Genomic DNA, 72,089 nt, shown 5'->3' with positions numbered 1-72,089 from the left:
GAAGATGGCCGTGAATGTGTACTCGACATCAGTCACCAGTGATAACCTAAGTCGACATGATATGCTGGCTTGGATCAATGAATCTCTGCAGTTGAATCTGACAAAGATTGAACAGTTATGTTCAGGGTATGCATACTGTTATGGACATGCTCTTCCCTGGCTCCATTGCCTTGAAGAAAGTGAAATTCCAGGCTAAGCTAGAACATGAATATATCCAGAACTTCAAAATACTACAAGCCGGCGTCAAGAGGATGGGTGTGGACAAAATAATTTCTGTGGATAAACTAATAAAAGGAAAATTCCAGGACAATTTTGAATTCATTCAATGGTTCAAGAAGTTTTCCAATGCAGACTATGATGGAAAAGAGAATGATCCGGTAGCTGCCAGACAAGGTCGAGAAACTGCAGTGGCTCCTCCTGTCGCTCCAGCTTCGAATAAACCAAAGAAACCTCTCGGCTCAGGTAGTGCAGCCCCACAGAGACCCACTGCAATACAGAGGACTACTGCAGCTCCTAAGGCTGGTCCCGGATGGTGTGAAAGGATCCTGGTGTGGGCAGTGGAGAGGACGAAGCAGCTGAATTGACGTAGCAGGTCACAGTATTGAAGCTTACTGTCGAAAACTTGGAGGAGAGAGACTTCTACTTCAGAAAGCTAAGGAACATCGAACTGATTTGTCAGGAGAATGAAGGGGAAAACGACCCTGTATGCAGAGGATTGTAGATCTTCTTTATGTCACAGATGAAGGCTTTGTGATACCTGACGAAGGAGTCCCACAGGAGGAACAGAAGGGTATTAAGCAGCCTGGACCAGCAGAGCAACATTCGAAGTCTTCACTCCAAATCATGTGCTTAACTGTTAAATACTCCCTTTTATTAATCTTAGAGAATTCACTGGTTTCTTTTCATAAGCAAAAAGTACCTCTTCTTCAAAGTGCACTTTGCAGAAGTCTTGCCTTTTCCTATGAGTTTGAGTTAGGAGCTGTTGCCTTGTAGCAGAGCAGTATTAGCATCTAGTTGGCTCACCAGGGGAACAAGAGGCCAACCATGGGGCTCTTCATGTGGATGCTGGTCACACTGACTGATGGAGAAGGGGTTTATAATGCATGAGGTGACAACCTCAGAAGTGTAAAAACTGAGCTGAATTCTAAGCTAATGTGAAATTCTGGCAGAGAACATTGTAATAAATAAATGCCTTAAGAGTATTTAAAATATGCTTCCATATTTCAAAATATAAAGTGTAACATGACAGGAGATTTTATGTGTCTGACATTGTGTCTGGCGAGGAAGGGCCAGACTTTAGACCCTTTGGAACCTGCTGTCATAGGCCTTTCAAGGCTGCTTGGATCTTACAGATGTAGGCTTTGGCCCAGAAGTAAAGTTTGAAAGTTCTGTAAAGTCATTTTGTGTAATTGGCCAGTTGCATCCATGCTATAAAAGCGAGCAGCAGGGCTCCGAGGGTGAATAGAGGGCATCTCTGCCCGCAGGGCCTGAGGCGAAGACCTCAGCTTTCCATCAGCATCCCTCTGATTGATTCCAAACTGTCCCCCAAGTTCCTGTCTACTGTGTTTCTGGGACAGGCCCACATCTCTGGGATTTGAATGGGCGTTGAGCCCCAGCAATACTGTCTTTTAAGTTTACTCTGGGAACTGCGCTGGCTCCTTACGTTTGCTGCTGAGTGTTGTAAATACAGCAGGCACGTGATTGTGCTGTTAAGTTCTTGCTGGACCTCTGGCCAAGCAGTGATCCCTGAAGGCCAGTGCCACCTCAGGCTCTGTGAGGCTCGATGTCCACTGTTCATAGCTCCCTATTGTCACCTGAGTACTTTGCCAGTGAAGATAAAATCCTCTAGGGTATTACTAAATGTGAAAATGTGTGTGTGTGTGTTTTATTAAGAATATATAGTACAGTGACTGATATTAATATTTAAAGTATTGCATTTCTTAATTCTCCCTCATTTGCTTTACCCACAGCCTATCCAGTTCCTTTGTTTGGCAGAACTCTGCAAAGTGTGTTACGTACCACTGAGATTATTCAGCCCCTGATGTGTTCGAATTGATTTGTTTCTGGTGGTAGCTTGTCTTATGCTGTGTGTATGTAGTGCATGCTCTGTGGAATTGAGACGAAAATCCAGATTCAGTGATTAACAATGCCAAAAGAGAGAGGGGAAGGGGTGGGGGAGAGAGAGAGAGAGAGAGAGAGAGAGAGAGAGAGAGAGAGAGAGAGTAACTAGCCATTATTCAAATGACAGTGCTGCTGTTTCCTCCTCTGTGGCCTTTCAGACTTCTGTTGCCCCCAAATTCCACTTTATTGGGAACCCATTTTCCACCTGGTCTTTCTTGACAGAGTTTTGTTTTTTTGTATTGTTTTTTTTTTTTGTTTTGTTTTGTTTTGTTTTTCTACTTTAAATGGTTTTTAAATAAAACTCTGTGTTTCCAGAGTGAAAATAAAAAAGGTGAACTCAAACCCACAGCAACCTTCCTACTTTTCCCAAGTGCTGTAAGTAAAGCCGCCACATCCTGCGCTGCACTTCTTGTTCTATTTCATCAGAGATCTATTGGTTCCTCTTTTCCACCTCCCCAGTGGTTAGCAGTTAAAAAAAAAAAAAAAAAAAAAAAAAAAAAAAAAAAAAAAAAAAAAAAAAAAAAAAACAGCACTCACCTGAAGTAAAAAGCACTAAAGTACAGGAGCACTGACCATAAGCTTCACCATGGATAGGGTTAGGAACCAGAGCCGAATTGAACCATTCTTGGTAAGTTCTGTGGAGCGGACTGCTAGCTCTGACCCGTTAGCTTAGGTCTGGAGGGGCTGGAGATGGGAAGGAGGAAGAGGAGCAAGGACACAGCTCGGTAACCAGCCCCTGATATTTCCTCCTGGCTTTAATTGCAGTTTTGCTTTGTTTGTGCCTTTTCATTTCTGAACCCCCTACTTGTGACCCACACATGTTCCAAAAGGCTTGGGTGGACTTCAGTAAGTGGGAGGCCAAGGCAGACAGCAGAGTTGCGGCCTGTGATAAATCACACAAGCCCTAGGATTTAGCCCAGCACCTGAAGTCACTAAGATTCCAAAGGTTTTCCTTTCTACTTTTTGGTTACCAAAAGTAAGATTGAAAATGTGCATCTTTTGAACCACATTCATAGATAGGAGAGAGTAAAGAGGGGGAAAGTAGTTAACCAAGATTGCCTGTAGAACCCCGAGGTTCCTGGGATTGTGGGATGAAACTGATGACCAATATGAGTCCTCACAGCCATATTGATGGGCCTCCTGTTGCTCTGCGGTGCCTGAGAGGGCTCAGTATAGTGATGCAGTCAACAGGTCCATGGTCCAGCAGTTTTCAGCCAATACTTTACTTTGAAGAAGCACAAGGACTTGTAATAACTGTGAACAAATCAGAAAAAAAGGAATGACTAAAAGTCTCATTAGTGACGTTTACACTGTAATATTGGGAATGAAAACAACAACCAAACTGGTTCCGGCTATTATGAGTCACGAAATTGTCTGAGTAGCCATTGTAAGTCTGATCAAACAACCACACAATTAAATTTTATATTAGAATATGAGTATAGGACATCTGGAAATACAAACAAGAGGATGATGAAAGGAAATTAGTTCCCCTGGGTTTCAAAATACCTCTGAAACGTCACTAATTAAGACAGCTGTCACGGACAAAACCAGACAGGACGTATCAGTGGGAAGACAGAGACAGCCCACAAATGGACACACAGACCAACAGAATCGGTTTATAGTAAAAGGAGCATCCCAGGGATAGCGGGTAACTCGGCATCAGAGCATCTGTCTTGTAGGCACAGGGTTCAGTTCTAGATCTATAGGAAGAACATTCACTGTTATTGGAATTAAAGTTTAAGAGCCAAAGGATAGAAAATCTGTAATTTTTTTTACATCTGTAACTCAGCACTATGAAAAACTAAGCAGGAAGATGGTTACAAATTCAAGCCCAACCTGGGTTACATAGAGAGTTCAAGGGCCAAACTAAGATAAACACAAAACCAAATCTCACAATAAATAAGTAAATAAATAAATAAATGCCAGATAAAGACTTAAATATAAGAATGAAATTATAAAGTTACTGAAATGAAGCAATTAATTTACGTAATGTCTCTGTGTATAATCTTGTGATGGAAAAAATCTTTCTCTGAGTAAAACATAAGATTCAATCTCCACAGAGGAATTGTTAATAAATGCAACTTTAAAATATAAATTTCTGGGGGCTAGAGAGATGGCTCAGTGGCTAAGAGTATTGACTGCTCTTCCAGAGGTCCTGAGTTCAAATCCCAGCAACCACATGGTAGCTTACAACTATCTATAATGAGATTTGATGCCCTCTTCTGGTGTGTCTGATGACAGCTACAGTGTTCTTATATGTAACAAATAAATAAGCCTTAATAATATATTATTTTATATTAGAATATGAATATATATTTATATATAATTTCTGAGTTGAAGATGTAGCTGGGTTGGTAGAATCGGCTTACCTAGCATGCACAAAGCCCTGGATTTTTCCCTCAGTACTATATCAAGCAGACATGGTGGCACAGGCCTGCGACCCTAGCACTTGGGAGGTAGAGGCAGAAATATAAGACAATCTTGAATACATAGTTGAGTTCAAAGCCAACCTGGCTACTCAAGACCCAGTCACAGAAAAATGGAATACTCCTTCCACAAACATGATAAGCATGTGGAGACATGTACAGATATTGGTGGAAGAACATGTATTCATGATGCATACAAAAGAAAAGAGCAGGCGGAGAGTTTGCTCAGGGGTTAACAGCACCTGCTGCTCTTCCCCAGACCTCCAAAACAACGTCTCACGATGTGGCTCTATCTGTCCTCGTTTTGTAAACCAGACTGGCCTTAAACTCAGAGAGCAGCTGCCTCTGTCTACCAAATACTGGGATTAAAGGCATTCACCACAACACCTAGTTTACACTTGATTCTCTTGCAGAAGACCCAGGTTCAATTCCCAGCACTTCTGTGGGTGCTGACAATCCTCTGCAGCTTCAGTCTCAGGGAACCTGACACCCTCTTCTGAACAGGTATCCACAGAGTGTACTTACATCATACATGTATACAAGTATGTGCTTACATACATGCAAGCAAAAACTCACATGCATAAGATAATAAAATGAAGGCTGGAGAGATGTCTCAGTGGTTAAGAACACCGACTTCTCTTCCGAAGGTCCTGAGTTCAATTCCCAGCAACCACATGGTGGCTCACAACCATATACAATGTGATCTGATGCCCTCTTCTGGTGCGTCTACATTAAATAAATTAATTAATTAAATTAAAAAAAATAAACCCAAATAAAGAAAAACAGCAATATTCATCTCCCTCCCCCTTATATTTCCTCCCCCCGCCCCTGCACCATGTTTCCAGTGCACAGATGGAAATCAGAAGGCAACTGTGGGAGTCAGTTCTCTCTTTCCATCATGTAGGTCAGAGAGAACCAACGTGGGTCATCAGGCTTGGGTCAACACCTTGACTCCCTGAGCCATCTTGCCTGCCCTGGAAGAGGTCTTTGTAGTGATGACAGTTCTTGACACAGAGACAAATTAGGTATAACCTGCACCTCTCTCGAAGCCTCTCCCTAGTCCCTGTGGAAGGGCCCCACTCTCCGAGGCTCTGGCACTGTCCGGGTATGGACTCGTTGAGTGCGAACGGCACTGCTGGCACCAGCTTGCACGGGGAAGGGTTTACTTTCAGACACACCAGAGCATCAGCTGTAAGTCATCCCAGTCTTGACAGGGAGCCTTCAGGCAGACGCTTGAACATTCTTTCCCTTCGCATAGCAAGCATCTCTCCAAACAAGCTTGCTTGGCAACCTGTTTTCTTCGGCACAATGATTAATAGGGGAAAATTACTCATATGCCTGGTTACAGTGACATTTCTAATACCAGTGCCTCTTTGTTTATGGAGTCCGGGGGGGGGGGGAAACACCCAGGAATTTACTACCCGTAGAAGGACCACCTGTCCGCTAGAGGCACTGAAAAGGAGATGCTGGAAAGGCAGCTCCCTGAAAGGGTACCCAAGAGGGTCTAAGTCTGTCGCCAGTCTTCCCCCAACTCCCCACAAGTGACACCTGGGTTTAGCAATAGCACCTGTGGGAACAAAGACAAATGACTAGGGCTGGCTGGGGACCTAGATTCCCTGCAGGTAGCTAGTGGCAGTGCCTGGTGGTGGCAGAGCAGAGGAGCTCAGCAGCCAGGAGAGTCAAACATTCAGATTGAGGGGTAGAAACTGGGCAAGTTGGTGGGACAGAGACACATGATACGACTGGAAAAGCCAAGCAGGGGTAGCTAGCCTATACTCCTACTGTGTCGACCCTGCAATGTGGGATGGACTAGGGTAGGAGAAATGGGTACTGATGAAGAGGGGATGCCACCTGTCCTCGGGAAGCCGTAGCAGGGCAGGCAGATGAGAAGCAGGTAGTTGGTCTCCATCTGCATGACCAAAGTAAAGGTCAGCAAATCCTATGCTGATTGAGAAAGGATGCCAAGGAAGGAGACCCGCTGAGCCTGGAGTTTTTCAAGATAAAGCTAAGCAAGCTGAAGATGATCTTGAAGAACTGTGGAAAGAATAATTCCCTGCAACCTATTCTCTCAAAAGTCAGCAAGGGGCTGAGCCGAGCTGTGTGTACGCCTCTGATCCCAGAACTCAGGGGGGCAGGGATGTCTCAGCCTCCTGGTCTTTACAAAGTGAACCCCAGGCCAGCCAGGAATACACTGGGAAACCCTGTCAAGGAAAAAAAGAAAGAAAGAAAGAACAGCAGCAACAGAGAATAAACAAGCCTGGTCCCAAGGGCTGGAATGTCATGTCCCACCGAGGTAGAGTGTTAACTGTACTATATATAGGCCTTGGTTCCTTCCCCAGCTCCCAGACAGGTTTTATAAAGGAGAGGGATGGCTGGGGAGATGGAGTGGTAGGTAACGTGTTTAAACATAGTTAAGTCTTTTTTCAGCCTGACACAAGCTAGGGTCATCCCAGAACTCCAACAGGGAGATGGGAAGAAGCAACATGGAGAGCCCGTGGAGCTGCTAGCCTAGCATATGAAACAGCCCTGGTTCAAACCAGCTGAAATCAAGCTTTTATACCAGAGGGTGTCCTCTGAAGTCCACATAAATGCCCGGACATATGAGCACATGTCTGCGTGTGTGTGCACGCTCGCACACAAACTTTAAAATTCCTGTTAAACTAGGTGCTGTGTCAGCATACTTATAATCCTAGGATTTAGGAGGCAGAAATGAAATAACCAGGATCCCAACGTCATCCTCAGCCACAGTGCAGGTTCAAGGTCAGCAAGGACTACGTGAAACCCTGTTCAAAATACAAAAATAAATAAAATCCTGGGCTGAGTTACAAAGTGAGTCCTGTAGCAGAACTAATCGGTTCTGTTTATACTGTCTTATTAGGGAAACATGGTGATTTTCTGAATAACTAAAGAACTAAAAGAAAGATTAGTGGCTGTAGGCAGTATGTACTTTGGAACAAGCCTTTAATCCCAGCACTTGGGAGGCAGAGATAGGCAGATCTCTGTGAGTTCAAGGCCAGCCTGGCATATAAAGTGAGTTCCAGGACAGCCAGGGCTGTTATGAAGAGAAACCCTGTTTCAAAAAAAAAAAAAAAAAAAAAAAAATCAAAAAAAGGAAGGAAGAGAGGAATGAAGGAAAGAAGGAAGGAAGGACGGACAAACAAGCTTGACTATGCAAAGCCCCTGCAGAGCTCTGTAATCACTTGTCCAAAGATTTCTAGCAGAAAGCTCTAGAAAAATACCAGATTGGGCCCAAAAAGGAGGCTCAGACAGTAAAGCTTGCCAGCCTGACCGGCCTGAGTGTGCCTCTCAAACCTACATGAAGGTAGAAGGAGAGACTCAATTCGACAATGATGTAGGTTGATGTCTATATGCAGGTGGGGGCTGGCACCAGTTAGGTGATACATGATTGGACGGTAGAGAGTGGGGGTGGGGACGGAGTTTTGGTAAGGTGGGAGAAAAAGGATGGAGGAGAATCAAGATAGAGCTGAAGAAGGAGGTTCTAGATCCAGGTGGTCTTAATTGGCGATGGATAGGTTTGATTCTTTCTAAGGGTTTCTATAGGTCAGTTTGTCTTATCTAGGTGGGAGGTTTATATCTTTGTCAATTGGTTGTAAGCTTATTGTGTGGATGGATTGTGGATTGGGAATTTAGCATATAAATCTGATTGACAAATTATTGATGAGTGAGTCATGATTTTATTGGGCTGTGGAGAATATGAGCAGAGTTTCCGGCTGGCAGGGAGACAGCTGGGAGAGGGTGGCCCATAAAATAAAAAAACTGTTTGCCTGGCAATGGTAGAACATGCCACCTAGGATCGCTGTGAGTTCGAGGCTACTGGTCTACAGAATGAGAATGAGCAAGAGAGAAAGTGTGTGAGAGAGGGAAAGCAAGAGAGAGCAAAAGAGCAAAAGATTGAAATTATTCATCCCACTTAGATTCAAAAACAAGCCAAGATGTAGCTCAGTTGGAACAGCTTGCCTTGCGTGCACAGAGCTCTTGTTCCACCACCAGCTCTATAAAAACAAACAAAACAGACTAGCGAAGCTGTGACTCATCCATCACATGAGGAGATGCAGCAGAAACAGGTCAGGTGAGCGCCTTGGGAAGAGCGGTGCTGATATGGCAACAGCTCGGCAAACTCTAAGGAAAACTCTGCCACGTGGCAAAGATCTAATGGCAAAGATCTAACTAGAGCGTTTTGAGACAGGGTCTCATGCAGCCAAAGCTGCTCTGGACCGTTCTGTTTCCACCTTCTGAACCCTGAGATCACAGGCATATATCATCATAATGTACTAAGACCTTTCTCTCTTTGTGTCTCTGCCTACGTGAATGTGTTGAGTATGTTTTGAATGTTTTAAATGTATTCTTTGACAATTTGACAATTTCAAACATGTATACAATGTATCTTGATCTTATCCAACATAAACCTCTGCTGGCTACTCCCCCTCGGTTTCCCTAATGTTTTCCTTTCCTACCTTCCTGTCTTTTTCCCCCATTGAATTGATTAGCACTACCTGTGTTGCATATGATGTGAAGCCATCCACTGGAGCCTGGGTAATAAAACAATAGGCACACTCCTAACGAACAGTGACTCTCCCTCTCATCAACTGCATTCCTGAATTGCCAATAGTTCCTCAGCTATGGGAAAGCTGAGTGAACCGCTCTCCCCTCCAGCTTGGAATGTTGACAGACTTGATCTCATGTAAGTCTTGTGCTGGTAAGCTCAGCTGTTGTGAGTTCATGAGTGCTATGACCATGTCATGCCCACAAAAAAACGTTCCACAATTCCTCCCTGGCCTTCAACTCTGACCTCATTTCTACCCGTCTTCTCTGACGGTCCTGTAGGGTGCGGGAGGAGTGGTAGGATTGATGTAAATGTCCCGTTTAGGGATGAGCACTCAACAGTCCCTTATTCTCAGCACTTTGACCAGTTATAAGTCTCTGCATTGGCCACTGGTCACTGCAAAAAGAAGCCTCTTGGACCCAGGTGAAGAGCAGCACCATATATGGTTATAAATGTAAATATTTTCGAAGGCAGCTTGACAGCGTGTCCATTCAGCAAATCACAGGAGACGTTCCTCTTTGGCCATGAGCTTAGACCGCAGTACCAGGCATGGATTCTCTCTTGCAGAGAGAATTCTTGTTGTGGTAACTTTTAAAAAATACTTGAATAGTAGACCCAGCTGCTACTCTGCCACAAGCCACCCTCTCCCAGCAATCTCTCTTTTATCAGCCCTCTCCACAAGGTCCCCTAGGCGGGTAGTTACCATGCCTGGCACACGCACATCTCATTCCACGTGCCCCACGCCGGCAGTCCAGCTGCCTCTCAGCCATTGCTTTCACACACTGTCTTCCATAGCCCGGTAAAATCATGACTCAACAATCAATAATTTATCAATTAGATTTATATGTTAAATTCTCAACCCACAATCCATCCACACAATAAGCTTACAACCAGCTGACAAAGATATAAACCTCCCACTTAAATAAGATAAATTGACCTATAGAAATCCATCCCTTAGAAAGTGCACATAACTACCGATGGCTACTCAGAGCTGTGTGGACGGAGATGGGTCATCTTTGTCTTCCATGTTTATCCTCCTCCTTCCTCTTCTCTCTCTCTCTCTCTCTCTCTCTCTCTCTCTCTCTCTCTCTCTCGCCTTACAAAAACTTTTTCCCAAGCTCCCCTCTCTATTGTCCAATCATGTATTGCCTTGACATCAGCCTTCAAATTCTCTCTTCAAATTCAAGCAGGAAACAGTTGGTTATCCCCATAATAGTGATGCGGCCATTGCACAGGTAGGTGCACCTTGCCTGACAGGTTGGAACTGTCAGGACCCAGTGCTGGGTAAATCCACTAAGGACTTTTCTTCCGTAGTGGGGCCACATAGTATCTTCCAGAACTGTGAAAACTGTCCAGTAGTTCAGTTTCACATTGATCTCTTCATGTCCTGCGAACAAAGTGTGTTATATCTTCGGCAATATGATTTAGCCATTAGAAGAAAAAAAAAAAGGTGAATGCAAAGCATTCTCCTTGGACAGGTATGACTGAGTCTATAAAAACCGTCCACAGTGAAGAAAGAATTTAACATGGGTTGGATCACAAAACAAGCATGAAGGGTGTCATTGAAACTTGTTGGACATGATCTTGGCGTGCAAACTTTCCAAGGCAATTTCACCTAGCAAGCAAATGCAACATTTAATGATTTGGATGACTTTTTTTTCCAATGCTGAGGACCAAACTCAGAACCTTGCACTTACTGGGCAAGCATTCTACCACTGAATTGAATCTCAACCCTTTGGATGACTTTCTTAAAGACAGAAGTGAACCTGGCAGCTGAACAGACTTATACTGTAATTTAGGGATGGTGTTAGCTAAACAACTCATGCCCTTTAACAAAAGACTGCTCTTGGTGGCAGAAATCTTGTGTTAGGTCTGAGATGATGGCTCACACTTGTCATCCTCCAGTCAGATGGGGCTGAGACAGAAGGTTTGCAAGTTTAAAATTAGTCTAGACTATACAGTGAGAACTTGCTCAAACAAGCACAGGTCGTATATTAGACAGGTGAGGCCCCAGGTAGCAATACCTCCATTCTAAAGAGACAACACTAACACAAAGATTTTGGGGAACACTTGGGTTATATACCCTTCAGGTGTCACTGAACAAACCAGAGAAGAGAGTAAATACCTTCAGATTTACATAGATATTTTGGAAATGATTCTATGAATTAGCAGAATTTAAAAGATATATACTATTCTCATGGAGTCCAGGCTGGACTACAATGTTAAGTAGCCCAGGCTGGCCTTAAGCTCCTCATCCTTCTGATTTCACCACCCACAGATGTGTTGACATGCCTGATGTTCTGTGTTGTCACTAGAACTCTGGTTGCTCTTCACCTGGTAGCAGTCTTCTCCAGCTCCTGAGTGCTAGGCTTACAGGCCTGGACCACCGTATCCAATCCTAGCATGGAAATCTTATATACACACCAGAGAAGCCTTTGAAAGTTAAAGAAACTAAAAATATGCTTTAAAAAGCAATCCTTGTGGCTGGGGAGACACCCCAGCATTGAAGCACATGCTCGACGAGTATAATCCCGCGAGAGGAAAGAAGACAAAACAAAACGAGACATGGAAGCACAGGTATGTGATTCACCTGTCACCTCAAACAGCAAAAACGAAAGATCTGTAATTATAAAATAATGTTAGAACCAGAGTCGGGATCTACTGCTGGAACTCAAGTTCTTCCAAACATTGCTTCTGATCCTGTTAATGCGTGTTTATGGTCATAACTGTGTCTATAGGATCCCAGAGGTAAAGTTTTAAAGACTGTTTAATTCAAGTTCAGATGTGTGGTTTTAGGAATGTGTGCCATGTACACAGAAGCCTTCCGAGGCCAGCAGAGGGCATCGGGCTCTCCCTGGATCTAGTGCAGCAGCATTCAACCTGTGTTGGGGTCCACATGTCAAATACCCTGCATATCAGATATTTATAATTCAGAGCTGAAGAAAATTACAATTATGAGGTAGCAACTAAATTATTTTATGGTTGTAGGTCACCACAACAGAAAGAACTGTATCAAAGGGTCTCAACATTAGGAAGGTTGAGAACCACTGATTCGGAGTCACAGGTGATTGACTGTGAACCCCTTGACCTGGGTGCTGGGAACTTACCTCCAGTCATCTGGGATAGTAGGAAGCGTTCTTGGTCACTGAGCTATTCTTCCAGCCATAAAAATGTATATGCTTTTGTACATGCTTTTGTTTATTGGTTTTGTATATGAAATAGAGTCTCACTGTTAATCTCAAGCCACACTGTGATCTCTGGCTAGCCTTACAATACAATATTTGAACCAAGCTGGCCTTGAACACACAGAAATAGGACTCCCTCTGTCTCTCTCCTGTGTTAGGATTAAGGGTGTGTGCCACTACACCCAGCTTCTCTTGTTTTGGTTGGTCTGTTTTTGAGACAGTGCCTCATACCGAGTTGCCAACCAACTCCAAATTCTTGGTGATCATCATGCCTCAGACTCCCAAAGTGCAGGGGTTACAGGTGTGAGCTACCACACCTGACCCCAGTAGTAAGTTCTAATTAACATTTTCCCTGCAACAATGGGAAACGATGAGCAGGGGGGTGCAGCCCAGTTGGTGGAGCTCTTGCTTGGCATTCATGAAGGTCTGGGTTGGATTCCACAACACAATATACACCAGGCGTGGAGGCACGGGCCTGCTACCACATCGCACAGGATGCAAAGGCAGGATCCAAACTTCAAGTTCATTCTCAGCTACAGAATGAATTCCAGGCTAGCCTGTGGCAACATGAAACCCTGTCTCAGAAAGGACGAAAGGAAGGAAGGAAGGAAGGAAGGAAGGAAGGAAGGAAGGAAGGAAGGAAGGAAGGAAGGGAAGATTAATTAAAGCAAAGTTTGATGAGTTGAGGCTACTTTTTAAAATTTACATCCCAAATGCTGCCCCTGCCTCTCAGGACCCCTGAGGCTACATGTCCTCTCCGTCTTCCTCTGGCTCACTTTCTTCTGACCACCCCCTGTTCTGCTTCCTACCACACGTGTCTGTTGCCTTCTCATTTCTCTCTCCCTAAAGATCTTGTTCTCAACATTCATGATCCTCTTCCTGGTTTTGTCTTAATAAATCTTCTAAAATATTTTAATGTTGATTTTCATGGGTGCTTGCCTGCAGTTATGTCTGTCCACCACATCTGCACAGTGCCTACAGAAGCAAAAAGAAGATGTAGAATCCCCTGGGACTGGAGTTACAGAGAATTGTGAGCTACCATATGGATGGTGGGGATAAAACATGGGTCCTAGGGAAGAGCCTCTCTCTCTCTCTCTCTCTCTCTCTCCTCTCTCTCTCTCTCTCTCTCTCTCTCTCTCTCTCTCTCTCTCTCTCCTCTCTCTCTCTCTCTCTCTCTCTCTCTCACACACACACACACACACACACACAAACACACACACACACACACACACACTTGCTTTCTACACATGAACAAAAAAGAATGTGATATTTGTTTGGCTGTCTTGCTTGACACCATTTCTACTTGCATCCACTTCCCTGCAGATTCCATGGTTTCATACAAATTCATGGCCACATAAAATTTCATTGTGCATATACACATATTTTCTCTGCCATTCTCCCGCTGACAGAACTCTAGGCTGTCCATTCCTTGGCTGTTGTAAATAGTATCTATAAGTATGGTTGTACAGTGTCTCTGTGGTATGGTGGCATAGGACCTCAAGTATTTAACCAAAGTAGTCCAGATGGGTCACATGGTAGTCCGGATGGGTTATATGGTAACTCCTTTCTCAGTCTTGTGAGGAAAGTCCAGACTGCTTTCCACAGTTGTTGCAGCAAAAAATAAAAAATGGATCTCACCCAGCTGCTTCTCTACCATCCGGGAACTTTGCTCACATTCCTCACAGCCCGGTAAAATCATGACTCAATAATCATTAATTTATCAATCAGATTTATATGTTAAATTCTCAATCCACAATACATCCACACAATAAGCTTACAACCAATTGACAAAGATATAAAATGCCTACCTAAATAAGACAAATTGACCTATAGAAATCCTTAAAAATATTTATACCTATCTATTGCCAATTAAGATCACCTGGGTCTAGATCCTCCTTCTCCAGCTCCATCTTGATTCTCCCGAATCTTCTCCTCCTCCTTCCTTTCCAGACTTTTTTGTGCCTAACATTCCTTCTCATCCAATTACAGGCTCCTGGACGCACCTTGCTGCATAATGACATTATCCTACACACAGTCTGTGCACAAGTTTAAATTCCCACCACAGTAAAGAAGTGTTCTTCTATCAGCACCGCTCCCCTCCTTTCTCTCCTGTCTCCTCCCTCTCCCATCCCACCTCCCCTCTTCCCATTCCCTCTGTCCTGTCTCCCCTCCTCTCTGTACTTTCACTTTGCCACAGCCCCCATCTGCAGGGTGACTTTCCTGATCACTCATCCTGTGAGATCAGAGACAGCAACCTCAGACCTATACCCAATAAACCTGCCTTTATATACATTACTTTAATTTAAATGGCCTCATTTTGTCAGTGGAGAGAACCCATCAGATAACCTTTGCTCTGAATTGCCAGGACCTCTACCCCTTTGCTCTTTATAAATCTGAGATCCGGAGGTTAGAGAGATGACTCAGAGGTTAAGAGTACTTGCTGCTCGTGCAGAGAACCCAGGTTCAGTACCCAGTGTCAACATGGTAACTCACAACCATCTGTAACTCTAGTTCCAGGGGATCTAGTACCCACTTCTGCCTTCCACGGGTATTAGCATGCACATGGTACACATACAAACGTGCGAATAAATGCCCCTACACATAAAAATAAATATTTAAAGCTCTAAAATCTGGATGTCTCTTGTCAGATTTCCACTCTCCAAGTTTAGCAGACCTTTCACTCAGCTCTCCTGAGCAGGGGACTTTGACAAATGGAAGCTGCCTCCTAAAACAAAGCTGTGAGCTATAAACCCGGGCTGCACTAAGCTTAAACAGCTTCAGGTATGAGTCAATGAAACAGAACATACCCCCACCCCATCCTTCTCCCACACACTGTCAAAGAAGGTATCGGCTCTGACCAGCCTTCTCTGACAGAGTAACACAGTTTTGAACAGTTGCTTATTACCTAGATGAGTGTTTACTGCCTCTTCAAATAAGGGCCACCTGTATCCTTTTCAATTGATCTCTACCATATTTTTTTTTTTTTTTTTTTGATACAGGCTCTCTCACTGGATCAGGAATATGCCAATTTGGTTAGGTTGGTTAGTGGCCCAGTGAGCCTCTGGGTTTTGCCATTTCCTGCCTACATAGCTGTATTGGCTAGTTTTATGTCAACTTCACACGAGCTAGAGTCATCAGAGAGGAGGAACCCTGGGCTGGCACCATCTCTGGGCTGGTAGTCCTGGGTTCTATACGAAAGCAGGCTAAACAAGCTGTGGAGCACAAGTCAGCATGTGCCTCCATGGCCTCTGCATCAGCTCCTGCCTCCACGTTCCTGCCCTGCTTGAGTTCCTGCCCTCACTGGTTGAGGATGGTCAGTTGTATGGAACTGTGAGCATGATGAAGCCTTTCCTCCTGGAGTAGCTCTGGTCACTGTGTTTCATCACAGCGATGGAGACTCTAAGACCCAGCACTGGGGTTCCAGACCTGCCCATCTGTACCCAACCTCAGGTCTTCATTGTGCTTACTGAGTGCTTTGCTCACTGGGCAAAGCTCACTTGATGGAAGCCTTGGCTAGCTTGGAACTCGCTATGTAGAAAGAATGGCCCAATCTTTGTGGCAATCCTCCTGCCTCAGCCTCCTGAGCACTGGGATTAGAGCATAGAAAAAATACCACTCCCTGCTCTTGTTGGCCTCCCTCCCTCCCCGCCTTTCCTTCTTTCTTTCCTCCTGCCTTTCTTTTGTTCCTTCTGAAAGCTAGAGGCCAGATCAGTTGCTCACTCTGAACACAGCCCTTCAGACTCAGAAGTTCTAACCGATGCAGAGTTAAGTAGGTGCTTGGCTATGTAAATGTAGGCATGTTTTTTTGAGTAGGCCGAAAGGGGGCAAGGCATGTTGCCAAACGCCTTTACAAGGCCAACGGACTTTTGAGATGGAATACTTTAAAGCGTCGCTGGAAAACAAAACAAAACAAAACGCTAACCATTTAGGAAATAGCAAGTGAGAGGGATACTCTGTCAACTAACTTGGGAGGGGAACCACACAGAACAAAATGTGACTAATACTTCAGGGATGAGCTCACCTCAAGCATCTCATGAATGTCACACGACCCGCCCACTTTTCCTCCCGCACCTCTGAAGATCAGCTCGCCGGCAGCAATAGTACCCTGTTGTTCCAGTGCCAGATTTGTATCTCAATAGGCATGGCATTCCGAGTGCCGAAGGCTGCACTGTTCCACTGTCCAGGGCTTCTCTGATAAGGTTAAATTTCGTTCCGGTCGCCTCCTCTCTTAATCTCATTCCACCCCCTTCCTCTCTTCCATCAGTTGGGTTTTGTTTTGTTTTTCATTGTTGAATAGCTTTTTTTCTCTCCCTTTCCCTTCTCCTCTCCGTCACGGTTTGATAGATGTACAGATTGGTTCTGTAAGCCACGCTATGTTTTAACATCTTAACACTCAGAACGGACTGTCCATTCTCTAAAGTAGGCCAGACAGAGATAATTCATGAACAGCCCATTTCTGGATGCACCCTGGGAGTCCAAATTCATGATGTTCTGTTACATGGTTCAGAAGGTAGAATAGTGAGGGGCTCAGTGTAGAGCATTTGTCTTGCTCCACGGGTTTGATGCCCAGCAACACAGAATAAATCACAAGGAAAACCACACCGTGGAACCAGGCATGGTGGCACATGCTCAGGAGATCGAGGAACCAAATTCAGCACTAGCCTGGGCTACATAGAGCCATTCTGTCTCAACAAACAAACAAAAATACAAGCTCACACACTGCAGACATTAACACAATGGGGTTCATGGCCATCTTTCTCTCTTTCCTTTGTTTGTTTGCTTTGAGGCAGGGTTTGTTTGGCCTCAAGATGACCTCACATTCAATAGGTAGCTAAAGCTGGCCTTGAATTCTTGATCCTCTCTGTATCTGCCTCCTGGATACTGGGACTGCAGGCCTTGCCCGCCACACTCACTGCAGTGCTGAAGCTGTGGGGACTGAATTCAGGATTTTGTACATATAAGCAAACACTGTCAACACACACACACACACACACACACACACACACACACACCTCTTTGGTAAGCCTTTAAAAAAGATTGTTATTTCTAGATTATGTTGTTTCTCACCAAATTTGCATTTAAAACTCACCTTTAATGAGAGCTAGGAAAGGGCAGATCAATTTTTTCAGTCATATACTTAATGGGAATACTCTTTTGAGGCAAGGTCTCATGTAGTCAGGCTAGCCTCAGACTGCCTATTTTGCCAAGGATGAGTTTGAACTCCTGATTCTCCAGCATGTGTTAGCATTTCTTCTAGGCTCTGCCCAATTACCTGGAAACAGCCAGGTGTGCCTGACTCACTATAAAAGGGACTGTTTGTCCCCTCCTCACTCTTCTCTTCCCCTCTCCCCCCTCTGTTCCTTCTCTCCCCATTCCCCTACCCCTCTCTCTCCTCTATTCCTCTACAGCTCCCCCCTCTCTGTCTCTACTACCTCCTCAACTCCCTTCCCCATGCCCTAAATAAACTCTATCCTATACTATTCTGTACTGTGGCTGGTACCTGGGGGGGAGGGATGCCTCAGCACAGTCACAGAAGCATTCCCACCACACCATTCAGCGCCTCTACCAAACATATCCTTGCCTTCTTTTTCTTTGTTATAAAACACAACAGCATGCACTTCCCAAGTGGTAGGATTAAAGGCACGCACCCCCACCCCCCACCAACAAGCCCCCTTTCTCAGATTTTTTGTGGTCCTTTGCGCTCCAGCAGATAGATTCATGAGCCTCAGAGAATATTATCATCTCGGCTCTGTTTAGAACCTGTGCTCCTTTAGCCGGGTTGTGCAAGAACCACCAAAGTCAAGAGATGGACAGAAGGGAGGGAGAGGTAAGGGTGGGCATAGAGGCGGGCTGACTGAAGAAGGGTGAGTGCCCTCTGCATGGCCTCACCACACAAGGCTCTGCAGCTGATGTTTATAAAGAGACCGAAGGATATGTTCTATGGAGGTGTGGTGAGGTATAGGGGAAGGGGGATGCCTCTGCAGGCCCATGTTGACTCATCCCCTCCCCTGGTATTGTTTAGAATAGAGTTTGTTCAGGACATGGGGAGGGGAGGTAAGAGGGTAGTAGGGGCAGAGAAAGGCAGAGTAGAGGCCAGCCATGAGCATGTGGAGAGAGGGGGAGGGGAATGGGCAGAGAGGGGACAAAGGAGGAAGAGGGAAAGAGAGCAAGAGAGAACAAGAGAGCAAAGGGGGAAGGGGGAAGTAGCCCCTTTTATCTCGTCAGGCATACCTGACTGTTGCCAGGTAACTGTGGGGTGGAGCTTAGACAGAATGCTACCAGCTGCAGCCTGGCCAGAGCACCACATGTCAGCACTGCCTCTCTCAAGGTACCCAGGAGTAGATGGTGTGTGTGTGTGTGTGTGTGTGTGTGTGGTGCGCGTGTGCGAGCAGGAAAAGGGCCCAACACATCCTTTGGTTTTTCTCTGTGTCTTTGTCATCCTTTTGAGGACGGTTCAGCAAGTGTTTATATACAACTGTTTCACAGAATGCTTCTTCATAAAACTTCCTTCCCTTTGCTGAGTTTTTATGACCTCATTGCTATTCTTTTTTCTTTCTTGTGGTTCGTGAGGCACAAGGCCTCTCAAATGCTGAGCAGGAACGCTGCCACTGAACTACATGCGCAACCCCAGATTTATTTTATACATTTAATCTTTTATAAGCTTAAGTATTTTCACACTATTTTTTTTTCTCTTGGTGTGAGGATTGAGCCCAGGACCTGCCCAAACTAACCACTGAGCTCTGCCTCCAGCCCTGTACCTTTAAAAAGTGAGCATGTTTGGACTGAGACAAGATTATTGCCACAAATTCTGGCCAGCCTAAACTACACAGTACTAGCCCTGTCTAAACAAGTGAAAAGTTTATAGTTTTTTTTTTTTTTAATTGCCTTTAATTATAGCACTCAGGAAGCAGAGGCAGGTGGATCTCTGTGAGTTTAAGACCAGCCTGGTCTACATATATAGTGAGTTCCTGAACAGCCAGGTATATAGAAAGACCCTATCTCAAAACAAAGAGAATATGAAAGTCCTATTCTGTACAAAATTCCAAATGTGAGGAAATATAGATGCATCATATACTTCATACCTGCCAGACTTAGAGCATTTTGTTTTATTCTTTTACGATATACATAATCTCAGCACTTGGCAGAGAAAGGTCCCAGGGTTCTAAGCCAGCTTAATAAAAACATAAAAAGAGCTAGAAACGCAGCTTAGTACGCTTTCCTGGAACACAGAATCCCCAGCACTACATAAGCTAAGCCAGAAATCCCAGCAAACAGAGAGAGGATGACCAGAAATTCAAAGTCATCCTCAACTACATAGTGAAATCAAGGACAGACAGGTACATGAGACCGTCTCAAAAGAAAGGACTAGAGAGAGAGAGAGAGAAGCAGAGGGAGGGGAGAGGAGGAGGGAGAGGGTTGGGGAAGAGGGAGAAATATATAATAGGAGCTCACTATAGAAGGCCTCTTTGCATCCCATTATGTTCCTCCATTCCCAGAGATCGCCACTCTCCTGAGCTGGAGTACACACGTCCCTGTATGTTATGAGAGTCTGTCTTGTGGCTCAAAGTCTCAGTCCTTGCTCCTGAAGGGCTGCAATGGCCACACACAGCCACACTTGGCCAGCCCTGTGTCATTCGAAGGTCGGGTGGGATGGATGGATAAGCCAAAGGAGCAGAGGACTCAGAAAGAGAGGGTTCAGCAGTGGCAAGGATATAGCTGATGGTTGGGAATCAAAGCCATATTGAACCAGTCAGAATAACCAGAGTTTGCATAGGTCCTGGCAGCCCCCAATGACTAGGCTCCGACATTATAGATGCCAATTAAAGAGATTAGTATTGGCAAAAAGCAGAGGGAATTTTTAATTGATGTACACTGTGGCAGAACAGATAAAAGGATCCAGTGACTCCAAGTTCTCTGTATTGTTAAACCATCCTGGCAGCTAACGGTCTTAGTTCTGGTTCTTTATGCTGCCCTAAGAAGTCTAGATTGCTTGAGAGAGCAAATAGGTTTCCATAAGATGATTACCCCCTCCTTCAGGGTTCAGGGATAATAGCCTGCAATTGGGGTTTATCTGTCCTTCAAGGCTCTGCTGTTCCTGTAATCTAATGACTGGAAGTTTAGGACAAGTAGAGGTGCCTTTGGGGGTCTAGAGCAGTCATTATAATGGTTATAAGTTAAGGTGCCTTCAGCCTTAGAGAGGATAAGCTGGGTTCCTTACCACTAGCTTCAATATAAATAATCCTTAAGTCATGAACATCTGCATCCACACAGAGCAAGTGGTGATTCAAGTAAAGGTGGCAAACGCTGCGTGAAGCTAGGACAGGCTCGAGTCATCCTGTGTTTAGCTTCCTTCTTCCCTTGTGCTGTTTCTTCTCTTCCTCCTCCTCTTTTCTTCTTCTTTAAGGTAGGTCTTGTGTATCCCAGGGTGGCCTCTAACTCCGTGCCACACATTTGGTTTTTATGTAGTCTTGGGCACAAACTCAGTGCTTCACAAGTTAGAGAAGCTCTCTACCAACTGAATTATACCACCGATGTTGAGCTACTGTGAAAGCCAACATGGAGGTTCATTGTTTTAGTTTTGGCTTTTATTTGGGGGGGGGAGGTTGGCAAAATCAGCTTCTATAACAGGAGAATATGCTCTGAGATGGAAAGTACCCTACACAAGGGGTGTGTGTGTGTGTGTGTGTGTGTGTGAGAGAGAGAGAGAGAGAGAGAGAGAGAGAGAGAGAGAGAGGATAATTTGTAGAAGTCAGTCTGTCCTTCCATCTTGTAGGTCCTAGGGATCAGGCTCAGACCACCAGGTTGGGCAACCCGTGCCTTCACATTCTGAGCCATTTCTCTGGTCCATCCTCAGGGTTTTGCTTCCGTAACCATTAAAAAGGACAATACTAGGTGTCCCTTTCATCTCTAGGAAAGGCAGCTGGGATGACCTAGCTAAGCCTGACCACAGAGGGCCAGCCTGCCAGACCTGTTTCTAATCTTAGGATCTGAGTATGAGGCACCACCATGGGGGGAAAATGGATCTTCTCTAGTGCTCCTAAGTCTCCAGGCAGCTCCAACAAATACCATTCAACCTTCTCGTTTTAACCTTAGGTAAGAATTGCCAAGTGAGAGACTGCCCACTTACTACTGAAAAAAATTAAAGAATCTTTTTTTAAAAAATTACATCTTATGGGGCACTAGAGAGATATCACACTGGTTAAGAGCACTGGTTGCTCTTTCAGAAGACCCCGCATTCAATTCCTAAGCCCCACATAGTGGATCACAACCATCAGTGACTGCGGTTTCAAGAAATCTGGCACCCTCTTCTGACCTCCATTGGTACTGCAGGCACATGGTGAACAGGAATGCATGCAAAACATCCATATGCATAAAATAACAACGTAAAAAAAAAAAAAAGAGTATGTCTTACTATACCAGACATGGCAGAAAGTACCTATTTATAATCTCAAAAAAAAAAAAAAAAAGGCAGTCCCACAGAGATGGCTGCACACATATGAGCACGTTCAGATCCCCAGATCGGTGCAAAAAGCTGTACCCACCCCATCTGTAATTCTGGTGCCAAGGAAGCAGAGTTAGGTAGGTAGCTTCAGAGAGCTCACTAGCTAGATCGCCCTGTGACCCTGGGTCAACAATGTGGCTCAAGATGGAAAAGGGCACACGTACACACAACTAAAATACAAATGGAACTGTATGTCCTGTATGTTTACTAATTCCTGGAACACCGCCTCAGCTAAATTTCCGAAAGGGTACTTTAAATGTGTTTGTCAAATATAAGCTCAAGGGTTTTCTGAAAGTAATAGATAAAATCACGATCTTTGGCCAGTTCTCACAGCCCAAGGGTGGCTGACCATAACAGTTAACAAACTGGCTTATTGCATCAAGAGACACTTTAGAGATCTCTTCATAACTTTGACCCAAGTGCTCAATAGTTTTTAAGCCTACTCACAGGATGGTACAGCCGTCACCAAATCGATTCAGAACATTTTCATGCAAAAAGAAGCCAGAATTCCTCTCCTTCCTTGACATTCCTCAGTCCCAGCATTTGGCAACAACTAACGGACTAGTCTTTTCAGTTGTACCAACTCTGGACATTTATTTCCACGTAAGCTGGCTCATACATGTTGCGGCCTTTGGTGTCTGGTGCCTAATATTTTATTCAAAGTTTATTGATACGATAGAGTGTACCCGTTTCTTTCTTTTTGTTTGTTTGTTCTGTATAACTGCCCTGACTGTCCTGGATGCTCTCTGTAGACCAGGCTGCCTCTGCCTCCCCAGTGCTGAGATGAAAAGGCGTGTGTGGCACCGCTGCTGTCGCTTTTTGAGTATTGAATCTTGCGGATACGAGATAACATTTGTGTGCACGCTTTTGTGTGGTTGTGTGGCTTCCTTTCTTTCGACTGTATGCCTAGAAGTGGCTATATGGTAACAAATTTTTGTGTTTAATGTTCTGAAGAACTGCCCAATTGTTTCCCAAAGCAGTTACCCCACTTTACCGTGGGCCGTCAAAGGGGAAGAAGGGGAAGAAGCATTTGCCCTAGCTTTCCAGAAGAGGGCCTTCCAGTTCTCCATCTCCAGCTCGGCCTCCGCAGAGCCTCGAACAACCTCCCTTCTCTGCAAAGCCCGGGCCCCCCGCAACCAAAACATTATTAAAACTAAATGTTATAGGAAAGAGTTCCGTCTTGATTCAGGCCCGCCTCCTGGGCGCTGCTAGGCCACAGGAAAACAGCCTAGGCAGCGGAGGCTACCTGGACGTTGTAGTTCCTTTTCCAGTCGGTCGTGCAGAGACTATGCAAGGAAAAACTACAATTCCCAAAATGCCACTGTGCTATGGCGGCCGAGGGGGCAAATCGGCCTGCAGAGCCCCGCCCCCCTCGGGTTGGGCCGCTTGCCAGTGCGTCTGTAAACACGCCCGGAGCCTGTCATGGGGCGGGAGGAGGAGGCGGTGGCCGAGCGGGGAGGTGCCTGGGGCAGTCTCCAGGGTCCGCTCTGCCATTCCTGAACTGGTCCGGGTCCCCGTGACCGTGGCTTCAGGGAAGCGAACTGTTAGGCGAAGGAGGAGGCAGTCAGAACCATATCCCCTTCTTCCCCGGGGCGGGGGCCGGGCCTGGCCCGCTGAGGAGGGGGAGGGCCGGGAGGGCGTCGGGCCGGGCCGGCCTGTCTGCGGAGATGGATGACAGCAAGGTAAGTCCTGGGCTGGCCGCGGCCGCCGCCTGCTTGTCGCCGCATGTAGTCTCGCCGCCCAGTCTCAGTTCAGAAGTCCACGCGAGCACTCACGAAACACCTGCCATAGATACCAGTGTGCCTCATGTCCCCTGGCACCCCGCCAGGACATCGGAGAGCATCGGGCTGCAGTTTTCTAGCAAGGGCCCTCGCCCTTGCAAAATTTTAACACCCGCGTAACTGTGTTTGCTAGGGATTCCAAAGAGTGCAAGCCCTCTTCTCTGACCTGCAGATCGAAATAAGTGCAGGAATTACGGTGCTTTTTTTTTTTTTCCTTTTGCCCTGTCTTGCCCCCTCCCAGCGCTTTCCATTTAGGAGAGATTAATTTGTGCGTCTTGTACTCTTGATAGTTTTCCCTCCCTCCCTCAGCCTCACTCACTCAATGCCCGATTCATCTCATCAGCTCGCTCCCCCAACCCTGAGCTGTTTTCCTGGGGTTGGTTGGAGTAGTGCTTAGCTCCTGTTGCAGTCAGTCCAGGCCCTGTAATCCAACCTCTAGAAACCTTTTAGAAGAACAGTAGTTTTCTCGGATTTTAATCCAACTCAAGTGTCCCATATCCAGCCTCCCCCCACCCCCAATCTCTAGCGCACTTACATTTATTTATGACTATAAAATAGCACTCATTGTGGATGTTAACTCATAGATTTGTGGTCCCATCTTCTCATGCTATTTCACATTTCATGAAGATGGGAGTGGACAGAGTTTATTAATGCCTTACGACATCTGGGAATTGGGCCTTTCATTTTAAGGATTCAAACATTTAAGTTTGTCTCCATTTGTGGACCTTAGGCTAGTCTCAGACTCTCTGAGCAGAAAATGATCTTCAGCTGTCTCCCTGTCTCTTCCACCTGGCAAGGGCTGGGATGTCCAATGGGAACCTCATGCTTGGCATACATTTTGCCAATATTTAAATTAAGTAATTTCTTCCCTATGCTTTTCAAGGTCTAACTTTTCATAATCTGCTACATTCCTTGGAAGAGCTTTTTCCTTTAGGTACCCTCCCCTTTTTTCTTCACCTAACAAAATTATTTTTGCTCTTAATTTTTTTGTTTGTTTGTTTTGAATATCCTCAGACTGGTAGGAGGAAACATCCAGTTTATCTTGGCTGGTTGTTTTATTCTTTATTAATGCTTCCCATTCATGTGGCAGGCTCTGAGAAGTGGTAGAAGAGAGAGCCCCACACTGTAATCTGCCTCCTGGACACACCTAGAAGAACCATCTGCTTATGAAATAACAAAACTCCTCCTGACAGGAAGTGGTATTTTCAAAATAGAAAGGGAGAGAGTTCTGAGAGTTTTCCAGGAAATACTTTTCCAGTCTTTACTACCTTGATCTTTCAGTGTTGATTGTAAAATGAAGTCTGCAAACTACATCCATTATCTTCCCAGCATCTCAAGGATGTTGAAAGAATGTAGCAGTCTTCTTTCTCACCTTTCCCGTACTTTTTCAACTGTATGATGTATAATTTTCATTTATATCCTTCTCCAGACCTTTGGTGTATTTAACAGCTTTCTTAAGGTCTCTAGTAGTTCCAAACAAAAGTACATAGTATTTTTGAAATACTTTATTTACCAAATGATCACATACAGTTTTGGGGTTGTTTGTAGCATAGGTAGGCTTCCCAATTTTCAATGAAGCCAAGAATGACCTCAAATTTCTGATACTCCTCCCTCCACCTCTCTAGGACTGGGATTGCAGGCTTGTGCTCCATTCTTGGTTATATGTGGGTGTAGGGATTGAACCTGGCTAGGGCTTTGTGCATACCAGACAAGCACTCTACCAACTAGTTATATCCCCCAACTCCATAGAGGTTATTTCTGAACCTAGCACATGATAGTGAGGTTAGGGGCAATATAAAACTTTATTTAGTAGTTGCCTTAGTTAGGGTTTTACTGCTATGGACAGATACCATGACCAAGGCAACTCTTATAAAGGACAACATTGAATTGGGGCTGGCTTAGAGGTTTCCTCTATTATCATCAAGGCAGGAACATGGCAGCATCCAGGCATGGTGCAGGAGGAGCTGAAAGTTCTACATCTTCATCTGAAGGTTACTAGCAGAATACTGGCTCCCAGAGCTAGGACAAGGGTATTAAAGCCCACATCCACAAGGCCACACCTCACAACATTGTCATCCAGGCCAAGCATACACTAGCTATCACTGTAGAGTGCCTTTAAAATGCTAGGTAATGGTGATTATTCAAAACAATGACATTGAGATTGCCTAGAGGTACCTAGGTTTTGTTAACTAATGTGTTCCAGATGTGCTCACCAGCCAACCCAAACATTCTGTTGCAGCTAGGAAAAGAGATAGCATATGATAGAATTTGGCTCTAGACTGAACACCTAGAAAGGAGGGCTTAGGAAAGCACCTAAGCAGCAGAATTTCCTAGAGTTTTCCTAGATCTTTAGTTAGATTAGTAAAGAAGGGGAAAACTCCCAAGTTGCTGAAGCTCTCTGAACTTCTACCTTTTAAATGAGGCTAGTCCCTTCCTTGGAGGCTTGCTCAGGCAGACATTGGGATGACACACCTAAGAGTGGTTAGTACTGAGTCTCATACGCAGTCAGTATTCAGCAAATACAGCATTGTTGCTTTACCGAGCAAAGATGACTGTGGGTTCTGATATTATTGCTTTAGTCATTGCTAAGTGACATTTGTAGCCATGTTTACACTTATACTAGACAGTGCCCCAACTATACCCCAGATGGGACAAGAGGGACATAATTGTATATAAAATAGCTTCACCTTTGTCCTTACCAGTTGAAGTGTTTAACAAAGGTCACTTTCAAAGCTCTCCTTCAAATCTTCCATCAGGAAGAAGTGTTGTTTTGAAAGCCCCTTTTTTTTTTTTTTTTGACCTGAAGTCTTGAAAGAAAATAGAGATATGTTATTTTCAATCACAGAAGGCTATTGTTTTTATTTTTAATTTTTATGTTTATTGAATGAATAAATTGAAATGTTTTAATCAGATGTGTTCTTGACCATCTGAAAGCTGGTTAAAGATCTCTATGGAGTATTGCCCAGCCCGTATAGGACACCTTCTGTGAAGGAGTTGGTAGAAGAAGCTACTGGCCACAATGCTAATATGGGTCTCTTTCCTTCTTTCTGTCCAATCTATGGTACATACTCTTGTGTAATGTGGTTTCTCACTCTCTGCTCACCTCTTTTGTGTCAGTCAAGGGTCTTCATTCTTATAGTAATTCTGAACAGGTGCTGGTAAAGAGATTTAACTTCAAAATAAAACCTTGACATTCAGACCCTGAAATTCTCTCCATTGCCCCTTAGCCATCCTCTGCCACACTGCAGCCGCCCTCCTGGAGGTCTCACATAAGCCAGCAATCTGCTCCTTTTCCTAGCATCCTCCTCCTCCTCCAGCTCTTCCCACAGCACCAAGATGGAAGGGCCAGCACATCTGAACAAGTTTCTGATAGTAGATGTTAATGTGCCTGCTTTCCTGTCCACAAACTTGTACAGGAAGTTTGTCCATGAACTTGGGTACTCCACAGTTGATTTGAAAACCAGACTCAGGTATGGTGGCACATACCTGAAACCCCAGCACTTGGGTTATAGGCAAGAATATCAGGAGATCGGGGCCATCCTCAGCTATACCTGGAAGTCAAGGCTAGCCACATAACTAAGACCCTGTTTCATTACCCCCATCACCACCACCCTGCAAAAGAAACCTAGGTGAAATATTATTTAAGATGTTTTGCTTTTTAAGGGCTTTGCAAACATTTCCTTGTTTGTTCATTAATTTATCAAGTGCTTCTTACCTCATATGTGCCTGTGGTAAGCGATAGAGATGAAAATGAGTAAGAACGTGTAGCTATTTAAAAAACTTTGACTGCTGTGTCTGAGGCAGACAACTAGAAAAGTAACTAGAGCTGAGATGAGAAATGAGGGTGATGGTCAGGCATGATGGTGACCTCACTGTCCAGGAAGTGGTCAAGATTGCTGGCAGTCCATGTGTGGTGACCCAAAGCCTTCAAACTCAGGCAGAGGCAGGTGGATCTAAGTAGCGAGCTCCAGGCCAGTCATGGCTATGTACTGAGACCCTGACAAAGAAGTTCAAGGTTATTGCCATTTTGAGGCTGGCCTGGGAACACATGAAACCCTCCTCGAATAGAAAACAAAAACAAAACAAAAACCCATACCGACCAAGAGAGTTTCAGCAGTGATAGGGCAGAAGCCAAACCATGTCCAACTGTGGAAGAAGGAGATGGCAGGGCACACACTGTCAGCATAGACCGGGGAGCCAAGTCAGGCTCTGCTAGTGTCCACACAGTGTTGTGTACAGTACTACTTAGCTCCAGGGTCAAAGAATAACTGTGTGTGGCCCCAGGGTAGACCTCAGTAGAAAGGGGAAAGTGGGCATTATCGCTGTTTTTTAGAGATGCCTGTCTGAATTTTCTTCTTAATCCTGACAGGAGAGACTAGCAGAAAGGTCAGCATCAGGAAGACATGGTTACACTCTCTTGCTTTCTGAAACTCTGGTTTAAAAAAATAAGTCCTGAGCCACACAGTAGGGAGAGACACTCTCCTGCCATTTCTTGTCTTTAAGGTGGGGAAGGACAGTGGCTAGGACACAGCTAGACTTTATCCAGTAGGCAATGTGCCACTTTGCTTTTTGCTTTGCTTGCTTGGCTTTGTGGCACCACTTCATAAAAGTGGTGCATGACAACTGGGTCTTTAGTGAGTTGTCTTTAAAATGAGCATTATAAGCCAGAGATGTAATTCTAGCACTTGAGAAGCAGAGGCATGGGAATGTTGTGAGTTCAAAGCTATTCTAGGAACAGTAAATTTAGGTCAGCTTGGGCAATCTCAAACAAAATCCCCCAGAACACTCGAGCATTTAAATGTAAATAGATGTATGAAAGATGGAAAAATAGTGTTTTATAGTATTTGGTCAAAGTGGATATTGAGTATAGAAATATATTTGTGCCTCTTCAAGCCACCTGAGGTGACCTGTGAATATAGTTCACTGTTCTCTTGACCCATAAACTTCACAAATTCATGGAATCCCAGAAGCTCAAATTTAGGGACTAGAGAGATGGTGCAACTTGTTAAAAGCACCTTAGTTCAATTTCCAACACCTCAGGGTGACTTATAACCATCTGTGACTCCAATTCCAGGGAATCCAATGCCTCTTCTGGCTTCCAAGGATATCAGCCACTTGTGTGGTACACAGACTTATATGTAGGCAAAACATCCATAAGAATAAAAAAAAAAGTAAATAAGAGACACTTTAAAAATTGAGGAGCATTTAAAAAAATTTTTTTAAAGTTTTAAGTCTTTGTGTTCGATTTCAAATCACCTGTGTAGCTCCCAGGCCATCAGAGATTAGCAAATCTGAAAGATGGTACTTTGAAGAAACGGTGTGCCATGTTGGGGTATAATAGCACAGCTGGTATTTGCACCGAGACCAACACTGAGACTGGGCATGAGGTCAGTGGCCCCAGAAGAGTGCTGATTTTTTACTGTACATAGCTAAAAGTGCAGAGAGCAATGCTGAACTTGGGAGTTTAGGTGCAGATTCTCTGAGCATGTCCAACTGAACAAAGCATCCAGGATGCATCTTTAACCCTGTCCTGCCACACAGAGATGATCCTCACTGAAAGTGAACAAGTTGTTCCAAAGCCAGAAGAGTAGGCTGAGCAGAAGAAAAGATATTCCAGAAGCAACCAAAACAACAAAAACTTCCAGCATGAGAACACACCTAACAAAAATATGGAAATACAAGTTATCTTTGTTTTTTTAAGGACTGTATCTCCCTCTTACCTGAAAACGATAGGATAGGGTGTTCATGTGAAGGGATGTGGTGTCATGAGATAGCACAGAAGACTCCTCACTCAAGGGTCGGTTCACAAACTGCTCTTTCTCCTGCACATCTGCTTTAACCAAGAAAAAGTTTATTTTCTTTTCCCAAAAGACTGAATGTGAATACTCTAAGAGTCTTTGGAAAAAGGATGAGGGTCCTTGATTTTGATAAACCCAGTAAGTTCTTAAAGAACACACAACTGTAGTGTATGCTTTCGCAGAAGTTACAGCTGTTTACTGAAGCCTGGGCTAAGACATCACCGCCATCAGGTCTTGCTTGCAGACTGGTTTCTGTCTGTCTCCCTTGGCTGAATCTTAATTCTGGGCTTTTTAAATCTCCTAATTGGAACACTTAGGATTCTCCTGGCCATCACACTCTTTCTCATATGTTTCTGGTTTTCTGTGGCACATCCTGTATTAGGGATGAGGGCTTTGTGCATGCTAACCAGGTACACTGCTAAGCAGTGTCCTCAGCCTATGTTGTTTTTCCTCCCTATCTAGCTATGGGTGACTTTGAACTCCTGAGACATGTATACTCCATAAGCTTCCATGTACCATACTGATTCTTCTCTTTCTACTCTTCCTTTTACTTTCAAAAGGCATTGCATTTGTGTAGAAGAGGATGCACACATGCCACTTCACACGTATAGAAGAAAGGTCAAAGACAAACTGTGGGAAGTTCTCTCCTTCCTCCAGGGGAGCCATGTAGTCTGCCCCTATGTTGTTTTTAGTAAAAGCTTGATTGAAAGATAATTCATGTGTTATTTATTTACTTCACATATAAATTACATGATTTGTTTTTAGTATGTGACAGTTACCACTAATTTCATTATATTTCTATCTTATGAACAAGCTAAATCATCCATACAGTGCAGTGTTATTCAGTATAAAGAAAAACATACCAAGCTATAAAAGGCTCCATGGAGTTATTTAAGGCACCAGGAGCCTTAAATGTGAATTACTGAGCAAAAGAAGTCAGTTTGAAAAGGCTGCATAATGTGTACTACTAACTGTATGACAATCTAGAAAAAGAAGAAAATTGGAAACAGACACCATCAGTGGTAGCAGGGCTTCAGAGGAGAAAGGATTAGGTGGAGCACAGAGGACCCTGAGGGAAGAAACTGCTCCGTGTGGCACTGCATTACCAGGCAGTGGTGGTGTGCTTTTGTCAGAACACACGTGGACAATAGTGTGAACGCCAAGTCTGGATTCCAGTTGCTGGCAGCAGTTCAGCACTAGCTCACCCATGGTAGCCAGTGTCATAGCATGGTATTGAATGATGCTGTGAATGCCTTTGCCACCCTTGTAGTTGGGTTGTCTTTTCATTATTGACTTTGGAGAGTTCTTCAGTATGCTGGGTTACAAGTCCTTTACCTTAAATGTGATATGAATGTTCTCAACTATGATGTGCACTGCCTTCTTACCTTGATAATGTCTTTAAAGCAACAAAGGTTTTTTCTTTTTTAAGAAAGCATATTTTAAAGATTTATTTTATGTATAGGAGTCCACGGTAGCTGTCTCCAGACACACCAGAAGAAGGCATCAGATCCCATTACAGATGGCTGTGAGCCACCATGTGATTACTGGGAATTAAACTCAGGACCTTTAGAAGAGCAGTCAGTGCTCTTAAACACTGGGCCATCTCTCCATCCCAAGCACAGAGTTTTTAATGAAGTTCAGAGAGTAGCTTTTTGGCTGCTTGTGAGACCAGAAGAGGATGTTGGAGTCCATGGAACTAGAGGGCTCACCTGAGTCCTCTGGAAGAGCCACTGTGCCCATCTTCAACCCTAGAATTGTTTTTATTTTTATTTTTTACTTTCCTCGATAGTGAACAGAATAGAAATACAATGGCTCTTTGTGTGTAAGTCTTGTGTTCTGCAACTTTTTTGTACTTGTTCATTTGCTCTAATAATTTTTGTGTGGATTCTTTTGAATTTTCAAAATACAAGATCATGTTATCTACAAAGACAATTTGGCGTTTTCGTTCTCTATCTAAACTGCCTTCGATTTCTTTTTTTCTTCCTGTTGACTCAGAATGGTAAGAGAACCATGATCCTTGTCTCGCTTCTAATCTTTGGCAGAAAGCATTCAGTCTTTCCTCACCAACTGTGATGATAGTTGTGGGTTCTCTATAGATGATCTTTATCAGGTTGAGAAAGTTCCCCTGTATTTTTTGCTATATAATTTTATCAGGTGAAGGCCTTAGAGTTAAGAGGTGGCAGCTGCTGGATGATGTTTTTCTGGCCTAATTGCAATCGATTGGAGAGCTCTTCTGAGACTTGAGTTACAAGTGGGAGTTCAGATCAGTGAGGCTCCCATGGAGGTACTGGACACTTTAGAAGGAGAGAATGAATTTATCAAGATAAAAAAATAGGAGCTTTCAAGGAGTCAAAGGAAACGAAAAGCCTAGCACTAGGGTCCCTACCAGACCCAAGGACTGCTCCAGTGATGGCCCTAAAGCTTGAGATGCATCAGGCACAGAGAAAAGAGGACTGGCAGGGATAACCAAAGAGTCTCAGCACTTCAGGTACGAGCAGCAACACCAGGTCTCCATCCAGTTCAACATGGGTTCAGAAAGCTCCAGTACAACCCACAGCTACTCTAACTCCTGAGACCTTCTTAGTGCCTGCATCCTGCTCTGAATCCAAGCCACCTGAAAGAGAACAAGGCTAAACCCACAAAAGTATACACTGGGAGGCTCAACATGAATGTGACCAAGGCTCACACCAAGGAGCTTTATTCCACCTTGGGGAAATCAAATGATTGACATGTCTATAGAAAGGATGCATCCTCTTTCCAAAGGCTGCACATGTAGAATTTGAGAATCCTGGTGAAGCTGAGGAGATGCTGAAACACAGATGGGGGCCAGAGTGATAGCCAGGGGATCACTGCTACTGCTGTTTGTCTCCTTGGCCTTGGCAATTCAACCCTAGAGGAGAAGGCTGTCACTGCCTTCTGTGTGGTACAGATCACCTTCATGAATGAAGAGAACGTTCTAGGCTCAGATGCCCTATGTTCTTGGCACCATCATCACAGGAGCTGATAGTAAGCAGAGTTATTAAAGCCTCTCCTCCCATCTGTCCATCACTTAGGTTGTTCTCAGCTCAGTTCCATCACTTCTCTAACCACACACTTGGTTGGAAGGGCCTTCCCCTGAGCAGGCTTGGAGACATACTGGATGCGTGTGCTTTTATTGTATAATATGCACCATACCAAAAAAACTTTTAACTTTTTAGTATTTTGGATAAGGCTGTGTTTGAACTTTATGTAAAGGAAGTGGATAAGCCTATAATTAAAATGAAAACCGAATCTTGAAAAAGGAAAAAACCCTTGAGTATATGAACGTAGAATTTGGATGGGGTTCTTTGAAGTTGTATCCCTTGTATGCTCCCCCTCTCCCTCTTCCCCCTCTTCTGTTGATATGATGTTTTATAAAAGATCTCCAGATATTAAAGTAGTCTTTATTCCAAGGATAAATTCCTCTTGGTCATGGTATAGAGAGTCCTTTTTATATTTTCCTGAATTTGGTCTTATGGACTTCATTCATTCATCTTTTGTTTTGTTATTGTTTGTGTTGGGGATTTGTGTTTGTGTCAGTGTGCATGTGTTTGCAGCTGTGCTTGTAACAATCCTGTTACTCTCCATATAGTTCTGTGAGGCAGTTTCACTCTCTGACTCTGGAGATTTCTCTCTAGCCTGGAGCTTGTATTTTCTCAGTTGGGCTAAAAGCCAGCAAGATCCAGTGATTTTCCTGTCATGTGAGCCCAACTTGACCTCATACTCAATATGTAGTTAAGGGTGGCCTTGAACTTCTAATTCTCCTGCCTGTATTTCCCAAATGTTAGGATTGCAAACTTGTGTCAGCATATGTTGAGAGTTGAATCCAGGCTTCAGTTAAGTAAGCACTCTACCAGCTGAGCTACATTCTCAGCCTAATTTTCTTGTTTTTGAGACAGAGTCTTACTATGTAACCCAGCCTGGCCTTGAACATGTGATCCTTCTGTCTCTGCTTCCTGTGTTCTAGAATTACATCCTGGTTCCTTTTGGTGTTAGCCACGTTGGAATTGAGAAATGTTCTTTCCTCTTAGGTTTCTTGACAGAGTTTGTGAAGGGTTAGTGTGAATCACTTCATTTTGGTTTTTGAGGCAGAGTCTCATGTAATCTGAACGGGCCTTAACTCTGGCCTTGAATAATAAATACTTCCTGAGTGCTTGGGTTATAGACATGGGCCACTATGCCCAGCCTAAGTGTTGGTTCTTTAAATGGTGGTATAATTTACTGGTGACACCTCCTGAAGCTGGCTTCTTTCTGATGGGGTTTTTATAACTAATTTGAACTACTTGTTATAGGTCTGAGACACACTTTGTTCTTGAACGTGCTTTGCTGCCTTGCTGTGAGCTCCTTTTCCATGTTCACTGCTGTCTCGTTTAGCTTTGGCTCCTCTTTTCTAGCTTCTGAAAATGGGAAGTTAGGTTACTGATTTTTTTTAAAGAATTATTTATTTTATTTATATGAGTACACTGTAGCTAGATGGTTGTGAGACACCATGTGGTTGCTGGGAATTGTACTCAGGACCTCTGGAAGAGCAGTCAGTGCTCTTAACCGCTGAGCCATCTCTCCAGCCCCCGGGTTATTGATTTTAAGGCTTTCTTTTTAATGTTTATGCGTGGAATATCCTCTTAGCAGCAGTCAGTTTTATCACATAAAATTTGGTATTCCATTTAATTTTCATTCATCTTAAAGTTTTTAAAAAATTTTTATAACCACAATATAATCTGTTTTTCAAAATAGTTTTCTAATTTCCTAGGCTTCTTGGTTATTTAGAAACATCTTGCCAGGTGCTGGTGGCACAATACTTTAATCCCAACTCTTGGGAGGCAAGCTATATGGATCTCTATGAGTTAAAGGTCAGCCTGGGTATATTCTGAATATACAGTAATAGATATTTAGCATGGGGGTGGGTATTGGGTTTTGGTTTTTTGAGACCCAGTTTCTCTGCATAGTCCTGTCTTGGAACTTATTCTATAGACCAGGTTGGCCTTGAACTCACAGATCTACCTGCCCCTGTCTCCCTGGTGCACCACCACCCAGCTGAAGGAAAAGATGACTTAACCATAGTTAACAGACTCAGATCTGTAGATCCCAGCAGGAGGGTCACTTCATGTTTGAGTCTGGTTTATATAGCCGTCGTGACTAGACAGAAGGAGAAACTTAGTCAATGTTAATACTTTTTTAAATTATGTGTTTGAGGAGGTGCACATATGTGGAGGTGCATGTGTTGGGAGTAGACATGGGGGATACAGGGTGTACATGTGTGTGTACGCTTCCACAAAAGCAGAACTCCCTAGAGCTGGAGTTATTAATGATTGTGAGCTGCCTGAAGTGGGTGCTGGAAGCCAAATTCAGGTTCTGTGCAAGACCAGTAGATGCTTTTAACATCTCTCCTGCCCCTCCCCAGTTACACAAATAGTTAATGAAATGCATAGAGTTCAAGTGTTAAAGCAACTGATATACTAACCTATGTTTGTGTAACACTTTGGTTTTGCAAACTTCTGTGAGTATTATACAGCTTGAGGTCATGTACCACAGTCCTCTGATACTAACAGCCCCAGAACACTGATGTACTTAGTTACATGCCTGTGGCTGCTACACAGAGCAGACACTTTGGCCTATTGCAGAAGCGGTTAAACTGGACCAGTAGTGGCCATATGGCATTAACCTGATTGTATTGATAGCATAAAGGGCAGAACCTCCCAATTTATTTACTGTCTTTCAACTTTAAGAAAGGAATCCCTGGAAGTTGGAAAGACACTCAGCAGTTAAGAGCACTGGCTGCTCTTTCAGAGGACCCAGGTTTCGTTCTCAGCAACCACAATTGCCGTTAACTCTAGTTCCAAAGGGACCCAATGCCCTTTTCTAGTCTTCACAAGCATTGGGCACACGCGTGCTGTGCAGCTATCCTGGATTAACTAGCATCAGAATATAAGGCAATGTGTAAAGCACTGTGTGATTGCTGATTCCCTGCTCTGTCACGTGGATTGCATTTTCTTTCTTTTTAATAATTGTTATTGTGGTATGTGTGAGAAAAGGGAGATCAAGAGAGCATACTTCTTTATAGGACATGCATATGGAGGTCAGATGTCAGCTTTTCAGGAGTTGATTTTCTTCTTCCGTCCCACCGTACATCTAGGAATTGAATTCAGGTCATCACGCTTATGCAACAAGCACCTTTACTCCTGTCATCTCACCAGGCACCCTCCTTCCTCCTTCCTACTTCCTCATTCCTTCTTCCTTCCTTTTTCCTTCCTTCCTCCTTCCTTCCTTTCTTCCTTCCTTCTTCCTTCCTTCCTTTCTTCCTTCCTTCTTCCTTCCTTCCTTCCTTCCTCCTTCCTCCTTCCTTCTTCCTTCCTTCCTCCTTCCTTCCTTTCTCCTTCCCTCCCTCCCTCCCTCCCTTTCTCTTTCATTCCTTTAGAAATAAGGTCTCACTAAGGGAGGTTTCCAGAGAAGATGAGCATCATTCAGTTTTGTTAAGTAAACAGATGGGCAGTCTAATTGGGGAAATATTTAAAGATCTCTGAAGTAGTAAGGCAATGTTAGGGTTGTAAAAACTGGATCCAACAGGACTTCCCCAAGAAAGGTGTAAAGGCATTGCTGGAGTAAGTGTGCCCAGCACAGTGACTAGGTTTCACAACTAACCTGTGAGGAAATTTACATTTCTTTGCCAGCAGAGAGCATCAGATCCCCTGGAACTGGAATTACAGATGTTTGTAAACAACCATCTGGATGCTGACGGTCAGACCTAGATCCCACACAAGAGAACAACAAATGCTCTTAACCTCTGAACTATTTCTCTAGCCCAGGAATTTGAATTATTTTACTTAATTTTAATATAGTTTTCTCAAGGCAGTAAACATTATTTGTAGGGGCTACCAAGATGGCTCAGTGGTTAAGAGTAGGCACTGCTCTTGCACAGGAAACTAGTTCAAATCCCAGCATTTGCTTTTTGCTTCAGAAAGTTCCCAGCAGCTCGACTTGACTCACCCTGTAGGGGATCCTTAGGTAATTACTCTCACATGCACAAAAGTACACACATACAATAGTTATAACATAATTCTAAAAACTATCCATATTTATATGGATTATAGAATTTACTGCTAAACTATTTAAACTTTATTGCTACTACTGTTGTTGAAGAATTAATAAAAGCTTGTCTAATCTCACATTTATGGTATTAAAAGTATGAAAAGAATGAGGACTCAGAAGGATGTGATACAGGATTGTGCTTTTAGGCTGAGTAGGCTTCGCTTCCTTGTTTATAAATGTTCTCTTTGCCAATAGGCAACCATAGATGTCTTCCATAAAGAAAACTAAAAAGGGGGCTGGAGAGATGGCTCAGAGGTTAAGAGCACTGACTGTTCTTCCAAAGGTCCTCAGTTCAATTCCCAGCAACCATATGGTGGCTCACAACCATCTGTAATGGGATCTAATGTCCTCTTCTGGTGTGTCTTAAAAAAGAAAGAAAACTAAAAGGAAAATGTTGTTTCTTCTCTCTTGCCAAAGGTGGTTGGAGGAAAAGTGAAGAAACCTGGTAAAAGAGGGCGGAAGCCCGCCAAAATTGACTTGAAAGCAAAACTCGAGCGAAGCCGGCAGAGTGCAAGAGAATGCCGGGCCAGGAAAAAGCTGAGATACCAGTACTTGGAGGAGTTGGTATCCAGTCGGGAAAGAGCTATATGTGCACTCCGAGAGGAACTGGAAATGGTAAAGTCTTTGACCAGCAGGAAAAGCATCCGTCCTAACTTGGGGGCCATGAGGAGCACAGCACAGCAGGAGCTGCATGGGCCCTTAGCCGTCCAGTTGGCACACACTGGAAAGAATGGGAACCCTTTTTACCACATTGTAGGCTTTTTATTGGTTTTGGGCTTTGAGTTAGGGCTTCTCTGTGCAGCCTTGACTGTCCTAGAATTTGCTCTTTACACCAGGCTGGCCTCAAACTCACAGAGGTCTGCCTGCCTCTGCCTCCCTAGTGCTAGAATTAAAGGTGTGCACCACCACCACCGGGTGGGTCCAGAGAATACTGGTGGGAACATTATGGAATCTGTATGATAGAAAAAAAATGGTGACTGGAGAGATGACTCAATGATTAAGAGCATTGGCTGCTCTTTGAGAGGTTCTGAGTACAATTTCCAGCAACCACATGGTGGCTCATGCTGGGATCCCACGCCTTCTTCTGGTGTGCAGGTGCACATGCACACAAAGCACTCATATATTACATAAACAAACCTTTTAAAAATAGCTATAGTTCTCCCAGAAGTTAAACAAAAAACAAAACAAACAAAAACTTTCTTTCCATCTCCCAAACCCACCAGTGGCTGGAGAGAACCAGTGCCTGCAGGTTTTCCTGTAACCCCCACATGCATGCCCATGGCACTGTAGTTAGTGTAACGAGAATTTACAGAGGATGAGGAGGTAGCTGAGTGGTGGACTGCCTCTCTAGCATGCACGAGGTTCTGAGTTTGATGCTAGCACCTCATGAACAGGTGATGACTCGTCTTGTGATCAGCACTCAGGAGATGGAGGCAGGAAGATGAGAAATTCAGGGTCATTTCAGCTGCACAGTGCGTTGGAAGCCAATGTAGGATATATGAGACCCTGTCTTAACCCACCCCCCAATAGATAAAAAGGTGCAATAGCAGATTGTTTAGACATAAGTTATGCTGTATTCATATGTGAGACTGTGTGTGACCAGGGTGGAGGAATCACAGTGCAGCCAGGTTTGGGGAAGCACTTAGAAGGCTGAGCAAGATCACTAGTACCTGGGTTATGTAGGACCTGTCCCCCAAAATCACAGTGCACGTCCACATTTACTGATATAGAAAGATGTTCACAATGTATTGCTAAGTGGAAAAACCTGCATAACTCACAGTTCTGTGTGGGAGGCTGCCATTTGCCTTTCCATGTGTTTACTTGTCATGTTTCCTTCAGAGTTCATAGGGATTGTAGAAATGTAAGAGTAGATAACACATTAAAACCTTGTCACTATGCACCCAGGGAAGAGGTGACATGTGGGAAAAGAGGTGGTACTATCATGACTGTTGCAAAGCTGGCTCTTCAGAAAGTAATAAAGCTGACCATGGTGGTGCATGCCTAGAATCCTTACACTTGGGGGATGGAGGCAGGAGGATCAGGAGTTCAAAGCCATCCTCTGGACTCTATGAAGCCACATCTAAAAGTAAGACACAAAGCCTGCAGGGCTGAGGAGATGACTGAGCAGAGTGCCTTGAGATCAGACCTCAGGCCCTGCGTAGCTGGATGTGTGGTAGTGCACATCTGTCATCCCAGTGCTCCTTGGCAAGACAGAGGCGGAATCAGCTGTCTCCAGAAGCTCATGGGCCCCTAGCTTAGCATCTGCAGCACCTAAGTGAGTGCCACAGCAGTGGGCTGCAGACAAACCTCAGGAGAGCTCTTGGGTCTGTGATTGCTTTCCACATGTGCTGCCTGAACTGTGACTTAGCACTTTACCTGAGTGTATTGAATATTTCAGTACAAGCAATGGTGCATGGCAATGGACCAAGGGAAAATCCCTTCTGAAATAAGGGCCCTACTCACTGGCGAGGAGCAGAACAAGTCTCAGCAGAACTCAAGCAGGCATCCCAAAGCTGGGAAGACAGACGCGAACACCAGTCTGTGTGAGTACTGTCTATGGCAGCGTTCCTGTTCCGCAAGCACCCCAGGGTAGACTGTATGTTGACCGCGCAGCAGTGTGGCTTAAAATAAAGTACTAATGTCATCTGTAAAACGCTAATCAGCAAATGTTTTGTCAGAGGACCCTAAATCCTGCAGTGAAAGCCAGCTGAGGCCCAGGCATGGTGACGTACGCCTGCTTTGCCATCACTAGGGAGACACCATAGAAAGGCTCCGTCAAAAGACCGAATAATCCAGACAGCTGATAATTTGAAGTGCTCCTCAGAGTATTGTTAAAGCTACTCTCTTTTACTTGTTTTTACTCAGAGTTTACAAGGCAAATTAACATTGAGCTTACACATTTACTCCAGTAGTAATGCTAAAGAACCATGTTCTTAGTGGCTGTAGCTTAGCAATAGGCTGTGTGTTAAAGGTTAGTATATTCTAAGCCAGTGGTTCCCAAACTACTTAATGCTGTGACCCTATAATACATTTCCTCATGTTGTGGTGACCCCCAGCCATAAAATTATTTTTGTTGCTACTTTATAATTTTGATTTTGCTGCTGTTATGAACCATAAACTAGGCAATGGTGGCACATGCCTTTAATCCCAGCATTTCGGAGGCAGAAGTAGGTGGATCTCTGGGTTCTAGGCCAGCCTGGTCTATAGCGTGAGGCCAGGACAGCCAGGGCTACACAGAGAAACCCTGTCTCCAAAAACAAACAAACAAACACCAAACCAAAAGATCAACCATAATGTAAATATTTCTGGAGATTGAGGTTGTCAAAGGGTCGAAACCCACAGGTTGAGAACCACTGCTGTAGACCTTGCACTGAATCCAGGATAAAACAAAACGAGGGAAAGGAGAGGAGAGAGGCAGAGCGGCAGGGAGAGTTCTCAGTGCCTCCGAGTCAGTCCCGAGCCCAGTGTCACAAGTCTAGGCTTTTCTACAGTCTGTTGTAACTGAGGATGTTTTTCCTCTTTTGCAGTGGTGGGGAATTGAACCTGTGGCTTCAGACATGCTGGGTAAGTTCTCTATATTCCCAGACCAGGGTTGCTTTTATTTTTGTTGAGGTAAAACTCATGTAACATGAAATAAAAAACTTCAAAAAATCAACCATGTTAAAATGACAATGCAGAGCCATTTGGTATATTCAGTGCACTCAACTATCATCTCTAACTACAGATATGTGGCCACCCTCGGAGCCCCTGACTATAAAACACTCAGGCCATTGTCCTTCCTCATCAGCCCTTTGCAGCCACTGATCTGAGGTCCCAGTGGAATGATCCACTGTAGATATGTTGTAAAAACGGAATCATTTACTTACCTTCTGCATCTGACTTCTTTAACCTAGCCTAACCTTTTCGTATTCTACATGGATCACAACGTCATTCCTTCTTATGGCCCCTTTTTTTTTATAGAAGCACCCACCACAGTTGTTTACCCACCATAGCCCGATAGCGTCTGTTCCCACCTGTTAGCATTTGATCTATTGTCAACATTGTTGCAATAAAAATGTGTACAAGTGTTTGTGGGCTTGACATTTTGGGAGTTGGGGTGCACTTGAGTTCAGTGCATATCTGATAATAACCTGAATCCTGATCCTCCTGCCTTCAGTCCCAAGTGCTGGGACTGCAGCTACAGGTGTGTGCCTCCACAGCTTGCTCGGCTCATGTGGCTGCTGAGAATCGAACTCAGGACCTCTGGAAGAGGCCATCTCTTCCATCTCTTGGAGCCATCTCTCCAGCCCTTGGCAATGTTTCAATTAGGGTTTTGTTCTGTGCTGAGGCTGCTTTGTGTTATCTTATTTGTGTATTTGTGGCAGGGTCTCACTGTAGATCAAGCGGGCTGGAACTCAGTGACCCTCCTCCTCCGCCTCCTGTGAGCTAGGATCTGTACGAGTCTGCATGCCCCTGCTCTGGCTCTGCTCCGTGCTGTGCTTTACAGGCGTCTGTCCTTTTCAATCAGCAGTCTTCGAACTTTGTTGGTCATGTCCTTGGAGACACAGATCCCACTTTTCTGAAATCCATTGAGCTTCATTTATCTTCTGTTCGTCTTTTGGCATCACATTAAAAGGCTGTGTTCTCAGCTCGAGGCCTGTGAAAGTTTACCATTTAGGAATCCACGGAGCCTTCCTGCGAGTGTGGCCCACAGTGTGCTCAGTTCCTTTATGATATGACGCAGTGGATCATAGCCTAATGTCCTGCACAGCTTAGCTGACTGAAGACACTGAAGATTTTAGAATGTTCAGATTCATGTGTGTAATCTGCCACCCAGGAGGTTGAGGATGAAAATGTCAGGAATTTTATTCTTTGCTCCTGTTATCTGGGAAGACTTGAACTAGTTTAAGTAAATATTGCTAGACTGGGTACACAATGAGGTGGAAGCAAGAGGGTCAGAAGTTCAAGATCATCCTTAACTAATTACTGAGTTTGAGGCCAGCTTGGGCTACATGAGACCCTATCTCAAAAAGTTATGAAGTTAAGGGAACTGGGTTTTTGATAACTTTTAGTAAATAACATTGGACCTTTATCTAAATTAATCTGGTGAAAATAACCAAACTAACTATCTTTCTATATATTTGTTACTTTTGAAAGTCTCAGTAGCTAAAAATGGTGACTCACACTTGCCATCTGAATGCTCAAGAGGCTGAGACAAAAAGTTTCCCATGATTTCAAAGTCAGCCTAGGTGACCCTCTTAGTTTCTTTGCCTGTTGCTGTGACAAAATACCCTGACAGAAGCAACTGGAGAAGAGGTTATTTTAGCTTTGAAGAACTTATGATGAGAAAGTCACAGGGTCAGGAGCCTGAGGCAGATGATGACATTACATCCCCAGGAAGAAGCAGAGTGAGGAATGGACAGAGTGGCTGCTCAGCTCCCTTGCCTCAGAAATGGTGCCACCCAGAGTGGGTCTTCACACATCAGTTAGTGGAACAAAGTTTTCCCCACAAGCCTTCTCCCAGGTGATTTTCGATTCTGTCAGAAGAACCATTGTAGCTACACCATTCCAAGCCATTCTGTGATACAGTAAGATCTTAGGTCATAACAATGCAAACAGCAACAACACAAAGCCTTTCTGTATTTATTAACCTGAAGAAAAAATAATGGATTTTAGCTAGGTGTGGTGGTGCACACCTGTAATTCAAGGTCATCCTATGGTACAAGGAGTGTTTGAGAAACACTACACATCAAACCATCTCAAAAAACTAGAAACCATTTATGATGGGCTGGCGAGATAGTTCAGTGAGTAAATGCCTTCTACAAAAGCACAAGGACCAGGCTCATAAAGCAGGTACAGGAGTGTGCTCTGTGTCCCAGCATGGCTGTGGCCGCTGGGAAGTGGAGGCAGGAGAGTCAAAACCAACCAAGAGACCTTATGTAAACATGGCGGAAGGTAAAGACTGGACTTGAGGTTGTCTGCTGACCTCCACCTGTGTACCATGATATACAAATGCCTGCACACATACACAGGTAGACCATAGATATGAATGAAGAAACAAATACACTAATTCATGAATTTTAGAGTGGATTAACCAAACCTCATTGACCGAAAACATTCTTATGTTGTTGCATTTGCTTTCTGTCCAGGGTGAAGATCATATAAAATGCAGTCAGTGATCAAAGCCAATGGTCTAATGTCTATGGAGGACGAATGGGCAGGACTTTGCTTCTTGGCTCCATTTTCCGCTTACTGCTCAGTAAGCATCTCTGTAAACCCAAAGTTTCTACCAAAATGTGTGATGATACGTCACGAAGGTCCTTGTGCAACACTTAGGTTTGCCAACCTTCGGATCCGCTCTGTGTTGCTCTCCACGTCGGTTGACAAGTTATGGTGCCTGAGATGGGCGGGGGTGGAGGAAGTGGATGGAAGCGCACGTTTGCACCTTAGCCCTATGGCTTTCATGGTTAATTTGTTTGTCCTGTAACTGGTGGGTTTGTGTGTGTGTGTGTTGTCTGGTTGTCACTTTTCATGTTTTTAATCACCCTACAAAAGACACCAAATAGGCTGTTTGTCTCCTGTGGTTATCAGCCTTTATGGACCCAATATTACTGCTTTATATTTCCTAGAGCAATGTGTGATTGTCTGTGAGCCATTCCAGCATAAGCTGTGAGTACGTATTAACAGATATATGCACTTCTATTTTTATAACCCATAGTGATATGCCTGTTTTAAAGAATGTACATAACAAAACCCAACAAGGAAACTCCCGACAGCCTCTTTTTGCTGTTTCCTCTGACTGTATTTATGAAAACTGGCTAGGGCCAAATCCATGCTTGGAGAATAATTAGCCACATTTTATTTTTAAGTGAAAAGTAACCTTTCCATAGAATTCATTACCTTAACCTGCAGATGTGTGTGACATGGTCTCTGCTGAATGTCCACATGTACACATTTGTTTGTGCACTCAGCTGAGGCATGGGATTTCCTGAAGGATCCAGAATGAACGTAGCTGCTGAAACTGGGTACCTGCCTTCCTGTGTAGAGCACAGGCTGCCCTGCTGGGGACGTTGTGGCTGTTGCTGTTGGCAGAATACTCAGTTCTTCCCTGACACGAGTGTCCTTATGAATGTGTTCTGAGCCAGAGAGAAGCCCACTGTGTGCTTGCACCTGCTTTTAGCCTGTGCCCCCACTGTGGCTGGGCATCCTGAGCTGTGCCCTGCACTGCAGCCTGGGGCCTGGCGGGTATGTGGAATGGCATGTGGCTCTGTATGGTTCCCGTTACATCTGTGTTGTTTACATGATGTGGAGTGGTGCCTGAGGGGCAGAGCTCACAGTAGGATAGAGAAGGGATTTCTACTTCACGCTTCCCTCACTAGCTCAGTCAGACGTGTTCTCTGTTGCTGCTAATTACAGCTGTTCCTCCCTCTGATGAAGCAGGAACCTGACTTCCAGAAAGAGAAGTATTTGTTACAGACTGGCAGTTGAAGAGGAGGTATCATAGTCCAGGCATGTCCAACCTTTTGACGTTGTGACTTGAAGCCTGAGAATTGAATGTTTTAAGTGAGTTTACAGTTTTGTGTTGGGCCACATTCCTAGCTATTCTGAGTGAGGCATGTGCAGCCTGCAAGCTGTGGTTCAGACATACCTGGAAGGTTGTCTGTGAGGTGGAGCATGAGGTGGACTGTGTATCTTGTGATCTCTTGACAGGCATTTGAACAGATGCCTCCCTTAGCTTCAAACTCAGATTTCCATGCTAGGTATGTGTGACCGCCGACAGAGCACTTGCCCAGCCGCCTGGGGTTCTCTGTGTTTTAGAGAAATGGGCGTTAAGGGTATTTAATGTCTTAGGACCATAAATGGAGACAAAGGATTGCTGATATTCAGGCCCTTCAGATTTAAGTGTTTAACTGTAGTGTCCAACTGTAGTGGCTGTGTTTCTGCTAGCTTGTCTGTTCAGTCATAGACTTTTACTTTGCAGAACAGCCCATGACTTTATGTTCCTTTGTTACCTTTTGAATTCTCCAGGAAAAAAAAATTGTTTTCAAAGCAAACATTCCAGGATGAATGTGGCTCCTCAGTGGAATGTCTGCATTGTGCTTGAAGATGTGCAGGGTGGACTTGTAGTTGCAGGGTCATCCCCAGGTTGTAATTATAACTTCTGGGTCATCCCCAAGTAGAAGAGATAGACTTTGGGGTGAATGTTGGTTACACTTTGAGTTTACTCTTGGGCCTGTATCTCTTTAGTGTTTTGGAGGTATCAAACCAAGATAATGGCCCTCAGCATTTGAAGGGGACATGCTGATTGCTCTGGGTACTGTGCAGGAAGAGGCCAGATGCCTCCTCAACAGAGCCTGACTCCTTTCTCTTGATTTCCGAGGTTAAGGAGAAAATATACTTGCACACTCACACCCACCCAATGCTGCACTTCGCATCCACTTCCCACACACTGGAGCAACTGGTGCAATATGGAGTTGATCTGCTCAGTTCAACTTTTAGGCTGTAGGTGAAGTTCCTAATTTGTTTTCTGTCCTTATCTAAAATATTCCTGTGATGCCCAAATCAGAACTTTAGTGTGGCAGTCCCTGACACTGTCTGCCTTGCAGACAGCGCTGAGCATCCCCATCTGTAATTTTATCATCTTTGACCTGCAATGGGTCTGCTTTGGCTGGTGATAGAAAACACAGATTTAAGCTGGTTTTTAGTTAAAGGCAGGTAAAATCAACAAAAATAAATACTATATTTCATAGAAATCAGCTGCATGTTGTTACAAATATTAAAATACATATTTTGTTTTTTAAGAGATAAGAGACGATTAAACCACATGGTATTTTGGGGCAAATGAAGGATTTTTTTCCTTAGAAAAGCATTGTACAATTATATTTTTATGAAAAATAAAGTATCTTCACCAAAATCATGTCAACTTGCCTGTTTCACAAGACTGAAATAACTGCACACCTACAGCCGCTAAGGCGTGATGACCTGAGTCCGGTCCTACACAGCAGGAGGGGGAGAACCGGCTTTGGTGGGCTTCCTCTGCGTCCATGCTCAAGTGTGCGGAAGACCCAGGTCAGGTTCCCAGCACCCAGATAGCTACAGTTCCAGGAGATCCCGTGAGCTCCTGCACGTGGGTGGTGTATAGTCATGCACTAAGGCAAGCACACATACACATTCTTTTATTTAAATGTATTAGGCAGCTCCTTAGTCCATTTTCTGAGTCACAGGGGTATGAACACCTGCTTGTTAAATAGCACAGGATTGGCCTGGCCAGTGGCTCAGCAGGTAAAGGCACTTGCCACCACACTTGACAGCCTGAGTTGATCCCTAGATCCTACACATGCAGTGGAAGGGAGAGCCCCATCCCCCAAGCTGTCTTTTGACCACAAACCCATAGACAAACTAAATCTGAAAAAAAAAAAAATATTCACAGTATGTAAGGATTTAAGTTATCAAAACAGACGTGTTTAATGAGCTCATATCAAAATATAGTGTTATGATATTCCCAGGCTGTTTTCTGTATCGCTGTACTTCTTCTTTGAATTGGTGTAATTGGAGGCTCTTTGTGGCAATAATAGCCTTCAATTAATTAGGTTCATTTTTAAAACCACTTTACTTATTTACTATCCATTTTACTTAATTACAAGTGGTCATTAATCTGGGTCTGGACTGTCATGTAAAGTTACGCTGATTGTGCTCTGCACAAAGACACAGCTAAAGTGGCTGATGGGTCTGATCGAATCCCCCCTTAATAAGCCCTTATGGAAGAAAACCACCTGCCCTCTGCTCACTGAACCATGCCTGCGGCCTAGGTCTGCCTAGAATTTACTCAGTCAGCACACCTTCTTAAATTCCTCAACTCACCAGGGGTGCCCTTTTGAAAATTATGCAAAATAATGGCATTTTATGGCTGGCTTTAACCCAATTAAATGTGTCTGCCTCTTCTCCCTGTTCAGTGACATCAGTCTGGAAGTTATTCAGCAATGGTATCGGTGTGTGCACTATGGATATATCTATCAGTGACTGTAAACAGCACGAAGCTGTCCAGAAATTCAGATTATGTCACAGGATAGAGTGTAGCTACGATTCAGAAACTGTTGCAGCCCCATCCCACTCTAAGAACCACAAGGCAGATCAGCTGTGTTTCTTTTTCTTTTCTATATTTAAACAGCGTCTCACCATGCAGCCCTGGCTGGCCTGGAACTCAGATTTCAGCTGAATTATTCTTAATCCTGAGTCACCACAAACTCAGTCCACTTCTGTGCTTGTTGCAGGGTCCCAAACACTGCAGGGCTGGGCTGGGGTGGGTTGGAGTTAGGAGGCGAGCTCTGCCAGACATACCATTCTGTTGGATAAAGATCTGAATGGGAAAAACCCAGTCCAGTCTTGTTTCCCTCAGCAACCCCTCCCTGGCAAGCACTTTTAAGACCCTGGGACCACTGACTCTGAAGTGAGTCTGAAGGCCAAAGTCAAATAGAGCACAGACCACCCAAGTCCATACTCAGAGCACCCCTGCTGGGGCTACCAGAGAGAATACAAGGTCTGTGGCAACAGGAAATGACCCTCATTAAACTTGTCCGGCCCCTTTTAGCTGAAGGCAGAAGGTTCATTCTCAGCAACATCACAAATTTGGGGCCAACCAGGGCTATAGGAGATGCCAACTCAAAAAACAAAATACACGTGGCTGAAGATGGCTCAGCGGTTAAGAACACTGACTATTCTTCCAGAGGTCCTGAGTTCAATTCCCAGCAACTGCATGGTAGCTCACAACCATCTGTAATGGGATCTGATGTTCTTTTCTGGTGTGTCTGAGGACCGCTACAGTGCACTCACATACATTAAATAAATTAATTAAAAAAATACAAACAGTTTTGGGGCAGACAGAACTGTAGGGAGAGATCTTGTCTTAAAATAATGAAAACATAACAAAAATACTGACAGAAAACCACTATTCAAACTGGAGCAGACAAGCCCAACAGCTACGCAGGAAAAGAGCATCAGAAAGACACACCAAACATCACTCCTCCACTAGAAGGCAGGGCTCTTCTGCAGAGGACACAAGCTAGGAATGCCCTTGACCTTGGTAGAGTAACTCTCTTTGTTTAGTCCAGGCCGAAAGGGAAAAACCCATAAGAACATGCACTTTTTCAACCAGAGAAACCGAAACTCTGCCTAGCATGGGGGAAAAAGAAACACAAAGCTTTGAGACCTCTGGAGCCTCCTCCTGGAATGGGACATCATGAAAGGAGCTCACACAATCACCAACACCACAGAAACCGGCTGTGAGTTACATTCCCAGCACTCAGGAGGTGGAGGATCAAAAGTTCAAAGTCACCCTGAGCAGGGTTCAAGGGACTGTGTGATAGTCTTCTCAAAAGGCGGGAGAGAGGGTGAACCCAACAAATGAGTTCCTAGACAGGAACTCGTTAAACAGGGTGGGCAGCCAGGCAGACTTGAAACATGAAGTAGGGAAGGTTGTCACCAGGCCCTCAATCCTCTGCACCTTCTTTGGTTTCCGGCTTTCAGGTTCCTGTGGCCACCTCCCCAGTGCTGGGTTTAGAGATAGGAACCATAGCCAGGTTGCCATGACTACATAAAAGAACAATATCCACCTTACTGCAATGTCAGTGAAACTTTTCCCTAAAGGAGTGTTAGTCTTCTGCATCTAAGCTTTGGTGAGCAAACATCTGGAGGCCCTAATGACTGTTGCATCTCCAGACTAGATGATGTCTAGACCTCTAGATCTGCCTCCTCAGCCTGACACGAGACAAGCATTTGCTCACCCTGCAGAACTAAAATCCCATGTCCTTCAAGTTTGAAGTGAATCCAAACTCTGCAAGCTCTACTGTATAACTCAGAGCTGATGGAGAGTCGCTGATGCAATACCTTTGTTTTGACTTGGTTTGGTTTGGGTTGTGTCTTTCCACATACTCCTGTAGCAATTCCTGGCCTTGACTTCCATGGGACACTATGGTGGATACTGTGGTCAATTTGACAGAATCTACGATTGTCTGGGAGACGGGCCTCCGAGTGTGCCTATATTGGGGATTACCATGATCTAAACGGTTTTATTTAACGTGGGAAAACCTGCCCACTAAGATATCATGCTTAGACACTTGATACTTCTATGAACCTGTGTCTGTCTCTGCAGCCCAAACAGCCCTTGTCTCAGCCTCTGAAGTGCTGGAATTATAAGTGTATAGCATCCCTGGCTTAAAGCACTGGGTTTTTGTTGTTGTTTTGATTTTTTTTATTGGATATTCTCTGTGTTTAAATTTCAAATGTTATCCCCTTTCCCCCCCACTTCCATCCCCCTCCCCCTCCCCCTCCACTTGCTTCCATGACGATGCTTCCTCTCCCAATCACCCTCCACCTCAGCATCTTGGCATTCCCTTAAAGGTGTTTTATCTCTTGGGTATTTATTTAGAGGTGTGTGTGTGTGTGCGCGCCACAATATGCATAGAGATCAGAGTTCAAACTATGATAATCTGTTTTCTCCTTCCACCTTGTGGGTTTAGGAGATCAAACTCAGGTCCCAGGATTGGTGTCAAGTACCTTTAAACATTGAGTCATCTCACTGGACTCCAAAAACCCTTTTAAAAGTAAGGCTTCTGAGAAAAAAAAAAATAGATAGCACTTCTTGGCATGTCCACATCTGGAAAAAGTCCAGAACTGCCCAGACTGTAGCAGCTCAAAAAATTAAAGAGGGTCTGAGAGGCTGAGGTCAATGAGATGGGCTTAAAAGGAATTCATTCCACACAAAGTTTAACTGTCTCTTTAACCTACACATGTGCACCCACTCGGGGGAAACTCGAGTGTGTTATCATGAAGACATCTGCACATTCTCTGAAACAAATTCTGAAAGCCGCAGAGGGGCAGGATGGAGCTGTCTGTACAGTGCTTACGGAGCATGCACAAACTCTTGGGTTTGCTGTCAGCAACGAAAAATGTCAGATGCCTGTAATCCCGGGACTGGGGACGTAGAGGCAGGGGGATCAGGGAGTTCAAAGCCAGTCCAGGATACATGAGACCACTGACTTAAAAAGAAAGAAAAGGAACAGAAAAACGGAGAGGCACGGTAAATGCCGTGGGTTTGGTGGGGCTTTTTGAGCATGATCACACTTGTAAAATGGTTTAAAACAATATTTTAAGTAGCAATTTCGTGCCTGTAACAAGTATTATTTGCTGGGGAATTTCCTCTGATGTTTAGAAGCTCTGCGTTTTGAACACACTGATTGATTAACCCACAGCTGAGTCTGGGTGCTCCGCAGGCTTGGCTGTGTGGCTGCAAAGAGAGTTCTCTAAATTCCGACGACTAGCACAGTCGAGAGGGCTCTGCCCGCTAGCCACAGCGCCGCCAAGCGGCGTCCTGCAGAACTGCGTCCGGAATTCTTCAGCCTTCCCTTCCTGATGACAGAACAAAGGTGCGCTGTGCAGCCTTGCAAGGTCTGAGGACGAGTTTTTCTCCAACACGTAAACTGTGTCGCAGTAAACAGGAAAGACACATAACTGGTTACCAAATTAAAAATAAATATTAAATAAAAATTTTTGGAAGTGTATGTCAAGAATGATATAGCAGGTGTTTGGTAAGGACAAGTTTCTGGAGCTGGTTCTTTGTGTTCAGGGACAGAACTCAGTCAAATTGGTGGCAAGCACCTTTAACTGCTGAGCCATCTCACCCACCCGGTTTGCCAGGAATGGTAGCTCACCCTTAACTTTACTTATTGGCCTGATTTCAATCTTCTAAAGAATAAAAGACTTCCTTCTGCTCTGGAAAAAAAAAAGTATGTAATTTAAATTAACATTTAATTTATCTTTATTTTAGGTACATTGGTGTTCTGCCTGTATGTATGTCTGTGTGAGGGTGTCAGATCCCATGGAATTGGAATTAGACAGTTGTGAGCTGCCATGTGGGTGCTGGGAATTGAACCTGGGTCCTTTGGAAGAAGAGACAGTGTCCTTAAGCACTAAAGTAATATTTTACTTTTTTTAATAAGACATAGACTCACTTCGTAACCTAGGCTGGCCTGGAAGTCACCTATTATAGACCAGGCTGACCTCAAACTTAGGACAGTCTTCAACCTCCTAAGATCTAAAGCATAAACCATCAAACCTGCCTACATCTTTCTGATTTTTAAATCTGTGTGTGTGCGTGCGTGTGTGTGTGTGTGTGTGTGTGTGTGTGTGTGTTGGGGACTAACCCTAATTCCTACATGTTAGACCATCACTTTGCCATTGGGTTATACCTTTTTATTTTAAGATGCGGGGCATATGGCTTTAATCCCAGCACCCTGGAGACAGAGGCAGGCAGTTCAGCGGAGGCAAGCCAGTGAGTAGCATTATTCCCTGGTCTCAGCTTCAGTTTCTGACTCCAGGCTCCTGCCTTGACTTCCCTTCATGATAGACTGTGATAGGGACATGTAAGGCAAAATAAACCCTTCCCTTCCCAAGTGGCCTTTGGTCCTGGTGTTTATCCCAGGAACAGAAGCAAGCTAAGCTAGCCACTGTGCTTGCTGAGTGAGCTCGGCATGAGTATGTGTGTATACACACACACAAACACACACACACACACACACACACACACCATACATACACACAATAACATTAAATTAAACAGGGGTCTGGAGAGATGGTTCAACAATTAAAAGCATTGGCTGTTCTGCCAAAAGACCTAGGTTCAATTCCCAGCACCCACCTGGCAGTTCACAACCACCTGCTTCTCCAGCTCCAGTGGGTCTGATGTCCTCTTCTGGTCCCCAGACATCTGTACACACCAACAATACACAGATTGGCTGCACACACACACACACACACACACACACAACACACACAATCTTTAAAATAAACAAGTGCCTGGTGGTGGACAGAGAGGCAGGTGGATCTTTGAGTTCAAGGTCAGCCTGGTCCTGGAGAACAGCCAGGACTACAGAGAGAAACCCTGTCTTGAAAGCAGAACAGAAACAAACCAAAACCAAATCAATCAATCACTCAACCAAGCAACCAGAACTGTCTTCCCTAAAGTCTGCACCCTAACATGCAAGGGCCAAGTGAGACAATGTCTGACCCATTTCATTTGAGAGAATTGCCAAGTGTGTAAAGAGAAGGAAGAAAGGAGAGAAAGGAAAACTCGGTTTTGTTTTATTAGCCTTTTGTATTGGTCCTTTGAAGGAAGCGAAAGCCTCTCAACCTAAAGGCATGCCTAGAGGTATCTTTTGTTCTTGTTGTCCTTTGTTGGTGACTAAGGTCTCACTATGTGACCCTGCTGGCCTGGAGCTTGCTTACTGTGTAGACCAGGCTAACCTTGAAATTCCAAATCCTCCTGCCTCTGCCTCCAGAGTGCTGATAATAAGGGTGTGCAGGCTTGTCAGCTTCTGTGGCTGTTTGTAGAGCAAGATCTAATTATTCTGTCTGGGGTTTTCCTTGGCCTTGGAAACTGGCTCAGACTACGTCGCCCTGGACTGCCTGAACCTTGCTATGTAGATTAAAACGGCTTAAACACAGATCAGCCTGTTTCTGCCTCCTGAGTGCTGGGATTTGAAGTGTGTGCACCTACACCTGGCCTGCACTGATACTGTCACCAATACCAAGCACAATCTTGTGTTATTTGCTGGTGTTTTGAGACAGGAGGGGCTTTAGGACCAGGGGTCGAGGAGCCAATCTATGGCCAAGAGAAAGGTGTGAGCCAGCTCATTAAACTCCCATCTTGCTGTCATCAGAACAGCAGCTTATTTTAGACTGTACACTTCTGTTGAGGTTGTGATCAGGCCTGTTAGCATTCTGCCTAAGCTCTGCTCCGCAGTTACCTGGCAACACCACTATAAAGGGGGCTGTTAGCCCCCTCCTCTCTTGCCTTCCTGTCCCCTCTCTCTCCCCATTCTCTCCCCTTTCTCCATGTGCTCATGGCCAGCCTCTACTTCTCTACTCCCCTCTCTCTCTCTGCCCCTACTCCCTCTTAACTCCCCTCCCCATGCCCTAGATGAACTCTATTCTATACTATACCTTTGTGTGGCTGGTCCTGAAAGGGGAGAGGATGCCTCAACCTGGGGTCCTGCCAAAGCACTTCCTTCCCCCACACCTTACTGCACCTCCATAGAACATATCTCCCCCCCCCTTTATCTTTTTATAAACACATCAAGGCCTACCGTGCCTGTCTGGGTGGGGCCGCTCATGTTCTCTAAGGAGACAAGTGAAAACGGTGAGGAACAAGCCACAGTGTGGTAGGAGGGCCTGAGTCAGAATACCAGCTGTCACACTGAGAAGTTCCAGTCTCATCATCTGGAAAATAGAGACGACCATAAACCCATCTCAGGTGAGGCTGAAGCAAGATCACCTGGAGTATGTAGCCAGCCTGGGCTATAAACCCAATCAGAAACAAGAACCAAAACCCACAGATATGTCAAGGACAAGTTAATACAGGTTGGCTGCTAAACAGCAATTCTTATGTGCAGCTCCTGTTAACTAGCCCATGAAAATGCAAACCAGTCCTTATTCCATTACAATAAGTTTCTTTTGTTTTGGGTGGTTTTGCTTTGGAGACGTCTCAGCCCAAGCTTGTCTCCAGCGGGTTCTGTGGCCAACAGTGACCTTGAACTCCTGATTCTTCTGTCTCCCTCTCCCAAGGGCTGGGAGTAGGAGTGTGTGTCACCATAACCCAGTAAAGGAAAACATTCTCTAAATGTACTTGTCCATTTCTAAATGACATGTAGATTTCAAACAACACCAAGGACCCAAATCCTGAGTCACACAGATGGTGAGAGAGAGAAGGGGTTGTCTGACGAGAGGTGAACGTCATGGGGCTGAAAGGATGGATCACCAGTCAGGAATATACACTGTGCTTGTAGAGGACCCGCGTTTGCTTCCCAGCACCTGTGTTCAGCAGCTCACAACAGCCTCAATTCCAACCTCAGGATCCAATGCCCTTTTCTGGCCTCTGGACACCCCAACACACTCATGTGTGTAAGTAAGGTAAAAAAGTATAATTTCAGTAAAAGGCCTCATGTCTGAATTTACAGGAGAAAATGTAGTCAAAGCTAGCCCTTAGTGTCCTCATGGGTCACGGTAGAGTCACAGTTGAAGATCTCTGATTGCAGACAGAAAAATGTCGCTCCTCTCTTTGGCAAGACTAGCGGTGCCACTTGCTCTTGGCGGGTATATGACTCAGAGAAGTATACCCAGCTGGTATATGACCTAGGTACTGTGGATGGGTCACAGCTATGAGGGAAATGCTTAGTCCAGTACGAAGGCTCAGTGGGAGAAGGTGCCTGTAGTCATGTCTAAAGATCTAGGTTCAAGCCCCGGAACCTACCATGGTGGAAGGTGAAAACTGACTCCTGCAAGCTGTCCTCTGACCTATGCACTTCTACCCCACCACCTCTGACCTCTGCAAGTCTACCCTACCACCACCTCTGACCTCTGACCTCTGCAAGTCCACACTACCACCACCTCTGACCTCTGACCTCTACAAGTCCACCCTACCACCACCACCACTAAGTAACATGAATTTAAATAAAAGAATGTTTAAGGCTTCATCAGCTGATTGGATTAGGATGAAAACAAAAGGCAAGGAATGTAAATGACGTCTCCCAAAGGATGATTAAACTTATCATGGTCGGCTTCCCAGCCAGTTCTACTGGGCTCTGCTATATGGTCTAGCCAGTGCCACCCTCCGCCCCTTTCCAGAAAGTAATATGCAAATGTAGTGTTGCTTAGCTAGAAAAAGTAGGTTCTTGAAACGCACTGCTATGGGATTTCAGTGGATCCGTAGGCCTGTTAGAAAAGCTCAGTAGGCTGCCAGGCAGTGGTGGCTCACACCTTTAACCTCAGAGGCAGAGGCAGGTGGATTTCTGTAAGTTCAAGAACAGCCTTATCTATAGAGTGAGTTACACAGAAACTCTGTGGATACACAGAAAAACCCTGTCTCAAAAACAAAACAAAACAAACAAACAAAAAAACCAGAAATAAAAAAAGAAAAATTCAGTAGGGAAAAAATAAATAAAAACAAAATATAGCAAGACAGAACCAAAAATAGAAGACTGTGTATACTAACCCAGTGATAAAACAAAAATAGCAAAGTGTCTTTTTCTTTTACATTGTGTGTGTGTGTATACTCACATGCATGTATACCACAACATCTGTGTGGAGATCAGAGACAACATGCAAGAGGTGGTTCTCCCCTTCCACCATGTGGGTTACAGGGAATGAACTCAAGTTCTTAGGCCAACTTACCTGCTCAAAAAAAAACCTTTGAAACGAGCAAAAAAAAAAATATTTAAATTCTTTATAAGTGTTATGTGTATGAGTGTTTTGCTTGTGTGAATGCCTGTGCACCACAAGTGTGTAGTGCTCCAAGACGCCAGAAAAGGTCATCAGATCCCCTAAATACAGATGTCGGTGAGCTGCCCTGGGCACCGGGGTCCTTGGGAGGTCAACTGTAACCAAGGAGCCATTGCTCCAGCCCAGGAAAGAAAGTTGTATGGGCTCTGATAGAGGGAGCACAGCCAACCATGAAAAAGCAACCAGAACAAAATCCACAGGGACAATATCAGTATCAATAGTGAATACAGGTTATAAAACGGAAGTTTAGTGAAAACTAAGTAAATCAATTATGTTTATAATTAAAGCTTTTTTTTTTTTTTTTTAATCTCTGGCACATAACAGTGAAAGAATTCTTAGAAACTAGACAAAAGTGTTTGGTGGGTTGGAGTTGATGGGCCAGGCGAGCTTCTTCTCCCTGGCCTCGCGGTCAAATGAGTCATAAATGGAGTCTTTGGTTATCGTCCTGCTCACGGGAGGGATTTCCGAAATGCCCACATAGTTTCTTTTGGCCATTCTTGAACTGGTCGTGATGGTGTAGGCATTGCTGCGGTAACATTTCATGGAGGACATGCAGAAAGTTTCTTTCATCCCTCTCCGAAAATTGGCATTGTAAATCGAGTACAGAGTGGGTTTTGAGGCTGAAGAGCTGAAAGATACCCACGTGACTGCCGTGAAGACAAGGGAGCTCTTCTTGTAGTCTTGCTCGTGGGGATGCCAGAGCTGAGCCACATGGAAAGGCAGCCAGGAGAACAGGAACACCAGGTTCAGGAGGAGAAACATCTTGACCGTTTTCACCTTTGTCCTGGGGACAATGTTCATCGTCCTCCTCAGGGTCCGCCCGTCGGTGCCTATTCTCCAGATATACTTTATGACCTTTTGGTAGAACAGGATTATGAGGACAGAGGGGATCACAAAGCCCACCAAGAAGTGGACAACAGTGTAGGCAGTTCCCTCCCAGGACGGAGGGAGGAAGTAGTTACAGTGACTATCCCAGTTAGAGCCGTAGAAAAAGAACACGGGTGTCACAAAGGCCGCATCGAGGATCCAGGAGGCTGCAATCATTTTCTTGGCCTTTTCTCTGGAGACCTTGAAGCTCAGGGGGTAGACGATGGTGTAGAACCGGTCTATGCAGATGGAGAGGAGCACATAGACCTGCACACCCGGAGTAAGATACTGTAAGTAACGCACCACCTTGCACATGGCGCTGCCGAGGGTCCACCTCCCGGTCGCGAACTGCAGCAGGACAAACGGCGTGCTGGCCACGCTGATGAGAAGGTCGGCACATGCCATGGACACCACAAAGTAGTTGGTGGTGGACTGAGTCCTCCGGCTCCTGTGGATGACCAGGCACACCAGGGAATTGCCGAAGATAGAGAACAACCACAAAGCGCCAAAGAAGACGCTGGCTGTGGCCACCTCTCCAGGGTTCAGCTCGTACTGAAGGTCGGTCCCGTTGTTTGTCCAGCTGTGTTCCTCACGCAGTCCCATCGGGCCGTGGGGCAGCAGGGCCTCAGCCGCTTCCACGCAGCTGCGGTTCTGAAGGGGCACCAGCAGGGTAGCAGTAACCACGGGTGGCTGGTCGTTATCCATTCTGTGAGCAAAAACCACAGTCACTCTTTCCCTCTCAGTTCTAGGTAAGACAAGAACGAGGCCTCCTGTTAAGGTGGTGTGAGTGTAAGCTGCTGGCTAACAGGACAACCCTTGTTAGAACAGTCGCTATGACATGCAGTGAATACACAGCACTAGGTACGGGGCTGGGTTTCGAGTCCTCATTCACGGAGTCGTGTGCTTACCGCACTCACCCCCAGAGCACCCCTTCCTCCCCTCCCCTGCTAGTCGGTCTTCTCCCAGAAAATCTTGCTTCTACTTCACGTCTCTTTCACACCTATACACATTATACACCTACACACATATGTGTATGGATGATTTTATGTAGCTATTAAAAATCTAAGATCCAGGGGATCATTTCATTCTTTATGGCTGTGTAAGACTCTGCTGTGTGGGGGTGGGGGGGTCACTGTCCTCATTCATCTGTTGACAGACATCTAGGCTGATTTCATATCCTGGCTGTGGTGAGTTGTACTGCAGTAAACGTGAGTGTGCGGCATCTCTGTGACAGACTTCAAGTCCTTTGGGTGTGTCGCCAGGAGTGGTAAAAACACTACCCACCTTATTTGACACTGAGCTTGGTGTTTCTTGTCAGGACTTGTGCACTGTAAGAAAACATAACTTTTTGACCACATCACCCTAGCTGGCCTGGAACCTACCAGGTAGACAAGGCTGGCCCGGAACCTACCAGGTAAACAAGGCTGGCCCGGAACCTACCAGGTAGACAAGGCTGGCCCGGAACCTACCAGGTAGACAAGGCTGGCCTGGAACTTGCAGATTCTCCACACAGCTCAGTAGTTATGTTTTCTTGCCGTGTCCACATTTATTTAACAAGTAGAACAGGAGACTGAGTGAGGAAGAGAGTGCGGATGCCCACACAGACACACACAGAATACTTTAGGAGGTATGGTTTAAAGGAAGTTACATAATCTGTATTATCCACACACTACCTTTTTTTTTTTTTTACATAATTTTGTGTGCATGACTATTTTCCCTACTTGCATATAGATGCACTGTATGCAGGCCTGGTGTGTTCAGCAGTCAGGAGAGGGGTCAGACCTCTAGAACTGGAGTCACAGGCAGCTGTTAACTACCAGGTGGGTGCTGGGAACCAACACTGGTGCATCTCCATTAACAAGTGCTTCTAACCACTGGGCCACCTCTTCAGCCCCTCCACTGCGTTTTCTGACACAGGGTCTCAGACTGGCTCCTCCTAAGGGTCCTCCTGTCTGCTCTGCACCACGGAGATAACAGGACCACTTGACAGTGTCCAGCCTTTTAAATGGGTCCTAGGAGACCAAGTAAGGTTCTCATGCTTGCAAGCTTAGTGCTTTACTGACTGAGCCATCTCCCCGGTCCCCAAACTATGTTTTTTAAGTACTCGGCAATCAAACTGACCTTAGACTTTCTCATTCTTACGATGAGAGGTCATCTTCATTTGTGGGCTGAAATGTGATCGGATAGTGGATTAGCCTGTCCAGAACGGCTGTGGTGCCCTGTTGATTCAGCACTTAACTCTGTAAGTTTTCCGAGTTTGTTTTGCTCTAGTTTGGTAATGCACTAGGGTTTCCCAGGGACCTCTAAATATACAGATGCCTGCGTCCCATCCCCCAGCCCTGGGATTCTAAGTTAATGAGTCTGGAACAAAGGGCATCAGGGTGTTTCAAGAGTTTCCCAGATGACCCTCATGTTCCACTGGGATTAAGAAACAGAACTTCAGGTGGCTTTTCATGTTTCTATCTTCCCCACTGAACTGTGGGTTCTGGAGGAAGTGCTGGTCTTTTCTCCGTGCTAATAATTGCCTATTAAATATTAACTAAGTTGAACCATAAGGGCAGAGAACTTAAACTCCTCCCACTTGGCCCCACTAGACTTCAGCAGAAGGTCACCGTATGTCCTCTGGGGGCTGGGACAGCAGAGGCGTAGGAATAGAGGAAAAGGCAAGTGCTGAGAAGAGAGGGCAGGTGACACTGAAGTCACTCAGTTCCACTGCTACACTAAGGCAGAGGAAAGGAACCTAAGAGACCTCAGACAGGTCTACCCGAGCCAGGGGAAAGCCTGCTACTTTTCAATCCGGAGTTTCAGAGTCAAAGTTCTCAACCGACTCTGTTAGCCTGGAAACGAATATCTTTTGGGGAACACTTCTGAAATAAAAATGGCTGTTTAATTAATAACTATGTCTGGAGTCACCTATACATGGTAATTTTAGGAGTGACAGGTACAAAAAGGTACAACATATCTTTGTTCTGCTAGGACATTCTCCGCTCCCGGTGCTGGGGACTGAACCTAGGCCCTAATGTACACTGGGCAAACACATGCTCTACACTGAGCTACTGCCCTGGGTCATCCTTAAAGGGGCCTCCCAAAAGATAACGTCTCTAGGAAACAAAACAAACCCATGCTTGATTTTGCTGTTTACCTTTAGAGTAGTGCCAGACTACTCAATATTAACTATGAAGCTGTATGTTAACTTAAATATTTCTGTCTAGTTCAAGAAATAATCCCAAAGGTTAGGTAGGCACTTGCTGCCTTGTAGGAAATTAACCAGTTCTGTGTCTAACCAGTTGACACTGCTTAAATGCTCTTTTTTTGTTTGTTTGTTTTTTTGTTTAAAGATTTATTTATTATGTATACAGCATTCTGCCTGCATGTATGTCTGCAAACCAGAAGAGGGCACTAGATCTCATTACAGATGGTTGTGAGCCACCATATGGAATTGTTAGGAATTGAACTCAGGACCTCTGGAAGCTTAGCCAGTGCTCTTAACCTCTGAGCCATCTCTCCAGCCCCCTGACATTTTTTGAATGCCTCTAAATCTGTGTTCCTTCCAATGCTCTTTGAAGCACCTCATGTCTCCTTCAATGGTAAGTGAGTAAACCTTTCATGTTCATCATGCTTGTGTAAGTTACATACTTAGCTTTTTGAAACTCATTATGTGATCGAGAGAAAAGACTGGAAGCTAAGGAGATGAAGGAAAGGACCACAAAGAATAGAGGGGCTGTTGGACATGACAGTACATGTCTTTAATCTCACCACTAGGGAGACAGAAGCAAGTGGATCTCTATGAGATCAAGGCCAGCCAGAGCTGCCTAGTTAGACCTTGTCAAGAGAAAAACAAAATGCCAGAGCGGCACATTTGATAAACTTTGTGTCCTATGAAGGGATGACCTCAGCTAAACTGATCACGGCTAGTCAGTTTCTATAGACATGCAACATCACACCTAGGAGGTGCTGGAACTCTAGTAAGGGGACTGTAGAAAAATGCTCAGTGGATAAAGTGCTAGCCATGTAGTATCAAAAAGGAGTTCTGGACCTCCCAAACTCACATCAAGCTGGGTGGGCACAGGGGCCTGGCTGTAATCCCAGCCCTTGGGAGGCAGAGACTGAGGATTCTCAGTGAGAAATCCTGTCTCAGTAAGTAAGGTCTAATGTCAACCTCGGGCCTTTGCACACACACATAGCACACATGCATATACACCACACACACGTACCATACATACACACATACATTTAAAAAATCCCTAATAATTGACTTTTTTTCCTCCTGAATTATCCAGATTTTATTACAAATGTTCATAAACATTCTCACTTCATTGGAAACCAATTCTTATATTTGAGATTTATTTAAAATTTAATCTATGAGTGGTAGTGTGGGCATTTGGGAGGCTAAAGCAGGAAGTAAAGCAGGAAGGTCTTTTCAACGCCAACCTGGGTGACACAGCAAGACTCTGTCTTCAAAACCATTAAATCTTAGCTTAGGGTTCTCAAATGCTAGTTTTTACATCCTGTAGTTCAAAATGTTTCTTTTTATTTAAAGCACACACACACACACACACACACACACACACACACACACACACGTTATTGTCTTCAGAGACACCAGAAGAGGGCATCAGATGCCATTACAGACGGTTTTGAGTTGCCATGTGGTTCCTAGGAATTGAACTCAGGACCTCTGGTAGGGCAGTCAGTGCTCTTAACCACTGAGCCATCTCTCAGCCCTGAAATGTTATCTGTAGAATGGTAATATAGACTACGGCAGCTACAGTTATTTGAGAAAAATGCAGTAATTCAATTACAGTGGGACTGTGACAGCATACCTCACCCACAGTTAATGCTTCTTGTGGTCAAGGATGGCCTATGTGGAATCCTTTCAGCCAGATGGTATCACTACCCCATCTCACAAGTGAAAAGAGCTTCATGACCAGGGAGTCCTTAAGGGATCTGATCTGAATCCAGAGGGTCATATGGGTTGGACTTGGGGTCTTTCTGGACTCCTCATCCAAAAATAGGAATATGAAGCTATTCCCCATAGCCTCTTGTCTATTCACAGAGGCGTGTATTCAATTAAAATGTGTGACATATCCATCCGTAGCTGAGGAGTTACTGACAGTTGATGGTGGCCAGGGAGTGAGTTTTCTTCGTGGGCGTGATCCCTGGTAGGATGACCATGTTCTACTGGAGGGCCCACAACCATGCATACACAGGCAATACAAACTGGACTCAGCGAGTTATCTAATTTAATGAGAGAGAGAGAGAGAGAGAGAGAGAGAGAGAGAGAGAGAGAGAGAGAGAGAGAGACCCAAGACTCTTCACAAAAGCCATTTATCCTTAACAAGTCCAAACTACGGGACTAATATTAATGTGGTCACTACGGTACATGGTACACGGTATGGTGTTAAAGACTTATGGACGCACAATATTTGCTTTTTAATCACTTGTGATAAACAAAACTAACCACCACTTATACTCTAAAATACCAGACAAGGTCTGTGTGTTTCACATAATTTTCAGAGGCCAGGAGAGCTTATATCCCTCCAGGCTCTCATAACTACATCATCATTCTTTTATAGTCAAGGTCTCCCATAGGTGTGGTGGCACAAGGCCGTAATCCCAGCACTTAGGCAGGAGGACCACTGAGAGTTGAAGGCCACCAGGGTCTATAAGCAAGTTTCAGGCCAACAAGTTTCAGACTCTGCCTCAAAGGACATGAAAAGGGCCAGTGATTGCTACTGGGCACTTGCCATGCAAGCCTGAGGTAGGATGCTAGCCATGGAAACCTGAGAAGCTCAGTTAGATTCTCAGAACCCACCTGAAGAGAGAAACAGCTCCTAAGAGTTGTCCTCTGACTTCCACATGCATACTATGAAACGCACACTCCCATACATCACACACATCCACAGAATAATAAAAAACGTTTAAAGACACAAATACTTCATTAAAATGTATTCTTTTAAAAAAAGATTTATTTACTTATTTAATTAATGTATGTGGGTACACTGTAGCTGTCTGTCTTCAGACACACCAGAAGAGGGCATCAGATCTTATTACAGATGGTTGTGAGCTACCATATGGTTGCTGGGAATTGAACTCAGGACCTCTGGAAGAGCAGTCAATGCTCTTAACAGCTGAGCCATCTCTCCAGCCCATAAAATGTATTCTTTATGTTTGTTTGTTTGTATATTTTTTGAGACAGGGTTTCTCTGTGCAGCTCTTGCTATCCTGGAACTCGATTTGTCGACCAGACCGGCCTCACACTTAGATATCCATCTACCTGTCTCCTGAGTGCTGGAATTAAAGGTGTAAGCCACTGCTACCACCACCTGGCTAAAATCTAGCTCCTTTTTAAGAGCACTTTTTTATTTTAAACAGTCCAGATCTCTAGGGTCTATTGAAGCACCAAAGTTGATGGATTTGGTGAAAATGAGTGCAGTGTGTAGTGTGATACACCAGAGTGCGGGTGTGTACTGTGATACACTGAAGTGTGGTGTGTATGTGATACACTGAAGTGTGGTGTGTATGTGATACACTGGAGTGTGGTGTGTACTATGATACACTGGGATATGGGTGTGTATGTGATACACTGAAGTGTGGTGTGTATGTGATACACTGAAGTGTGGTATGTATGTGATACACTGAAGTGTGGTGTGTATGTGATACACTGGAGTGTGGTGTGTACTGTGATACACAGGAGTGTGGTGTGTACTGTGATACACTGGAATGTGGTGTGTATGTGATACACTAGGATATGGGTGTGTATGTGATACACTGGAGTGTGGTATGTATGTGATACACTGGAGTGTGGTGTGTACTATGATACACTGGAGTGTGGTGTGTATGTGATACACTAGGATATGGGTGTGTATGTGATACACTGGAGTGTGGTGTGTACTATGATACACTGGAGTGTGGTGTGTATGTGATACACTGGAGTGTGGTGTGTATGTGATACACTAGGATATGGGTGTGTATGTGATATGCTGGAGTGTGGTATGTATGTGATACACTGGGATATGGGTGTGTACTGTGATACACTGAAGTGTGGTGTATATGTGATACACTGAAGTGTGGTGTGTACTGTGATACACTGGAGTGTGGTGTGTACTATGATACACTGGAGTGTGGTGTGTACTGTGATACTGTGGTGTGTACTGTGATACACTGGAGTGTGGTGTGTATGTGATACACTAGGATATGGGTGTGTATGTGATACACTAGGATATGGGTGTGTATGTGATATGCTGGAGTGTGGTATGTATGTGATACACTGGGATATGGGTGTGTACTGTGATACACTGGAGTGTGGTGTGTACTGTGATACACTGGAGTGTGGTGTGTATGTGATACACTAGGATATGGGTGTGTATGTGATACAATGGAGTGTGGTGTGTATGTGATACACTAGGATATGGGTGTGTATGTGATACACTGGCAGGCTGGGCAGTGTTGTAGCATCAGTGGCTAAGGAGCGTGAAGATAGCACCTCGACAGTGATTTGCCCAGAGCTCAGCCATATTCCACAGGCCAGGGACTGAGGATAAGGCACGAAGACATCCCCTCAACGCCCCTCCCTTCCCAAACACGGCGGGAAGGACCATCTTTCTTAGGTGTCTCATGATGACCAATACACCAACTGTGTTTCAGGCAGCTCTGGCCTTGGACTGCCCTCTTGTACTAAAACTAGTAACATCCAAGACCATGGACTTGAGTAAACACAGACTTAGGCCGCCATCTAGTGCCGAAACAGCAGCATCCATAGGCACAGGGGCCTGTCCGCACTGTAAGGACTAAGTAAAACCCATGCCGGAGCATGAAGACACGGACAGACAGACAGCTAACCTTTCAGTGTGCAGCCTACTACTCACATGAACAAGCACTAAGGACGTTTGGAAACTGGGGGCAGGGGGTGCAGCAACTGGCTTAGCAGGTTAAATAGTTTACTTAAAAGCCTGGATACTTGAGCTCCATTGCCAGAACTGAAGTAAAAGGAAAGGAGAACCAAATCCAAGAAGCCCTCTGGCCTTCACATGTGGGCCATGACACACAGGAAACCACCTCCTCCAAAACAAAAAGTAAACATTGTTAAGTGGAACTTTTAGGAAACAACAACAAAGAACTTGGCGATGATTTTCTTAGCACACTCAGGGAGTCATGTTCATCCATGGTCAGAACAGGACCCCAGAAACTAACCATAGAGTGATTTGTGGGCACTCTCAGATGGAGAATTAATTGACTAATTTTCTTTTATAGAACTAAGGACCGAACCTAAAATCTTATGCATTTTGTTGTTGTTGTTGTTACATGCCTTTAATCCCAGCACTTGGGAGTCAGAAGCAGATGGAGCTCTATAAATTAGAGGCTATCCAGGTCTACACAGTGAGTTCCAGGCCAGGCAGGGCTACATAGTGAGACTCTGCCTGCCTAAATAAATAAATAAATGCATACGAAGAGAGTGAGATAGAGCAAGGAAACAAAAGGGGGAGGGGAGGAGGAGGAACAGGAGGAGAGGGGAGAGGGGAGAGGGGAGAGGGGAGAGGGAAGAGGGGAGAGGGAAGAGGGGAGAGGGAAGAGGGGAGAGGGGAGAGGGGAGAGGGGAGAGGGAAGAGGGGAGAGGGGAGAGGGAAGAGGGGAGAGGGGAAAGGGGAGAGGGGAGAGGGGAGAGGGGAGGGACATCTCAGACATCTGTGGAGCATCCCATTCAACAACTACCTTTCTAACTAGCACATGAACACTCTCCAGGACAGACATGCAATAGGCCACTAACAGTCTCAACAAATGACAAACAAACAAAATCATACTTAGTATATTTTAAAACTATACTATAATAAAAGTAGAAATCAGTAACAAAAAACATTGCAAACTATACAAATATATAGATATTAACTTATTCTTGAACTACTAATGGAAGATATTTGTTTAAATTTCTTTTCTTTTTCTGTGCTTTGTTTTAAATTTTCTTAAGATTTATTTATTTTATGTACATGAGTATAGTTTAGCTGTCTTCAGACACCAAAAGAGGGCATTAAATCCCATTACAGATGGTTGTGAGCCACCATGTGGTTGCTGGGATTTGAACTCAGGACCTCTGGAAGATAACCGCTGAGCTATCCCTCCAGCCCCTGTTTGTTTGTTTTAAACAGGATCTCATATATCCCTGAGCTTCTAATCCTCCTGCCTCCACTTCCCAAGTGCTAGGATGTTAGGTGTTACCTCTTAGTACTGGGGAAAAAATGAGTCAGGAGGACTGTAGATCTGAGATCAATGATAGCTATGTAGTGAGTTACAGGCCAGTCAACACAGTGAGTTGCAGGTTAGCCTGAGCTACACAGTGAGCTATAGGATAGCCTAGGCTACAGTGTAAAGAGACACTAAATAAAATAAATATAAAGACTATAGTAAGAATAATTGAATAATTGACTATAGTAATAAAGTTGAATCTTGCTTCATTACTTAAAAACTCTCAACAAACTAGGAACTGAAAAAACACATCACAACACACTGAAAGCCAGCACAGTGAGCCAACAGGAAACACTTGAAAGTGTTTGAGAAAGTTAAGGGTGCCCATTGCCATTACTTCTATTTAGTGAAATACTGAAAGTCCCAAGCAGAAGAAAGAGAGGACACACCACAGCAGCGAGGAGCAAGTCAAGCTGTCAGTTTGCTGATAATGTGCTCTTATGTGAGGAGACACTAAGTTTCCCGGAAAACTATTGGAACCAATTAGCCAGTTCAGCCAATTCAGCAAAACTACAGGGCTCAAAATCAAAATCAGCACAGAAAAGCCCAGTCATTTTACATACATCATTAGTAAATCATCTAAACTAGAATTCAAGAAAGCAAACTCAGTTATAATGGCTGCAAAACAAATACCTAGGGGTAAATGTAATCAAAGATGTGGAAGACTGCAAAGCTGAGAACTGGAAAATGCTGCTGACAGACACTGGAAAGCACAAAGGGAAGGACAGAAGGAAGGACGGACGGGAGGAGGAAAAGAAAGAAATGTACTTTGTGTTCACGGATGAGAATAATGCTCAAAGCATCTAGAGAGTCAACACACTCTCTAACAAAATATCGATAATTCTTTATAGTGTTAGGAAAAAAACAAATTTTATATCAAAACACAAAAGTCCTTAAGTTGCCAAAGACAAGTTGTATTAATCAAGTCAGCAGGGCAATGGCATTATAACATACATGTACTCGACACACACACACACACACACACACACACACACACACCTAGAGGAGAGGGGTGGAGGCAGAAGGAACTGGTTAGAAGATTCCACAGGTAAGGGCATTTGCTGCCATGCCTGATAATCAGAGTTCCATTCCTGGATCCCACAGAGTAGGAAGAAAATGACAGAGTCCTTCCACATTCTTGCCACAGCATGCACAGCAACACCCCAAAATAAATATAATAAAAATTTAAATGAAGGATTAAATGCACACATGCCTACAAGTACAACTAAACCCAACTGATTTACTACAAAGGTACTCAGGACACTTATCAGAGAAGTAACTGTCTTTTTAATAAATGATACTGGAAAAACAGAATTATCTGCAAGAAAAAGGATGAAATTAAATCCCCATTTCTTGTCAGGTATACAAACAACTGAAAATGGATGAAAAGTTTAAGTGCTAGAGCTGAAACTGAAACTATTCAAAAGAAGCCTGAGGATACTGGGACTGGCAAGAACTTCTGGACGGCATCCTAGTTTACTCTGTAAAGTTGACACAACCTCAGAAGGGAGCTTCAGTTGAAGAGAATACCCAGACCAGATTGGCCTGTGGGCATGACTGTGGAACTGTCTTGATTTTTAAATGAGGTGGGGGGGCTAAGCCCACTGTGGGAGGCACCATTCCCTAGTCAGAACTTCTGAGTTGTATGAGAAAGCTAACTAATACCCATGAGTCAGCAAGCTAGCAGTAAGCAGTCTTTCTCATTCAAGTTCTTGCTTGCACTCCTACCCTGACTTCTCTGTGATGGACTCTAACCACTAAGTTGAACTAAACCCTTTCCTCCCCTCAGCTACTTTTGACCAGAAGGTTTTATCACAACAACAAAAAGTTAACCAGGAAAGATGGGATGCTGACGATACAGAAAAAGGCAAAATTAGACACATCGATGGAGGCTGGAGAGATTGATAGCTCCGCAGTTAAAGAATGCTGGCTACACTGCTGTCCTTGCAGACTAGAGTTCTGTTCTCAGTAGCCACGTCTGGCAGTTCGAAATTACCTGTAACTCTAGCTACAGGAAATTAAATACCCTCTTCTGGCCACCTGTTTGCATAAATACATACACATACACATAGAAATAGGAATAAAATAATCTTTAAAAAGAAAAAAAAAAAAAAACAAAACGAGAGTCCTTCAAATTACAGGGCTCTGCTGGACTTGTAGGGAAGGAGAGAACTAGAAGCTGCAGTGTGGTGTGTGCAGAAGAGTCGGGTAAATACTGACTGCAAACAGAAAGCATGGGAGTTCACCAAGAATAAGAAGGAATACAGCAAGAACAGAGCCGCCCAAGGACCTGAGGGCTGACAGTCAAGGTAGAAAGCACAAACCAACCTGCCCCCCCCCCCCGCACCCCATCCAAGGGATGCAAATGTGAAGAACAGGGCAGCTGGGGCACACATGGATGGGCCTGGGCAGTGGGCCCTACAAAGGGTGCTGGCCTCATCAGTCAAGAATCATTTTGTAGTCTGACAGACCTGAGTCCAAGCTCAGTTTGTGGGTCAACTTATGGGCTGACTATCTTTCATGAAGATCACTGCTTTAGTCCGAGCACCCTGCAGTTCCAGTGTCAGCATGTCCACAGCTATACATACCCTACAGGAAGGTGAAGAATGTTTGATGTGTGGAGTCTGACACATCAGATCAGGTCTGACCACAGATCTCAGTGCTGTGGCTGCCTCCCCTACACCTGCCAGCTGGAGCAATAGCCACCACAGGAGACTATTAAGATGGGAACACCTGCCCATACTAAGCTAACTATGGCAACAGAGGCCCCTGGGGTGCACCAAAGCAAAATACTAAAGTGGAAGTAGCTCTGAAGGACATCTGACCCTTGTTCACCACAGCAACATTAGCACGCGTCCGTGCCCCTGCCCCACCCCGGCTGCATCCACCTGACATACCCAGAGAAGGGGCTCCACAACCGTCTTTCCCCTTCTACTTCCTGTTTCCTTCCTTGTTGCTGTATGCACTTTCTTATTTCTGATGTGGACATATATGGTGCATGTTTGCATCTGTGGATGGAGGCAGGACAATCTCAGGTCTTTCTCAGGAATGCCGTCTAATTCCTTTGTGACAGTGTCTGTCACGTTAACAAAGCTAAAATGGCTGACTAGCAAGTCCCTCCTGTCTTCCGACCCAGCACTGGTGTTCCATCCCCGGTACCAGCATTCTTACCATGGCCAGCATTACACATGCACTAGGGAGTAATCTCAGGTCCTCCTATTCACAAAGCAAGTGGTTTATTTGACTGATCCCTCGAAGCTCTTTATTTTATTATTTTTAAAGTTTTTGTATCTTGTTTATCATGACAAGGGTTCATAGCCCATGCTGGCCTCAAATTTGAAATGTAGCCATGGATGACCCTAACCTCTGAATCCTTCCACCTCTACCTCTCAGATCCTGAGACTGGTTACAAGTGCGCACCCAAGCCTGGTTTTTACAGGAGTCTGTTTTTCCTTCCACTGTGTGGGGCCCAGCAAACCACCTCGAGGGCACACTATGTGCATTTTAGATATAAAGAGGTTGTAGAGGCCAGGGGTTGAATGCTGGGGCTCAAGACCAGTAGTGGTTCTTAGGTGGAAACTTTACCTCCCAGGAGATATGAGGCAGTGTCTGGGTTTAAATGTCACTGGTGTCTGGTAAGCAGAATCCAAGGATGTTGCTAAACAGTCTACAATGAACAGCAAAGAATTATCTGCCTCAAATTCTGCCTGTGGTGAGAAACTGCTCCAGAGGTAGCCTGTCTGGGTTGCAACTCAGTCTGTGTGGCTTCTGGCAAGTTAATTATCTTTGTGCTTGTTGTTCTCACCACTAAAATGACAGTGACTACTTGATCTATTGTCAGAATGAGAAAAGAGCTAAGCCAGGTGCACCCTGCACTCCCATAATTCCAGCACTTGGGAGGCAGAGACAGGAGGATAGAGTTCATCTCTAGCTCTAGGTCATACACACACGCACACACGCACTTAAAAAATAACAGCAAAGAAAGAAGCCAAAAACAGTATCCAAACCAAAACCCATACTGTCGGGGGCACTGGAGGCAACGACTCTACCCTCTCTTCCATCTTTTGTTCAGCAAGTTCAGTGGGTTACACCTGTCAGATTCAAGAAGGCAGGTAGAAAGCCCAGCTGGGCCCAAGCTGTGCTGCCCTGTGTATGCTCAGCCAGCTGCCCTTCCAACAGGCTGCTGCTTCTGCTGTGTGCCAAACCACCAGGTGACACTGGAGGGAAGGAGGCACTGTGGTCGCTTTACTCTTAAGCTTTGTCTTTCTGCCATTAATGGTTTAATTAGAGAGAAAATATCCTGAAGGTGACTAGTTTAATCACAGTTAGCTTGCAAACTTGAATTCAAATACTAAGATTGCTTTCAAAAGTGCCCTGGCAGGCTGGGAATATAGCTTGCCAGCACATGTGAGGCCTGATGTGGACCACAATGCTGCAGAGGGAAAATGCCTTGAGACAGTTTTTCATTTGGGTCCTGACTGCCATATTTTGGGCTCAAACTTGAGTTGACACTTAGATCCTGAGGGTCCCTAGGAAAGGTCTACCCAGTTCTGAGATTCTTTAGACAGTGTTCTGGAAGTGGATGCCAGACTAGATAAAAGAATGCATGGAGCTGAGCACTGGAGATACTCACTCTCAACCTTAAGTGAGCTGTTCAATGGCAGGAAGAGCTAGACAGTTCTGAGGACAGGGAAAGTCTGCTGGGGTTGTCCTGGTTCACCTCTCCACAAAATACGATGAGGACTTCATCTAGGTACAAATGAAACTACGGGGAGCAGTGAAAGCCAGGGAAGAATGTATGGGTACCACTGAGCTCTGGTTCAAATGGGCGAAGCTAGCATGCATAAACTCCAAGTACAGTTTTGATGGCTGCCAAGTTCTTACTGCATATTTGCTGCTCTCAGAGCTGGTAGATGCCTGTAATCCTAGGATTGGGAAGAGGAAACAAAGGAGAACAGTTCAAGGCCCATGCCAGCTACGTGGAACCCTCTCTCAAAAACAAACTAATGAGATAAATAAAACAGAAGCAGGACCCCAAACTGGCTACAGTAGAAATCTGCTAAGAGTCTTGAGTCTTCCCGTGGTACATTCTCACATGTCCTGAGAGCTTACCACTCACTAGTCCACAATTCAGGTTAGCTGTCCCAGAGAAATGTGCATGTCACTGAGGACACAAACTACTGTTCAAAGTGCTCTGCGATGAATGTCTAGAGGAAACAGAATGTTTGAGAAGAAAAAGTTTGCAAATCTTCCCACTTTAATTTTAGACCCAGCCCCTCTTTCAATTCTCCACAGCCTGTAGGAATGAAATTGGGCATCTTCCACCATCAAATGCCGGAAGGAAACCCACACAGGATCAAGGGGAAAGATCTTTTACCTTTCTTTTTTTAAGATAGAGGCTCACTCTGTAGCCCAGGCTACCCTTGAACTCTTGGTGGCCCTCTTACTTCAACTACTCAGTCCTCACCTAGGAAGGCAGGCATTGTACTACGATTCATGCATGGTAAGAAAATTCTTTTATCTCAGAGACTCCTATATGTGTGAGGGTGTATTTGTGTGTGTTCATGCCTGTGCTCTCAGAGACTCCTATGTGTGGGGGTATGTATGTGCTTTTGTGTGTTCATTCCTGTGCAGGCCAGAGGTAAAGCTTGACAAGCCCAAGAGACCCTCCCACCTCTACCTCCCAGTGCTAAAATTATGTAGCCACACACAATTATCTTTAAATTTCAGTGCTGAATATCCCAACTTAGATCCTCACACCTGCCAATACTTTATACAGGGAGCCATCTCCCAGACCCCAGAAATCCCTAACTTTAAAAGTATTAGTAAATTCTTTCACCCTTGAAAAGCTAAAATAAGGCCTTTAATCTCAGCACTGAGGAGACAGAGGTAGGTGGATCTCTGAGTTCGAGGCCAGCCTGGTTTATAGAGAGAGTTCCAGAACAGCCAGACAGCCAGGACTACATAGAGATGTCTCAAAAAAAAAAAAAAAAAAAAAAAAAAAAAAAAAAAAAACAGAAAAATCCTAAAATAATTTGCAAAGAGCTCCTTGTTTTAAAAGCATATTATTTTAAAACAACAAACTCAGCCAGGCATTGTAGTTAATATGCATAATTTTTAAATCTCTTTTTGAGACTGACTCTGAAGCCCAGGCAGGCTTCAGATATGTGGCACTCTTCCTTCTCAGGGGGAGGATTACAAGCAGGAGCCATCACACCTGCCTTGATATATTGATTTCTTTTGAGAATCAGATGCCTAAAGTGGGCTTGTTACTGGGTTCCAAGAATGGGAAAACATTTCTAGGTTTAAGTTAAAAAGTCCACCATAACATAACTCCAGATTTATTTTTTTCCTTTAGACATCAGTGATCACCATAGTAACACCATGTTTTACTACTAGACATCTATGTAGCACAAGAGGGAAAGAACAGGCAATTACTTACTGGGTTATTTGGGGTATAGAACATGACTATTGGGATAATTCAAAATTAAATATAGATTTCACTGGGGATCTGTCTTAGCCAGGCAAGCTGACTCAAGCTTCTAGTAGCGTCAGCTGAACAAAATTTGTAGCCCGATAGACTGCTGACATCATTGGAGATAACACAAGCAGGCAAGCAATACAGCTCAGTGGTTAAGGACAAGGACTTTAAGACTAAAGAGTTGTGGGATTCAATTCTTGTTCCATTATCTAAGCTACCCTAAAATAGGTGCTGAACTCTTCCATGCCTGAGTTTACCTCTAAATTACAATCTGCATGATTACTTACTTGCTTGCTTCGAATGATTGCTCAAACATACCATGAACTCTTTCAAGTACCTAATAAACGAAACTAAATGTGAATTTACTAGGTCTTCTCTTGACCTGAGTAGAAATACTCGAAGAAACCAAGATGAGTGCATGGCAGACTGTAGGCTCTTAAATCTGGCAGATTCCTGTGAGAGCTCCCCTAAGGCTTTCCATAATGTGTGGAATTCTGTGGCAGTCTAGTGCCCTAAGCAGAGCTTGGGAACAATCATTGGTGCTCTTGGTATTGGAGACATCAGAAGGGTGAGCTAACAGCACAAAGAAATGGCAGGGCTGCCCACTCAGGATCCCGGAGCTATAACCAAGAACCTCTGGGAACATGGGCACGGAGCAGCAGCTCAAAGCGATGAGACAGGATTTTCTTATAGTGACAATGAAACCTAGCT

At 44.5% G+C, this 72,089-nt stretch overlaps 2 protein-coding genes and 1 pseudogene across 3 annotated transcripts; 2 read left to right on the top strand and 1 right to left on the bottom strand.

The window, feature by feature from the left end:
- Nucleotides 1-4: 4 nt before the first annotated feature.
- On the top strand, nucleotides 5-993 carry LOC308418358 (microtubule-associated protein RP/EB family member 1-like; annotated as a pseudogene). The gene has a single exon. The product of its transcript is annotated as a microtubule-associated protein RP/EB family member 1-like (transcript).
- A 22,425-nt stretch (nucleotides 994-23,418) lies between these two features.
- Nucleotides 23,419-45,329, top strand: CREBL2 (cAMP responsive element binding protein like 2). The gene is made up of 5 exons (XM_080914588.1): nucleotides 23,419-23,480; nucleotides 36,899-37,096; nucleotides 38,880-39,024; nucleotides 40,009-40,045; nucleotides 42,610-45,329. The coding sequence occupies exons 1-4, from the start codon at nucleotides 23,466-23,468 to the stop codon at nucleotides 40,020-40,022; spliced, it is 372 nt and encodes a 123-aa protein (XP_080770714.1). The 5' UTR covers nucleotides 23,419-23,465; the 3' UTR covers nucleotides 40,023-40,045; nucleotides 42,610-45,329.
- Nucleotides 45,330-55,132: 9,803 nt separating this feature from the next.
- GPR19 (G protein-coupled receptor 19) lies at nucleotides 55,133-56,371 on the bottom strand (the record flags this gene model as incomplete). The annotated part of the gene is made up of 1 exon (XM_080914050.1): nucleotides 55,133-56,371. The coding sequence occupies exon 1, from the start codon at nucleotides 56,360-56,362 to the stop codon at nucleotides 55,133-55,135; it is 1,230 nt and encodes a 409-aa protein (XP_080770176.1). The 5' UTR covers nucleotides 56,363-56,371.
- Between the last annotated feature and the right edge of the window lie 15,718 nt (nucleotides 56,372-72,089).

This window comes from Micromys minutus (genome assembly GCF_963924665.1).
Source record: "Micromys minutus genome assembly, chromosome: 3".
In the NCBI taxonomy this organism is placed as follows: domain Eukaryota; kingdom Metazoa; phylum Chordata; class Mammalia; order Rodentia; family Muridae; genus Micromys; species Micromys minutus.
Note: the sequence above shows the minus strand (reverse complement) of the source record. Positions and strands in the feature narration are given on the sequence as shown.

Bases quoted from the DNA above. Each gene is read 5' to 3' on its own strand.
- CREBL2 (XM_080914588.1), top strand. The intron at 37,097-38,879 runs GTAAAGTCTTTG...TGAATATTTCAG, and splicing joins TCCGAGAGGAACTGGAAATG to TACAAGCAATGGTGCATGGC.